This window comes from Argentina anserina, chromosome 5, assembly GCF_933775445.1.
Source record: "Argentina anserina chromosome 5, drPotAnse1.1, whole genome shotgun sequence".
NCBI lineage: Eukaryota > Viridiplantae > Streptophyta > Magnoliopsida > Rosales > Rosaceae > Argentina > Argentina anserina.
This window is the reverse complement of record NC_065876.1, coordinates 2,965,875-3,020,244: the sequence shown is the minus strand read 5'-3', so window position 1 is coordinate 3,020,244 and position 54,370 is coordinate 2,965,875. Positions and strand designations below refer to the sequence as shown.

The 54,370-nt window shown below is 37.1% G+C and overlaps 8 protein-coding genes across 10 annotated transcripts; 5 read left to right on the top strand and 3 right to left on the bottom strand.

Moving 5' to 3' along the window:
* Positions 1–3,410: 3,410 nt before the first annotated feature.
* Positions 3,411–4,979, top strand: LOC126795200 (transcription factor BEE 3). The gene is made up of 6 exons (XM_050522044.1): positions 3,411–3,876; positions 3,965–4,087; positions 4,175–4,240; positions 4,335–4,403; positions 4,500–4,580; positions 4,676–4,979. The coding sequence occupies exons 1-6, from the start codon at positions 3,430–3,432 to the stop codon at positions 4,772–4,774; spliced, it is 885 nt and encodes a 294-aa protein (XP_050378001.1). The 5' UTR covers positions 3,411–3,429; the 3' UTR covers positions 4,775–4,979.
* Positions 4,980–9,694: 4,715 nt separating this feature from the next.
* Positions 9,695–14,808, top strand: LOC126793774 (uncharacterized). The gene is made up of 10 exons (XM_050520395.1): positions 9,695–10,070; positions 10,417–10,641; positions 10,842–11,076; positions 11,353–11,522; positions 12,023–12,165; positions 12,255–12,432; positions 12,583–13,159; positions 13,366–13,478; positions 14,036–14,279; positions 14,424–14,808. Exons 2-10 carry the CDS (start codon positions 10,451–10,453, stop codon positions 14,649–14,651), a joined length of 2,079 nt encoding a protein of 692 aa, XP_050376352.1. The 5' UTR covers positions 9,695–10,070; positions 10,417–10,450; the 3' UTR covers positions 14,652–14,808.
* Positions 14,809–15,395: 587 nt separating this feature from the next.
* LOC126794077 (VQ motif-containing protein 20) lies at positions 15,396–16,070 on the bottom strand. Its single transcript, XM_050520723.1, has 2 exons — positions 15,744–16,070; positions 15,396–15,671 (listed from the first exon to the last, which is right to left on the bottom strand). The coding sequence occupies exons 1-2, from the start codon at positions 16,068–16,070 to the stop codon at positions 15,396–15,398; spliced, it is 603 nt and encodes a 200-aa protein (XP_050376680.1).
* A 6,545-nt stretch (positions 16,071–22,615) lies between these two features.
* LOC126793627 (synaptotagmin-5) lies at positions 22,616–27,761 on the top strand. Its single transcript, XM_050520203.1, has 14 exons — positions 22,616–23,093; positions 23,501–23,575; positions 23,671–23,778; positions 24,070–24,102; positions 24,230–24,319; positions 24,596–24,721; positions 24,915–25,058; positions 25,140–25,547; positions 25,653–25,787; positions 25,876–26,088; positions 26,175–26,447; positions 26,552–26,689; positions 26,835–27,137; positions 27,234–27,761. The coding sequence occupies exons 1-14, from the start codon at positions 22,893–22,895 to the stop codon at positions 27,453–27,455; spliced, it is 2,469 nt and encodes an 822-aa protein (XP_050376160.1). The 5' UTR covers positions 22,616–22,892; the 3' UTR covers positions 27,456–27,761.
* A 4,244-nt stretch (positions 27,762–32,005) lies between these two features.
* Positions 32,006–38,444, top strand: LOC126793347 (CRM-domain containing factor CFM3, chloroplastic/mitochondrial). Its single transcript, XM_050519839.1, has 9 exons — positions 32,006–33,007; positions 33,498–33,963; positions 34,047–34,177; positions 35,066–35,410; positions 36,138–36,294; positions 36,389–36,681; positions 36,777–36,836; positions 37,631–37,714; positions 37,948–38,444. Exons 1-9 carry the CDS (start codon positions 32,126–32,128, stop codon positions 38,023–38,025), a joined length of 2,496 nt encoding a protein of 831 aa, XP_050375796.1. The 5' UTR covers positions 32,006–32,125; the 3' UTR covers positions 38,026–38,444.
* Positions 38,445–38,530: 86 nt separating this feature from the next.
* LOC126794731 (cleavage stimulating factor 64) lies at positions 38,531–41,465 on the bottom strand. The gene is made up of 7 exons (XM_050521501.1): positions 41,335–41,465; positions 41,130–41,207; positions 40,753–40,791; positions 40,123–40,674; positions 39,944–40,036; positions 39,026–39,202; positions 38,531–38,943 (listed from the first exon to the last, which is right to left on the bottom strand). The coding sequence occupies exons 1-7, from the start codon at positions 41,425–41,427 to the stop codon at positions 38,818–38,820; spliced, it is 1,158 nt and encodes a 385-aa protein (XP_050377458.1). The 5' UTR covers positions 41,428–41,465; the 3' UTR covers positions 38,531–38,817.
* A 2,365-nt stretch (positions 41,466–43,830) lies between these two features.
* LOC126793449 (protein CUP-SHAPED COTYLEDON 1) lies at positions 43,831–45,753 on the bottom strand. The gene is made up of 3 exons (XM_050519981.1): positions 45,482–45,753; positions 44,911–45,185; positions 43,831–44,708 (listed from the first exon to the last, which is right to left on the bottom strand). Exons 1-3 carry the CDS (start codon positions 45,633–45,635, stop codon positions 44,025–44,027), a joined length of 1,113 nt encoding a protein of 370 aa, XP_050375938.1. The 5' UTR covers positions 45,636–45,753; the 3' UTR covers positions 43,831–44,024.
* A 4,922-nt stretch (positions 45,754–50,675) lies between these two features.
* On the top strand, positions 50,676–53,938 carry LOC126793448 (uncharacterized). 3 transcript variants are annotated; one of them, XM_050519979.1, is made up of 6 exons: positions 50,676–50,879; positions 50,965–51,377; positions 51,503–51,835; positions 51,936–52,316; positions 52,515–52,726; positions 52,963–53,938. In XM_050519979.1, the coding sequence occupies exons 1-6, from the start codon at positions 50,734–50,736 to the stop codon at positions 53,242–53,244; spliced, it is 1,767 nt and encodes a 588-aa protein (XP_050375936.1). In that variant the 5' UTR covers positions 50,676–50,733; the 3' UTR covers positions 53,245–53,938. The 3 variants fall into 3 exon arrangements, with proteins under 3 accessions (XP_050375936.1, XP_050375935.1, XP_050375934.1); XM_050519978.1 differs by having other exon boundaries at positions 52,512–52,726; XM_050519977.1 differs by having other exon boundaries at positions 50,677–50,879; positions 52,506–52,726.
* Positions 53,939–54,370: the final 432 nt, after the last annotated feature.

Here is a 54,370-nt window from a genome sequence, read left to right as displayed (position 1 = left end):
GTATATTGAAATTGTATTAGGAAAGGGACTCGAAACTGACAAGCACTGAAATGGTAAAGTCTAGCCTAAGACTGTCCAGCAACCAGCATGACATCAAGCTATGCCAAACTGGTGTGCTAAGCTAGCAAACTGGACTTAAATAAAATGCAGCCTCACGTTGATGATTATATAAACACATTATATTTGGGAACCTTTTGCATGACATAAGGGTTGGATAATAAGCACATATTAGATGAGGGCTTATCTGATGACGTTAAGTGGATGACAGGTGACAAAATAATTATGAGAGCGATCGAGCGTAATTAGCGGCGAGTATTGCCCAATGACCTCCATAATTGGTTATATAACAGGAAAGAACAAAGCTTATATCATTGGTGTAAAGAAAACAACATATTTATATTCAAACATCTCTTAATACACACCTTATATCTCTTAATACACACATCTTTTTATTTTTATTTTCACATAATCTAATTGAAGTAGGTTAAATGACCATAATAAATATATTATTATTGGAAAATAAAAAATAGGAAGGAAAAAAAGAAAAACTGAATTTACTTAGACGTCTTTGTTTCCATACCTCATACGTCTTTGTTGAGTTCGTTCTATACTATCTTTTCTCCATAAATCATTAACTGAGTTTTGGCTATTATAATTATATGAAGAACCTTATATGAATTTTTCTGTTGAGGCATGTGTTCTATCTTCAAACTAATTGATGACATAGTAGATTTTTTCTGATACAAATGCCATAGTTGAGTAGAGACGTTAGGTTACAAGACTTTACTACTGAATAATAAATTCTTATATGATCAAACGTTTATAACAAAAAACGTGAAAGATTTGAAAATATATATATATGTTAGTTAAATTATAAATATACTAAATAATAAAATATTTTATGATATATATAAGGTTAATTTTGGTATTTTGGGGCATTTAGAGAATAATTGACATGGAATTTTAGATTGGTAGTATATTAAGAAGTTTGTATTATTAAAATAAATGAGGTGTGTATTTAAAACTTCTCTATATTCAATCCAAACACATGCACATACTGACATATATATAGTTGACACACTTATTTTTCCATAGCATTAGCACCTGTATGGTATATATAATTTTAGGTTTTAGCAGTATATATTTTCATCTGATACTTATTGTGCAGTGAGGTCTGTATTACTAGCTAGTTTGCTTCATTCTACGTTTCTACCCATGTTTTGGTATTTCAGTGGCTAGCTAAAACTCCATATATGTACAGCTTGGTTCTGCGCTACTTGCTTTCTTACAATACAAGAAACATCAAGGCGAATACATTCACTTTGGTCTTTATTCTGTATCTCAATCAGTATACGTACTGTATACTGATAAGAACTGGTAGCTGCTTTCTGATCCTCCTCATTCTCAGAATTCAAGTGTTTGACGATGTAACAGTAACCAAATCCTGAGCAAATTAATCAGCACGAACTCCGACTATTAAAAGCCAGTTGTTGATTGGGACTTCGCAATCGATCTGTAGAACTTCAAAGAAACAATCAGGACCGGCTAAAAATAACTCTTAATAGTCAGGCCGTCTCTCTCCTTGAATTAGTATATACTGTGGACTTGGTTTTGAATGAGACTTCTTTCATGGCCCATTAAGGTTGTGCATGTATCTGTTCTTCTTTTGTAGTTTTTGTTTTTTTACGACAAATCATTAAATTTTTATAAAAATTGTGGCATGAGTAGTCATTACATACCACTCCGCTGTATCCATGAATCAGACTTGTTATAAGTCTAAACTCAAAACTAGTATGCGGCATATAACTATTATTTGGTAATAAGTTCAAATTAAAATTCTATGATTAATACTAGTAATAAGCAAAATACTAAACTAAACTAAACTAAACTATTGGGTTTAGACCAAGACCTGAAATCTCAAACCCAAAACATATCTTGTGAAACCCTAGACAAGGATTGTAGCTTGGCCGCAATCAACCATCTCCCATCACAAGCCAAGAAAGCAAACTAACATCGGTTGTGGCTCTTCTGCTTCGTTTGAATTGGTCTTCATCATGCTTTAGAAGATCTGAATGCTGCCTCAAAGATTGATTGTTATCAAGAAATGTGGTTGTATCATTCAATATGATCTTACCACCGGCCACCACCACCATTGAGCAAACCAGGATCATCTAATGGATTCATGAACGAGACATCTCCGCTAGCAAGAGCCAAGGAGTTAGCAAAATTGACGGTGACTTCCTCGAGGGTGGACATTGTGATCGGGAAAGAGTGTGGGTATGTAAGAGACAGCAAGATAGTATAACTAGTAGAGATAGTAGTAGGGTTTTGAAAACCCTAAATGGGGGAGCGGCTAGGGTTCCGCTCATAAAAGGAGAGAAGAAGGCAATGTGTGTTTTCTTCTTTTTGTAGTTTGAGTTTGAGTCTTGTTATACAAATCCAAAACCCTAAATTTTAGGCAGTGGCTCCACTCATGTTGTAGATATAATTTTAACTGATGAAGGTGCATATGGTTCAGAATTGGGCACGTCGATATACATTAGGATGGTATGGAATTTCTGAACTCCTCTTCCTCTATTTAATTATATATGTGACTATAGAAATTTAGAGCTTATGCTATGATGCAGATGTTTATGGTGAGAATTTTTGTGAAGCAAACTCTGATATAAGTGGACTAAAATTCATTTTGATAGGCCCCAAATGAGCTTGGGAGAGCAGATTCATTATTTCTAGGCCCAAGGCCTTTAGGACATGATACGGGTACAACTTTGCTTTTCTTTTTATACACATCCAATATGTCGGTGAGTTGTGACTTGGTTATTCGTAAAAACATCACTGCGGAGGTGATGGTTTCAAACATCACTGACATGTGTGAAGTGGGATAAAAAAAATATACAAAACAAAGTTTGCTCTTGTGTGTGGAGAGCAATGTAACAACAATCTTTCATAAAAAAAAAAATGTAACAACAATCTGCAATGTAATTCACTCAAATTGCTGAGGAAACAACCAGCAGTGTCTCCCACCTAATGCTTGATAGCAACTCCATCCCAACAAGGTTTAGCACCTAGTGCTTAGTACTTACCTCCAAAAATTGCAAGTCTAATTCAATCCACAACACCCCAAAACATTGTTCTAAACTTAATCACTTCATTCATGTCATATAGCTAATAGCAACACTCTTTATTGGATATATATCTCCTGAGAGAGGTCCCACTAGGGAACTCTGCCACGTGGCACCTTCCCAATTCTTCCTCATTATGATTACCATTATCAACTAATATATTGTTGTTAAGGTAATATCAGATTACATGCAGATGTAATCCTACACTATAAATAGTGGTTCCACACTTGGGCAGCTACTTTATCCAAAAACCCAATTAGGCTTAGAGCTAGCAGGAGAGCTTTCAAGAGTCTGCCTACCAAATCCAATGGCTCAGTTCACAGAAGATTTGAAGCCTTCTTTTCCTTTCTTAGACCTTGACCGAAGCCATATTGAACTTCTAAACCAATATGCAGACCAATTCACTCACCTTGGTGTTTTAGACTACTCAAGCTTGAATCATTTTCAGGGCTACATGCCCTTTTCAAGTGACAAGTTTTTTGGCAACAACCAAGGACCTGAATTTCCTGGAAGCTTGGTCGAAAACATTCCGGCTGGTTTTGTTCAACAGAATAGTAGCAGCACCAGCAACAACAACAACAACAACAACAACAGCAACTTAAAGAATGATGAAGCCCCAGCTGCTCAGTGCATCATCCCGGCTCAAGAACCTGAATTCCAAGAAAGCAAGAAGAGAATAGCAATGGAGATGTCAGAAAGCAGCTCTGCAGTTTCCAATCCCCCAGTTCCGAAAACTGGGATCAACAGAAAAAATGTAACCATTAATCAAAATCTTCACAATTCTTTTCTGGCTTGTAATTAGTCTTTTCAGTGATGATTAATTTGTTTTGTTTATTATGCAGAGCCTGGGAAGGGGGAAGAGGGTGAAAATCAGTAGTGAGGAGGAAGATGATATACCAAAGGAAGTGGTTCATGTTAGAGCCAGGAGGGGCCAAGCTACTGATAGTCATAGTTTAGCAGAAAGGGTATATTGTAGATAAATGTACTCAAATAGATATCAATCTTAAATGCATTATTGGTTTTTATTCAATGCTGCATTATTGTCACACCAGGTTAGAAGAGGAAAAATCAATGAAAGAATGAAGTGCTTGCAAGACATTGTCCCGGGTTGCTCTAAGGTAAAGAAAGTTTTTATAGTAAAGCATATTATGTGACAGCAACATAAACCTCGAGTGTCATAATTTTTCGATACTCATTGTCATATGATTACAGACTATGGGAATGGCGGTAATGCTAGACGAGATAATTAACTATGTGCAGTCCTTGCATAACCAGGTTGAGGTCAGTTAATCAATCGATAATGATCATATAAATAGTTTATATTTTTTAACTCATTGTACTGAAAAATTCACACTTTTTTTTTCCTTATAAATTCAGTTCTTGTCAATGAAGTTAACAGCAGCAAGCTCTTTCCATGACTTCAACTCAGAGACAGAAAATGATATGGAAACAATGCAGGTACTAGCTATCTTTAGTTCTTTTGAGATTGTAAACTTATTGCTCAAAAGTGAAAATCCATTCAGTGAATTGATGTATATATTCATATGTAGCAGAGGGCAAAAGAGTTGGAAAGAGTGAAGATAGAAGCAGGATATGGAGGAGTAGTTGATAGTAGCTTCCAGTATACCTCAACTAATTATTGGTCTCTCTGAGTCTCAAAGAGTCTGACTACAAGTTTGGATGCTACTGCAACTTTGCCATACAACAAACACATGAAGATGCTATTGCTCTAGCTCCATCTCCTCCCGATATTCTCCATATAGTTTATTTTAGGGCATTTTATTTTTATATAAAATTTGTCCCCATGCACTTCATGCTATGTCTGGCACAAGTGCAAAGTCTCATACTTTAATTGTAAAATCCTTACTCATATGGGAAACTTTATCCAGGTTAATACAATTAAGGAATACAGTCAAATTTATCTCCTAGTTGTGGTTATTCATCAGGAAAAAAAAACTCCTAGTAGTGGATCTATGTAAAAGCTAGACAAAAGAATGAGACTATAATATTAATCGATTCTGAGTCCAAGCATTCATATATTGGCAGCGCCAATTCAAAAACAGAGTCACAATGAAGCATAAACCAGACTGCCAGAGTTCCAAACAGCATTACGAAAATGTCAATTTCAGAAAGAAATTAATCTCATATCCTTCAATTCCAAACTTCCAATCCATACACAGCTGTTTCATAAGTACAGTAACTGTAATAACTTCTTCTGCAGAATCCTGATTTGCAATAATTGAACTCCAACTTGGATATTGTCAGCTAGCTATTGCTAGCCACATTTGGTAAAAACTGATTAACCATCACTATCATCACTGAGGTTAACAAAATGAAAAAAAGAGAGAGAGATGTAACCATTTTAGTGGTACAGAATAGTGTTATGGTTGGAAAAACACAGTCAATCCAGATTGCGTCATAACTAAGAGTGGATAAACACTAAGCTCATGTCGACTAACATGAAGGTCACAGCTCATGTCGACTAAGAGTGAAACCCTTTGATCCTCTTTTAAAAAAAAAACAAAAAAAAAACATGAAGGCCACAGCTCACACACGGCTTGATGATCAGCAACTCCGACCTGTCTAATGTGAACATCATCAGTAGCACAACAGCAACTTGGATAAATTAATATCAGATTAAACTTTTGGAATTCTCTTTGTATTTATGTCGGTAATAAGAAGTTTTGAAATGACTAATTAGAGGAATTAATATTTTGAGCATGACCCTTCAACCGAAGAGGAGCAAGGTCGCAAACGGTCACAAACTTAGAACCAGAATTGACAAGCAACCTACACTATCCAGGAGGGACAACTTAACCAAAGCATGCTGTGATATCCCACAAATAGATAGATACACATGAAATCTTATAAGACATTGCCAATTCATGAAGTGGATGATTGGGGGAAGAAAAAAAAATGAAGCTTTTTTTGTCTTCAAATTTAATTTGTAAGTGTGTTTTGGAGAGGAAGAAGGGTTAGATGCATTGCATCCATGAAGCTTGGAGAGACAGAGAGAGGAAACAACTAGAATGGGCCAAATGAGGCATGGGCTATTGTGGGCACTCACTCACTATTCTCCAACCCCTCGAAATGTCAAGGGTTTATGAACCTTGATCTCTAAAGCTATATATCTCTTGTCCAAAAAAAAAAGCTATATATCTAGCTCTCCCTCCATCATATCCCACTGGCCTGAATGGCTGAATCTTTCTTCTTTTCTCTTTGACCCTCTTTTGACCCATGTATTGGATTGTCTCTTGGAGAATATGCATGAACAAAGAGGAGGAATAGAGCTCAAGGGTCCCATGGAAACAGTTAGTGAATATATGGATTGTATCAAATAATTAGATCGAGGATCACATATTAGGTAGTGAAGTTGGGAAGTTGAGAACATATATGGGCAAGTTCAAGGACCCTTCTACTAGTTAATCATCTTTAGAGCTTTTATTTGGAAGTGGAAATCTTTAGGGTGTCATCCCACTACTAAGGACTAAAAAATTGAAATTATCGTCGATATTTCGGCGATAATTTCATTTTTTTCGAGTAATATCTTTGTCATACCAAATTAATTTCGTCTGAAATTTTCGATATTTTCTGATATTTCCCAATATTTTTGATATTTCCAATAAATTTAAATGTTGTGTACCTTTTAATATAATTTTATATATAATTAAATTCAATTTCACTACCGATATTTCCCGATATTTCTAATAAATTTAAATTTTTTTGTACCTTTTAATATAGTTTTCTATATAATTTAATTTAATTTCATTACATTCTTAGTTACACATTTCATGATCATTATCCTATTTTTCATGTCTTATTGGGTCATGAATTAAATAAATAAAGTAAATTATTGTTAATTCTCAATGGTTAAGTATATACCGTATCATGTTAAATTATACAACTCATTAAAACTATAAATTAATATTTATATCAGATTCTCTATGTGGTATAAGGTTCTAATAATTAAAATTTTGTACGAATGCCTAATAATTTAAAATTTTATATCTCATAGATTCTCTACGTTATTATAACTCACCCATGTAATTTCATGCTCAATGTATCATATTCATATGTATATAAAATGTGATGACCTAACCTTTTTTGAGATCTCAGTCATAAAAAAAAATAGATGTTTAAACGTTAAAGTGTTAATTTTTCAGAATTCTCAACTACTGTTTTACCTCAAATTACTATAACTCATTATATACTAATAGTTATACGATATTTTCTTATAAAATATAGTAGATAATTGATTAAAGAAACATCTCTAAAAATTTCATTCAAAATTTCCATATTTTTATTCAAATTTCCATCAATTTTCTCAATTTTTTTTTCAAGATCGATATTTCCCCGAAATTTCCGTCGAAATTTCCATTTTTTAGACCCTGTATATTTCTGTAATCACCAATATTTTATTCCTTGCCCACTACTATGAAAAAACTAAGATTGAGAAAGAAAAGGGAAAAGGGAAAATGATTATGTATGTGCTAATGTGCATACATGTCCTTCATCCCCAGCCCCAAACTGAACATACAAAGTTGAATGACATTTACTTCTTCATTTCTGTATGACTTAAATAATTTAAATGTTGGAAGCACAATTATAATATAGGACAAAATTAGTTTTCCGATCATCTTCGACACATTTCATGGTGCATAGGAAGGTGGAAGATCAATATATAGAGCACATATTAGATAGATTTCGTTTTCAAAAAAAAAAAAAGAAAAAAAAAAAGAAGAAGATAGATTTATGTCCATGCATGTCTTATTTTCTTGGGACAGGCACATATGCAGAAATGCCTGGAAACTAGGGGTCAAACGATACTGCTAAATGAAAGAGTCCACATTTGGGATTTGTATTATGTGTAAGATCAATTTAAATCCAGAATAATCAGGTCGACAGCATAAGTTGGTCTCCCGCAAGAAGAGTAAAATGTTGAGGTGTAGTTAGCTACTTAGCTTAGCTCCAAAGCTTGTGGCCCTTATATTTATACATTTAGAGATGCTGAAGCATGTGGAATGTGAATACTGATCAAACACAGTAACAGGGATTAAACTCTTTGAGTATTCATGTGATTTTGCAGAAAATTGAATTGGCTAGGGGACAGTGATGGACAGATTGTTCTAACTTGTTTGTGCAAAGCTATGTATTGGGCGAAAACTCTACCAATACTCCGGAGCAGAATAAAACACCTCTTCTTTTGTGTTGTTCAACTCAAAGTCTCAAATTCACCAATCACCAATGCATATATAGATGCTGCAGCTAGCAATAATCAATGTAACTAGTCCATACCAGAAACACAAGAATACATGCTCAATGCTTGCAAGTTGAATGAAAGGAAAGGAAAGAAACATGCTTTTGTTCAATATGGAAGAACATTAATGGAAACTCAATAGCAAGGATTGTAAAATAATTACTTAAATTCTATAGCCCATAATCTACTGAATTGGGCTTTTTGTTGTGGTGTTTTCTGGGCTCTAAGCTGGAACTTCATGCTGAAGGAACTATTGGAATGTGATAAGGATGCATGTCAATAATGGTGTGATCTGAAGATGAAGATGAAGATGAAGATAGGATTGATCATTTTATGACGGTGATAGAGACATAGAGTACGACAAAATTATGAGGTTTGGTCACATTTGACATCTGAGAATTGTAAAGATGAATTATTAAGCAACAAATTTCTCGCTCAATTGTTTGCGCTGCAAATGTGCGTGCTTGTAACAGTAACTAAAATTATTGATACTACCTTCACTAATAGACAATTGCTTGGCCAACAAACAGATCTTACACAAACAGATAAAGATTTTTTTGGCTAAGGAGATTTTTATTTATTTGAATAGTGCGGATATCTTATTTTAACCAACTTTTTCATCATATTTTTGCATCTTAACAGTTTATATCTAAATCTTAATGTATAGATTATATCTATAAATTTTTAACCAATTTAGTGATCGTTAATGTATCAAAAAAGTATTAAAACCATGAATGAGTGAATATTTCAAAACCTAAACCGTTTGTATTTATAATACTAAATTACAGTTTTAAATACTTTAATGATAACTAAATTAGCTGAAAATTTATAAAAATAATATATACATTAGGAGTTAAGATCTGAACGGTTACGATGCAAAAATATGATCGGAAAGTTATCTAAAATAAGAAATCTACACCATTTAAATAAATAAAGATCTCTTTTGCGAAGAAATCAGGCTTACAAAATATCACAAAGTCCATATATTATAGGAAAAACACAAAACGATCTATCATGACTCTTGTTATTATGTTTTTTAATTAGATAAATAGCTCAAATGCAACAACTAATTCATTGTGAGGCGAAGACCTGACGAATTGAAGATACACCTATGGCTGGCCAGGTTTTTTTGGACAAAATGGTTGGCCAGGTTGGGACATAAATAACAATCATCATTTCATTAAAGAAAGCTTTTGGGGGAAAAAAAACACCACAAAGCAAATCCAGAGCAGTAATTAGTGAAACTTCATTAAGTAGATAATTACAATTAAGTATTGGGCCTAAAAATGTAGTTAGTCCCACCGGAACATGACCTGCACCCAACCTCACTCCATCTTTTCGGCTCACCGATTTCTCAACGAAGAAAAGAACTCTCTGAGATGACGAAAACACTACACCTCCTGCTCTCTGAAGAACAATTCTATTCTTATCCCATCAATCTTAGTCTTCCTTGTTTCTTCATTTTAATATAAACCCCAAACCCCCACGCCAGAATAAACCATGTCTTTTCTACGTGGCTGTTCTCACCGACTCGTCAACACCTCGCAGATTGTTCAACTGGGTTGCTCCAGATTGGTCCTCAGCATATAATCTGAGTTGGGTTTTGTGAAAGGTTGCAGAAAGTTGGAGAATTTGATCGGGGAAAGCTGAGGCTGCTGGTAAAGGTGTGAGCTTGACTGTGCATTTTGTTGGTAAGTAGATTATGTTGTAGTTGTTGGATTTAGTTTTGTCTGCTGGTTTCGAGTTTTGTGTTTGGAATATGATTTTATTGGTTTGGTTTGTGGCAAATCCAAAGAGATTGATTCATTGCTACTGTTAGTTGGTCAAATTTGGTTATTGGTGAAAAGAGTTCTTGTTAGTTTGTTGATCGTAAGAACTGAAATGATTGTATATTGAATGATTAAAGTATAATGACTATGGGCAGTTACTGGGATGATAAAGCGGCTAAAGCTTAATATTGGGAAATTAGCAAATTTGAAAGTTCTTGGGTCGTAGTTAAGAAATGTGAGCATGAGTTTGTGGTGTATTTCGTTGCAGTTTACTTTTGTACATAGTAGGAGGAGAAGTGGGGATGGCGGTGGCAAGCAAAACCAGAAATATGTTTGAGAATCTTGTGAGAGAAGGATCATTCAAATGGTTGATTGGAAATCGAAGCCCTTTTGATGACGAGTTGGAGGAGATGGAGAGGTCTCCTTCAGCCTCGACAAATTGGATAGCCGAGCTATCTCCTATTGCAAATGTAGTTGTCCGTAGATGCTCCAAGTAAGTTTCTTCTTTTACATTTCATACTCTGTAAAGTTTTTAACTCATAGATTACCAGTTTGAAAATTGTTTCCATCAGAATCCTATTTTTTTACTGTTAGGTGCTTCATATAAATATCAAGTTTTGTTACTTATATTTCTAAAAACATTCTCTCTAGTTTCGTGAATGTTTTGCTTATGGTTACAAAACAATATTGCAGAATCCTTGGTGTGCCTACAACTGAGCTTTGCAAACGCTTCAGGGCAGAGGCTTCTGAGTCTATAAAACATCCATCTTGCTTTCCGAGAAACTTTTTGGAATATTGCTCATTCAGAGCTCTTGCTCTGTCAACTCAGGTGACAGGTCATCTGGCTGATAAAAGGTTTCGACGCCTAACATATGATATGATGCTAGCTTGGGAGGCTCCAGCTTCTGACAGCCAACCTTTGCTAAATGTAAGCTTGAAATTTTATGATATGTTTTTTTTCCCCTTTAGAAATTTATTTCTTTTATTGTTGAAATTTTGATGGTGAGTCCTCTGATACACATTTTCTAATGTATATTTTACAAAAGGATCACGCTACCCAATTGTGAATTGCAAATGTCCACAATGCTTTGAAATGGGTTTACCCCATTGTTACTGGCACTGTATACCCAACTATTAGCAGGTTGATACCTCCTGACATGCAAATCTTATATTCTTAATGGGACTCTGTTTGTCTTTTTTACAGTTAAATGAGGATTTATCAGTTGGAGTAGAGGCTTTCTCTAGAATAGCTCCATCAGTTCCAATTATTGCAAATGTGATTATTAGCGAAAATCTGTTTGAGGTGCTTGCAACATCAACTAGTGGGAGACTTCAGTTCTCCACTTATGACAAGTATCTAAGCGGACTAGAAAGGTAAATACTATAATCGCATTTGCATTTCACACTATTTCAGGAAACAAGAACGTAATAAATAAATAACCTAGGAATACCAGATGGAGATAGCAAGCCTAGTAATAGCCTTTTACCTTCTTATACTAGCAGTAAAATTCTTGCACAAGTTTGGACATCATTATGATAAGTTAAATTCTGGTCTCCACCCTAAATAGTGAAGGTCGTGACCACTAGGTCCCAAAGACACCACACAGGGTTAGCTTGGTTGTATGTAGGTTGCTGTCTAACTTATAACTTCTTTTTCATTCACAACAAGTTTTATCCACTAAAGGTTCAAATAAATGTACTTTTAAGTGGAGATACTGCATGATGCATACTTCCACAGTTGATGGAATATAATCTTCAGAATGCATTACTAAATGTTGGAATAATTGTTCATTCCTGAAGTTTGTAAAATTGGAAGCATATCCCTTTGACCTCATATCTAGTGCCACTATTTTAATATTATTATTATCATACAGAGCAATAAGAAAAATGAGGACCCAATCAGAGTCGTCTCTTCTTTCTGCTGTCCGATCATCAAGAGGAGAGAGAATTCTTGAAGTGGATGGAACAGTAACTACACAACCAGTTCTTGAGCATGTGGGAATTTCTACATGGCCTGGTTGGTAGATGTGAATAAAATTGTAGAATGGTCAATGCATAACTATCCAGTATTTTTGACATTTTACATCTTTTATGGTTCGCATACAGGACGGTTGATTTTGACTGACCATGCACTTTACTTTGAGGCTCTGCGTGTCGTGTCTTATGACAAGCCAAAACGATATGACCTATCAGATGATCTGAAACAGATTGTGAAACCTGAGTTGACTGGTCCATGGGGTACTAGACTGTTTGATAAGGCAGTCTTCTACAAATCAATTTCATTGTAAGTTTATTGAGCATTACATTTTTCTTTTATGGTTACTTTGGTTAGAGTTTTGCTGTACATTTTACCTTCTTAGTACTTAAACTTGCAAAAGGAAAAAGATTGCCTTATTGGAACATGATTATCACGTTTACAGTATTTCTTCTGTAGATCAGAACCCGCTGTGATAGAGTTCCCTGAGCTGAAGGGTCATACTCGTCGTGATTATTGGCTAGCGATCATAAGAGAGATTTTGTACGTTCATAGATTTATACATAGATACCAAATCAAGGGGATCAAACGAGATGAAGCACTATCAAAGGCTGTGCTTGGGATACTGAGAGTACAAGCCATTCAAGAAATCTCTTCTGCTCCTTTACTTTGTGAGGGTCTTTTAATGTTCAATCTTTGTGACCAATTACCAGGTGGAGACTTAATACTGGAAACTCTCGCAAATATGTCAACCGTAAGCGAATTAAATAGGTCTAACAGTTCCAAGTCTGGAGGTGGAATGTATTCAATCTCAGCCTTAGATATGATTTCTAACTTGGGCTTTGCATTTGGAACAAATTCTAATAATTCTGTTGAGGCTGGTCTTTCCGTGGGTGAGGTAACTGTTGGACAACTGACTTCACTAGAAAGAGCAGTTAAGGAATCAAAAAACAACTATGAAAAGGTGGCCCAAGCACAAGCTTCAGTAGATGGAGTCAAAGTGGAAGGCATTGATACAAACTTTGCAGTGATGAAGGTATGGATAAATTATTAATTATCATCTGTTGTAGCCAAAAGACTCCAGTGATACTCTCATTACCTTGGTAACTTGGCTGTAAAGCACTTGTTTATCCTTATGCCATGCAATCGGATATGGGCATGAGTTTCACCCATTCTTTCCTCACTTAGCTTATGCATTGCTCCATACTCTGGCATCATCTTCTGAACTTTGATCACTTACAGGAGTTGCTCTGTCCACTGTTGGAATTAGGGAAGTGGCTTCTCTCTTTAGCACTATGGGATGATCCACTGAAGTCGTTGGTTTTCTGTTCTGTTTTCACTTACATCATTTGCAGGTAAAGTGGGCTTGTTATATGTTATGCAAAGCAATCTTAATTGTAGTATTTTCTTGCTTTACTCTTTACTTATTAATCATTATCCAGATTTATGGAGAGAAAGGTTGGGAATATAAATGATTTTCAATTATAAACTCTTGATGATGGCTTGACGTAAGAACAGTTTTGACTAACTGCTTGTGTCTGTGCCTACACTTTCTATGATACTGAATAACAAGTCATATATTGCTGCAACAGTGCACGTTTGGCATAGCAGTATTCATTTTGGTTGGTTACAGTAGTACTAAATGAATAATGCATAAAACCTATTGTCCTTCTTGCAATTGTGATCAGAAGAAATAATTTATGGAAATTGTGTTTTTTTTTCCTTCTTTTCAATTTGGTCACCATATTCCTTAGAAGTCTTATAGGATAGTAGATAGATGTTGTGAGAGAAAAGGAGGTCGTAACTGTAATAAAGAGACTATGGAGACTGACATTAAGCTCGGCTGTATTTCTTTCCGCATGTTCCCCTATGGGCATCCATTTTCAGCTAACTTGAATGGTGTGCATTTCAGGGGTTGGCTGAGGTATGCCTTTGCATTGACGCTGGTTTTTGTTGCAATCTTCATGATCCTCACCAGATGTTTTACCCAAGGAATATCTGATCATGAGGTTAAGGTGGTAGCACCACCCCCGATGAATACCATGGAGCAGCTTTTGGCAGTTCAGAATGCAATTTCCCTAACTGAAGGATTTGTGCAGGATGGGAACGTTGTTCTCTTAAAGCTACGTGCTTTGTTGCTGTCACTTTTTCCTCAGGTTCTCCCCTCTTTGCTATTGTTGGTTCCTGCAACCATGTCTCTGGATAATGATTATATGTGATGTTGTACTTCCAGTGTCCCCCTCACCTTTTAGGCTCTAGTAAACTTCTTATATTTGCTTATTTTTCCATGTGATGATCAGGCAAGCGAAAAATTTGCAGTGGCTCTTTTAGTCATGGCTTTGACTCTGGCCTTCCTCCCTGGTAAATATTTTGTTCTATTGATCTTCTTGGAAGCATTTACAAGGTATTCACCAATGAGGAAAACTAGCACGGAGAGGTTGATGAGACGATTGCGAGAGTGGTGGTTCAGCATACCGGCAGCTCCTGTGCTACTGGAAATAGAGAAAGAAGAGAAAAAGAAGAGATGATACTGTACTATCTGTATTGTAGTTGTATTATGCTAATGTAGTGTTTCTTTGCACATAGAGAGCTACTGAGTAGAGATAGGTGAGCTCGTAAATCTTAACAATGGAAGTCGAAATAAACTGATGTAAATTTACGAAAAAATGAAAAGGTTTGATGTGAGAGATGGCCTATACATAAATCCACACAGTTACAGATGATGAATCGCTGCTACACAATGACTCGTCATTTTTTCTTGATTCAATCGATAACCTCCAAATTTTGTCCTGAGATACTGGTAAATCGAATTTTACATTAATTTGCCCAGAATGTAGGAAAATGTGTAGCAATTCAGCACATTGCATAAGAAATATATACCGTTGAAACACAACTACATAACTAAGAGATGCATGCAACGAGAAAAAACTCGGTCGATCGAGGAATGAATATTCTGTATTAGCTATTTCTCTAGTGGTAATTACCCTCTAAACCGAAAAAGTTCTGCACAAAAATTTAGAACTCTTATTTGCTACTGAGTTGATGACCATACCGACAAACAAAACCAAAAGGCAAACAACAACGTACGTAACAACAAAACAAAAGAATAAAATGATTTGAATCTAACAAAAATTGGTATGAGTCGTCCTTCCCTCAACTCTAGGGCTTCATTCCGAGCTGGGAAGCTTTTATCTGTGACTTGAATTGAATTGCCGACGAATTGAAACACAACTACGCACTACTATCTCCTGGTGGATCAGGATGATGATCGATCATAGAGTCGTGAATATGTTCATGGAATTGGTGCACAAAAAATCTGTGTTTGCCGTGAACACAGGAATGTTTGTCAGATATGGATTCGGTGGCACAAAGCACGACGAAGAATCCCCTCCTCCTCCTCCTCCTCCTCCTCCTACACTGTTCAGATTATTATTACTGTTATTGCTGCTACAATTTTCATCGGTGATCACCGACGACGACTCGTTGTCGTCGTTTCCTATCATCACATTGCTGTTATTAACCTGGTTAGGACTCTTATTCATCAACTCCTCCTCCAATGGCGACATGCCAAAGTTGTTGGTGTTGTTGTTATTGGCCGTCTCTGGTGGTTCGGGTTTCGCCTCCATCGGCGGCGGCGACGTGTCATCCTCAAACCGCGAGAGGCCGGTGAGCTTCTGCACCAGCGCCATGAAGTCACGCGGGTGCGTGTGGATAATTTTGGGAGAATGCGTGTAGATGATGACCGGGTGGCGCTGCTGCTGCTGCGGCGGTCTTGTGGCGTTGGATATCAATGCGTACGTGGACGAGGAGGATGACGACGACGGCGGGGACGAGGTGGAGGGTTTCTTGATGAAATGAGACTCCTTGTTGATCCTCAACGGCGGTGGATATAGGGCGTTGGTGTTGTTGTTGTTATTGGTGGTGATCTTATTTGCATGAGGGCTCATCTTTGGTTTCAAATTTGGTTGGGAAATAAACTAGGGTAATTGCAATTGAGGACCTCAAAACTATGAGAAATGAGATGAAGATGGAATTGTTTATATAGGGTATGTGTGGGGATTATTAGAGAGAGCACGTTTAAGTTTGTTCCTCCTATTTGGGTGGGATTGGTTAAAACAAATTTAGAGGGTGAGAGTGAAGAATATATGGGGCTGTGTGGTTTTATCGAATTTGAAGGTTAAGAGAGGTATCAACAAAATTACTTTACCACAAAGTAAAATGCACGTTTCTCAAATTTTACGCACGCTAGACGCCTCCTACTCACCCATCAGATGAAGCAGAGAGAGTTAAGGAGTACTTTTCACGTTTCATTTTATATACCACAAAATATGACCGGTGGTGATTGTAAACTCGGACGTGACACTTTCGTTTTCAATCAATCCACCAATCTTTTTACTCGTCATCGTCCTAATCACAATGATCGAGTGCAAGCATATTAAGCATATTCCTATCATTTGATATGCAGGACGCGTAGCCCCAAAATTATAGCACTGGGCGTGTGACAGATGAGATTAGGACGTTGAGACATATTTGGTGAGATTGAGGAGGGCTTATCGGAATAAGCAGAACACCGAGTAAGCTGCACACGCTTTCCTCTTTTTACGTTCTGATCTCTCTCACTCCCATTTTAAGTGTGTTTCTTTTCTTTTTGTGGCAGGCATAAGATCGAGTTCATGAGCTACCCTATTTTCTCAAGAGTGGAAAGGAAAATGTGGGTAATAAAATACCCTGGGAAGAACCTAAAAAAATCCCTCAAATAATTCCATATATTGTTATCTGTTGACTTGTGTTGATGATAAGATGTTAAATCTTGCATGAACACGGATTTTTTTTTTAACTTCTTTGTTTATCGATTGATGATATTGATAGCTGCAATTGCACCCATCTAAACTTTTCAATTTAAATTGCTTTTAAAAGAGTGAAACTTGCTAATTGATCTCAGCTCAAATCAACAATGTAAATGTAATTATAACAGAAAACTCATTCTCAGAAAGATAAATATTAGAGCTAAAGAGACCACTATTAGACTCCACTATGAACATCGAGAGGAGCCTCTTCGAAATTCCATGTACGTCAGGACAGGATATTGATACACTGTCCACAGTACACTCACCTCCAAAGGTTATCGAGAGGACCTTTGCAATCAGCTTCAATGCACACCATTTCATCTAGCACGTACATTATTGTCTGCAAGCAACCTCATAATAAAAGGTAAATCGATCCGCTTATCAGTAAAGTCATGCCATTGATGCCAAGGCTCGAACAACTGTCTAGGATCGATCAAACTAGATTTTTTCAATCCGGGTTCAGCAGTATCCTAATCTGGATTACTAAGCAGAGAGCACACTGATTCTAGACACGAGGTCTTTCTTTATCTGAAGAAAGTTATCGATCGGTTAACAATTCAACTCACGTTGTATGAGTTGATTGAGTTCATTAAGAGTTTCGTGGACAGAAACAAGAGTTCCAAATCCACTGATCCCAAGGAAGTTGAGGGTTAGGAGTCGAAGGCGTAGACGCGTAGTTCAATCCGGATTCGTAATCTGTAGCCAACTACTGACAAGCTAGAAGCATTAGTGTTTTTCCTCGATCAAAATTCAAGGGTGATTGACTAAGCTAGATTCAGAAGGTAATTATTAATATATACGTATAAAAAGATCATCCATCATCACACTACCGCCTCTGCGAACAAAAGGTGTAGATCATCATCTCTTTTTTTAGGGTACACCAACATCATCGTTTGTTTATCATCGAATGAAATTTAAAGACGTAACAAAATTAACTAGCTAGCAATAGAAACATAGAAATCTATATTAAACAATGTAATCGGTTCAAATTAAGCCTGCTAATTTGACTCTAAATAGCTGGATATATATTCAGCACACCGCTCTCAAGAAAGTAGCCTCCTTCTGGAGTTCTGGTTGTGGTGCCAACAGAAAATTCTGAATAAATTCTTCCTCTGATTATCTTCCTCAGTAAAATCGATCACCAGTTACGACGATGGAAACTCCCCCATTTCAGGAACGTTCTCGAGCATCAACAGTTATCATATGCAAGGATCACCAATTACAGAACCTTCGAAGATCTAGCAACTTCTCTTTGATTTTTCCCTTGCTGGTTGTAATGCTCCAGGTACCATTATATATCTTCAGGACGAACGACCCTGCTACGTACTATCTTTGCAAAATTCGTGGATTTGCTCAGGGAAGTTCACCCATATGTTGTAGTATTGTCTAGTAAATGCGTCACTAACCGTCTCGGTGGAGAGGTCCGGATGAGGCCGAGGAGCCATCTGCTTTTTTCTAGGGTTTTGCTATTGTGCTCTCGTTGCCAACCATAAAGAGTCCTAAATGGCTAAATCCTTATAGAGGTGGGTTAGAAATGGGCTGGGCCTCCAATTAACAAATTAAGGTACTTGGCCCAAACATGTATTTTCATGCAAGGTCGGTGGTCTCGTGAATATGCGTTTATGCCTGATTTCATATGCACCACCATGCACGCGGTACGTAACTTGTTCGTCGAGAATGGAAGCAAGTTTGCTTCCGATGAAGCAGTACTCTGCTTATAATTCATCACAAAAGTAAGTTGATTCACGTCATGCATGATATTGATAATTGATTCGTATGAGGGACAACCCATGCAATCACGAGTGATCACTAACGGCTTTAAAGACATTTGATGCCGCCGAAAAACACCATAAGAGACATTTGATGGCGTTTGAATGTGTTTTTCTGTAGTAGTGTGTCAAACTCGATCGTCGTATTTAACTATTGAATTAATATTTAAAAACAATAGTTGATACAAACCAGTGTGGTGTCGATCAAATCACTACCACAGTTAATAACTGATACACGATTAATTATTTTAATCTTTTAGTGAATCTCTATCTTAGATGCATGGTTCACTAGCTAGAAGATTAACAGCATATTAGCATATATTATGGTGGATTTTTCAAGTAATTAATATAAATGACAAACATCAGGATGTGTAGGCAGTGTAGCGTTAATACTTGTGATCGATAATGAGTCAGGCAGGTGAGGAGAGTACGTATTTTCTGGTTTTAGAGAGAGTTTGTCACTATTGTCGACATTGAAATGGGATCCGAATATGCTGCTCCATATATCATATATAGGTGCAAAGCCACTACAAGTCAAGCTAAGCTGTAGTCCATGATTTAAAGTTTTGAACCATGTAATTTATATGCGCGCATGGAGGAATCATATATCTATGGACCAACATTTATATGGTACGTTTATAGACAAGCTTAATGCTTCAGTGGTCCTCTGACCACCAATTTTGCGCTCTTAACTACTGGTTGGTTATTCGATCCCGGTTCACAATTTATATTGGCATAGATATTTTCTTGCACGCATATGGCTGAAAATCGACAGTAAGCGACTGATTTGATTAACGCGTACTACACTACTACCTTCATAAAAGGAAGATTGTCTATCAAATAGAACTTTAGTATCACTACGATGAGTACTTTGTCTACTTGTTGTTTACATCTGATCCTCAAATTCTAATTATTTGCATCAAGTCATACATCTGGGATAAGTATATATTCTCACTCAGAGGAGATATTACGAAACTATATGTGTTAATCAACATATGTACAAGAACAGAAGTGCCTCAATTTAGCTAGAAATTCAGCCCTGGCATATTGTGGATATATTGAATTGATGAAGCTTTCTTTACTTCTTCAAAGAGTCAAATTAGACACACTGGTTTGAGGTTTCTTACATGCTCTATTAATTCATGTTAACTTCATCGTCTGGCTAGCAATTCAAACAAAGACAACCGTGCATAAAAGAACAAACTACTATAGCATAATTATCTCGTCATAATTTGATCCAATTCATAAGCAACAACTTTTGGAATCGGTCTCCAATTTGTTTGTCATCGTGCAGTCGTCATTTATTTAAATTGACTGTGTTTTGCTGATCCAATTGATTTGTTCATAAGTTTAATAGAATTGTGCCTTGCCTAATCAAAACGTCACTACATTTTGTTTGCCTTGTTTTTTTTTCCTTCTTTATTAATATACTTATATCACAGATAGTGGTGTCCATGCATGTCACGTTGACATAAATATTACATAATTAAGGCCCAACAAACGAAAGATGATGTGATAAAAAAGTTCAACAAAGATTGGTTGTCATGTGCTTCTAGGTAGCTATATATATGAGAAAAACAAATTAAAGGAAGTCTTGGTCTTGTGGTATATTATTCAAAGAAAAAAGTACACCTTTAAATGTATCACTGTATGTATAGTAACTAAGTGCACATTTGTTTTCACTACCTTAATTAAGAACCCAAAATGATTTTGGCCAACAAACACGGCAGTAGTTTAAATGACACTACCTAATAACAGAACATCAATTTGACCTCGTTAACTCGCCTAAGCTTGGTTAGAGCAAAAATTGTACCTTAATAAAGACAATGAGAGCTACCAATCTGTTTGTGAAGTCGGTCTTCTTCCTCTTCATCAATTGATCAGATTTATTCTTTTCTCTCTTAAGGTTCTTAGCACCCAATTTCTTCTTTGCTTCTATGTTTATCCTCTATCTGGATTTTCGAAAAAATAAGCATTGTTCCTGCTTTTGGTTGGAGAATGTTGATGTTTGGAAAAAAAACTCTTCAGCAACAAATCTGGGATTGACGAAGATTTCGCTCAACATCTCCTACAAAACTTTAGATCGGATTTTTGGATATGTTGGGTTTTGGGGGTTTAGTGATTTGAGGTTTTGGGTTTTATTGCTTTCTTTGATTTCCTTATGTAATCTCTATGGTATTGCTTTAACAAGTCTGATGAAACTTTGTGGTAGTGCAAAATTTAGTTGGATTGATGAAATATGTTGAATTTGGTCAATATGAGTTTTGGGTATTGCGAAGATTATAGATGAAGCAAATTGAGGATGATATGAAGAGAGAAAGAGCTTGTATTAGCCAAAGATTTAGATCAATCATCAACTCTGTGTTGAATGTTGATGTTTTGTGATCATGTGAAGATGGTTGTTGGCTATGGTGAAGTCCTACCTTGTGTAGTACTGTGTCACCAAACATGGTTCAAATTAGCACTAAGCAAGACTACTTATGTGAAGGTAACCCAAGTATTACGAATAAGGTGACTCACAGTAATCATAGGTACCAAACGTGCACCAAGTGTATTTGATTATTGTAGATATTCTTCTTCCGAGTAATGCATGTAAATGCATGACCTAATTGTAATGACTAAAATTTATAGCTTTACATCTAAATAGTAATTAAAACATATAGACGACTTAGATTGCATCATTTGCCTACACGTTGTGCATATAAGAATTTCGGTGATTATTTCAAATTTCTAGTTAATATGAGATATACTTCTAATTGGCCATCTTGTATGTGATTTTAGTTTCATATATGATATATCAAGGCTGTGAAAATCGTAACTTCATGAAATGGTTTCGTCTATGTTCTCGCAGTCACTTAATTTATAATACGGACCAATCATGTGTTTATTCGGGTGAATATAATTCCAGACAATTTTCTCCTGTCTGTTCTAGCAAGAAGCACGTAAAATATTAGCGTGAGACCTATGTTTTGACGTAAGTCGATAACTACTATTCGACTTAACACGAACTCGACTCCCCGACAGTTGGCTTTACTGGCCTCGTTTTATACTTGCAAAATCTCCAACCATAGTACCATTGCTACCAAGTTAAAAACACACGATGTAACATCACTACTTCTTTTCTTGATAATTCTTCCATCATCTGACTAATTAACAGAAAACCATGAGTGCAAGACCACGGTTGTGCAGTTGTGCTCGTCAAGGAGGTAACACATGAAGCAGATTTCCACGGCGGATTGATTCTAGAGAATCCCAAATACCATTAGAATATAAAGCCTGCTATCCAACCCAAGGACACTCCCTACATTTTAGATCCACGGATTCAGACTTGTACGGCCCTCCGGCGCGTGCACCCCACCGCCCCCATCATGCCCCCCTTACCACTGCAGCAAACCGTCTGCTGCCACGTACGGAAGTCCCCACTTTCAACGTTCGTCGTTCAATCGCCAACCAGCTCTGACAACACCACTAACAACCGAAGTACCAAACCAACGCTCCATAAACAGTCAACGCGTCAAACCCCAGAAGCACTCACACCATACTACACTGTGTCACACACGCAGGAACCAACCTCTCTCTCATCTTACGGCCCAGAACGCCACCATCACGGGTCCTACCGGCCACTCAACCACGTTCCCGCCATCAAGAGGCAAGGAGACAGAAGCGGTTGGGGCGGGTGCCACGTGGCTAAAGCGCTTAAGCGGGGACAAAAGCACTTTAGGGAGAAGTAGAAGCTGAAGATTTTCGGACAATTAAACCTGACGCTTTCATAGTAGAGAGTTTAACTAAAAAAAAAAAAAAACTTAATTTATTCTGGCTTTTTCCGGCCTTGACTTTTCCCCTTTCTTTCTCTCCCTGTGCCTCTCGTGAGTATCGTCTTCTCATGTTAAATTTTCTTTTCTGTAATGAAAATGAAGAGAGAGCTATTTGGCTGCTTCAAATTCCACAATCACCGCCTGAGCTTTCTTTAACTGAAGAAGAGTTATATTAATTTCATTCATTCATAAACTTAAATGCCCATTTACTCATTTTGGTGTTTTACCCATTAATCTTTACATAAATTTGATCACAAAGATCAGAGCTTTTGGTGATGAGAAGAGGAGGGTGACGTGTTTGAAGAGAAAGGCTTTCGTTTTCATTAGTTTTGATTCAAATGAGTAGTATTAGTAGTAGAAGAAAGAAGAGAGGGCTGAGGGTTGAGGATGCCGTGGAGTTTTTCAACTATGTGGTAGAGGAGAAGCCATTTGTTCCTGTTTTGATTCCTCTGGTTTTGGTTTGTTGGGGTATTGAGAGATGGATCTTCTCCTTCTCCAACTGGGTCCCACTCGCCGTGGCCGTTTGGGCAACTGTTCAGGTTTGTCTTTGAGCTTCTTCATCTTCTTTTGTGTTGCTATATTTTGTAGGTGAATGAATCTCAGGTCAATGTGACATTTTTTTTTTGGCTATTTTAAGTTTTGTTTGTAAGTTTATATTTGGTAGAGTGAGATAGAATTGGGAGTTGTTTTTGTTTTGTTTTGTTTTGTGGAGGTGTGAATCTGTTTGGCCTCTTTTCAAGTTTTCCATTTGTGGATGATAAGGTGCTTAGTTTATTTTTAGCTTGTACCTTTTCCATTGGTTCAGATTTTAGTACTTTTTTTTTCCAACTACGTACTTGAGATTAATGAATTATGTTCTATTTTAGCAAACTGCAATACAGAACTTTGAGTTGCTGCCACTCAACTTCACTTAAATAATTAAGCTGTCACTTGGTTCTATCTGCAGTTTGGGAACTATCAGCGTCGAATCGTTGTTGAAGATTTGAACAAGAAATGGAAGAGAGTGATACTTAACACATCGGTATGTTGTTAATTTGCATTTCTTCTATTTCTGTTGTATGGAATGTGTACTTATGGAAGCTGAGTTTCTGTTTGTGATCCCTTTTGGTTGTATAGCCCATAACGCCATTGGAGCCCTGCGAATGGCTGAATAAGCTGTTGATGGAAGTATGGCCCAACTATATTAGCCCCAAGCTTTCTCTAAGATTTGCATCCATTGTTGAGGTGAGAAATATCTTATCGTGCTTGTTATTTTTGTCACTGTCATTTAATACCATAGTGCATTATGTTTACCTAGTTATATCTGTCTCATGGATCTGAAAGATTCTCCCAGAGCAATGCTGACATCTTTCCAGTAGCTCTGTATTGACCTAGAAATTTTGCTAAATGCATGCTTATAATGCCAGAAGTGATCACTTTCTGCTTCCCCCCCTGATGGCTCAATTTGTCCTAACTACATGCAAACCATCATTTTTAATGTATCCGGCTAATTGGATAAGTTCTTGTTGTTTTCAGAAAAGGCTGAAGCACATAAAATCAAGGCTTATAGTAAGTGATCCATTCCTTCACTCATCCAGTACGGTTTAAACTTTAAAGTTTAGACCTTTGAGTTAATATTCATAGTGATACATTCATCTTTTACTAAAGAGTGAAGAGTAACCATTTTTTCATGTAGGAAAGAATTGAACTGCAAGAGTTCACACTAGGTTCATACCCTCCATGCTTGGGTCTTCATGGGACACGTTGGTCAACAGCAGGTGATCAGGTTTGGTCTTGCAGTTCTCAAACTTTATGCTGGACAGTACTATTGTAGTTATTTGTCTTGAATTATATTGCTATAGCTCAGACTATAAGGTTATATAAGTTGGTAGATATGTTTCTGTATGTTGACTTTAAATTATTACCTCAATGATACTTATTTTCTGTTCTTAGAGCTTAACTGATAAATGTACTTTATCCAATTTTTTCCAGCAATGATATTAATATATCACGTCTAGTTTCCTGACATCTTCAAAAACACTTTTTATTTGCATCTCTACAGCGAATCATGCGCTTGGGTTTTGACTGGGACACAACTGATATGAGTATTATGTTGCTTGCTAAGCTTGCCAAGCCATTTATGGGGACCGCACGGATTGTTATAAATAGCCTCCACATCAAGGGAGATGTATGTAAATCAGCTCCCTTTAACTTCTTTTTTCTCATGCAATTCATCTCAAGCTAACTTTTCAACTGAAATTATATATACCCATATATAGAAATTAGCTTGTTTTTCCTTCTCTGCATCCGGATATCCTATTGGAAAACATTTATTGTCGTGCATCTCTCTGAAGTCTGATCTGGTAAATCGCAATTTGCAGCTTCTCCTGATGCCAGTTTTGAATGGGAGAGCGGTGCTGTACTCATTTCTCTCAGTTCCTGATGTGAGGATAGGAGTTGCATTTGGTAGTGGTGGAAGCCAATCACTACCTGCTACAGAGCTTCCTGGTGTCTCTTCTTGGCTGGTTTGATCTTAATCATTTTTTTTTGTTCCGAATGTCTTCAAACTCTCTACTTTTACAAATAATAGATATATTCTCTCATAGGTGAAAATTCTTACCGACACCTTGGTTAAGACAATGGTTGAACCTCGCCGCCGTTGTTACTCTATGCCAGCATTAAGTCTCAGGAAAAAAGCGGTTGGTGGTATTATATATGTGACAGTCGTTTCAGCCAGTAAACTTTCTAGGAATGGCTTGAGATTAAGCCCTTCAAGAAGGCAATTTGATAGAACATCAGAAGAACATTCTGTTGATAGTGACCTGCAGACATTTGTGGAGGTTGAGCTTGAGCAGTTAACTAGAAGAACAGATATGAAGTTTGGCTCAAATCCTAGGTGGAATTCAAAATTTAATATGGTGTTACATGAAGAAGCTGGTACTCTTCGATTTAATCTTTATGAATGCACACCAAACAATGTGAAGTGTGACTATCTGGCAAGTTGTGAAGTTAAGGTACTATGATTACCATGCTCAACTTAATTTTGAAATTACATTGACCTTATCTTAAAACACCTAGTTGAGTGTCAATTAAGTTGAAATTTTGTCTCCTTCGAGTAGGTAAAATATGTTGAGGATGATTCTACAGTGTTTTGGGCTATAGGACCTGACTCTGGTGTAATAGCCAAACATGCTGCATTCTGTGGAAATGAAGTTGAAATAGTTGTTCCATTTGAGGGAGTCCACTCAGGGGAGGTAACAATTTTAAGTTTATGCCCGGCTCATCTTTTTACTTGCTTTCTAGTTCCTTAAAAGATTAATTTATTTAATTTATGACGTCCAGTTGATGGTGAAGCTTGTCCTGAAAGAATGGCAATTTTCTGATGGTTCACACGTCTTGGACAACTTTATCTCACATAGTTCGCTTTTTGGGTCATCAAATTTCCTACCAAGAACAGGAAGAAAAGTTAACATAACCGTCGTCGAAGGAAAGGATCTTATTGCAAAAGACAGATCTGGAAAGTGTGCTCCATATGTTAAATTGCAATATGGAAAGGTAGATATATACCTTTTCTCTTCATTATGTTCTTTGGTTTTCTCATCGGTATGTACATTATTCATATTTTGTTACTTTCTTTTCAGATTCTTCACAGAACAAGGACCGCTCATGCTTTGGCTCCTCTCTGGAATCAGAAGTTTGAATTCGATGAGATAGGAGGAGGTGAATTACTGATGGTAAAATGCTACAGTGAAGATACATTTGGTGATGACAGCATTGGTAGTGCGAGAGTTAATTTGGAGGGACTGATTGACAGATCAGTCAGGGATGTTTGGGTCCCTTTGGAGAAAGTGAACTCTGGAGAACTCAGGCTTCAAATAGAAGCAGTCAGGGCTGAAGGCTCAGAAGGATCAAGGGTGTGTATAAAATTTAGTGAATGATTTACTAGTGGATCAAATTTTTAGTCCTGATTTATGTTTTAGTTACTAAATCTGCCATCTAACCTCCTTGGTATATTCAGGGTTCCTCTATGCAGTCAAATAATGGATGGCTCGAACTTGTTCTGCTTGAAGCAAAAGACCTGATTGCTGCTGATATCAGAGGGACAAGTGATCCTTACGTGAGGGTTCAGTATGGGAACATAAAGAAAAGAACAAAGGTTAGTAGATATATCTCATTCTTGTTACACGTAGTCATGAGATGATAAATGCCTTCTCACTTCTGCTTACCTAAAGATTTTGCTCATCATGTTTGTGGAACACTATGATAGTTAGTTTTCCATTCTGCAATGACTTGTCTTGCAGGTTATGTACAAAACTCTGAACCCCCACTGGAATCAGACGTTGGAATTCCCTGACGATGGAAGCCCCCTAGAGCTGCATGTTAAAGACCACAATGCTTTATTACCAACATCAAGCATTGGGGATTGTGTTGTGGAATATCAGAGACTGCCTCCAAACCAGATGTCAGACAAGTGGATACCCCTTCAAGGTGTAAAGAGGGGAGAGATCCATATTCGGATCACAAGAAAAGTCCCAGAATTGGAGAAAAAATCAAGCTTGGAGTCTGATCCATCCATAAACAGAGCACACAGAATATCTTGTGAGGTAAACAAGACTTATGACTTGCTCATCTTAGCTGTTGTACAAAAAAATCTTTCAAACAAAGTCAACAACCCAATTCTAACTCTCGAGTTTGGTCAGATGAAACAAATGATGATGAAGTTCCAGAGTCTAATTGAGGATGGAAATCTAGAAGGACTGTCAACAGCCATGTCCGAGTTAGAAAGTCTCGAGGACACGCAAGAAGATTACATGATTCAGCTTGAGACCGAACAAGCTCTCCTCCTTAACAAGATAAAGGAGCTTGGTCAGGAAATGTTTGAATCATCTCCCAACCTTAGCAGAAGATTTTCTGGAGTTTAATCCCCTTTCAAATTTTGGGTGTTTATGTAATTACATGAAAACCTTTACACGCAGAGACAGAGAGTAATGTACATTTCAGTCCTATGCAGTTGAGGTCACCATCTTGCTGCGTAACTGTATATGGGTGGTCATAGATGCTTCGATCAATTTTCTGCAGCAGATGAAGAAGTCCTTAGATTCTTAGCTCTTTGGGATATCACTTTTGCTACTTGGAGAAAACTGTTATGTCCTAAAATATGATTAATTGGTTATCATCATTTACTTGACAGTTTACAACTTTACATGGATATTAATTTTGGCAAAATTGTCAAAATACATCTTAAATTTGGTTGAAATTGTCATTTTGCACTCAGAACTTGTATTTGAGTCAATTTACCTTATCCATTAAATTTAACTGTTTTTATTTAATTTTGTGTCACATGTCATGCACATGAGGGGTAATGTTGTCATTTTTATTTATATTTTTCTTAAAATAAATAAAAATATTCTTTAAAATGAGTATTTTTTAATCAAATTATTTATTTGCATCTTTTTTCTACACACTTAACCATATTTTGAATTATATATTCAACATACCCCACCTATTCAAATATAGTGTGTTTTGTATATATATTTTTTATATGTGCATATTTATTTTTAATTTTTTATGTATTTATTTATATTTTTTTAATATCTTTTAAATATCATATAACGTAAAATAGTAAATATATAAATCAATAACATATTTCGAAAAAATAAAAAAAACATAGTAGCAAGTGTTCCTCTTAAGTAATTTTATTAATTTATTTCATTATTAAATATGAAAAAATATATAATAACAATAATGCCCCTCAAATGCATGACATGTGACTTAAAATTGGATGAAAAAAATTTAACGGATGTGGTGCAAATCGGCAATTTTTACCAAATTTATGAGGCAAATTAACTCAAATATAAGTTCGGGCAAATTGACAATTATTGACCAAATTTTTTGTGCAAATTGACATTTTTGCCTTAATTTTCTTGTACTGCTGTATCAAGAATTTACTAACATAGTTTTCGCGGCTATTTACATTTCTTTCTTTAACCACCATGAATAGATACTGATTCAAATTCTATCATCGTTGGTGGTAATGTATTATTTCAAACTCCATACTCAAGGTCTCCCGCCTGTGCTCATATTCGAATCTCGCATATAGTGATTATAGTTGAAATTAGTGGTGTTATTCCAACAAGAGTATCTAAAACCTATTTATGCAAAAAAGTCCGTTGTGAACTTTCTTTAGAAAACACATTTATCCAGAAAGTTTGCTATGAACTTTCTTCTTGCTATGAACTTTCTTCAGAAACAAAAAAAAGTTCGCGTTGACCAATTTATGAAGAAAACCATCTTGTGAAGATAGTTCGCCGTGAACTTTCTTCATAATATCATTTCCTCTTCGCCATAATTGAATCAGAATCTTTCGCCTCCGCTGCGCTTGACTAGAGCTCCTCCAACAATCTCTTCTGATTTACTCTATCTCTATGGTGACACGTCGAAAAAGGAGACTCGAAGCCTCGACAACGAAGGCTCATAGCCTTGACGGTGAAGGCTCAATTGCTCGGGTGACGGAGGCCTGAAGCCTCAATGACTCAACAATGGAGGCTCGTCTACACAATTTAGAAGCCACAAAACCTCCGATTTTCCACATGACCTTTGATCTAGTGCCATCATGTCAATAGCAAATCGGAGCACAGAGAAGAAAAGTACCTCGTTGAATATGTCTCTGATTGTCAAGCTCGAGGAGGTCACCGTCATCACTGATGAAGATAAGCTTTCCTCGATCTGTATGTTTTCTCTCTCTCCGATTCATTTCATCTTTGAATTCATAGAGTTTTTAGAGTTTTGGTAGCTTGGAATTGGGGTTTTGATCAGATTTGTTTTGTATGCGTTTGTAGGAAATATAAGCCGTAATGATTTGATATTGGAATGGGTGGAAAGACTCTGACACCGATATGGTAAAGTTTTCTAGAGTAGATGAAGTATATTTATGCAAAATCTCGAGTAGCTTTTGATGACAGGTGCAGTAGCTTTTCTTCTATGTTGCTCTTTTATGTTGCACGGACACGGACACGGACACGGACACGGACACGGACACGGCGCGACACGGCGATACGGTAAATCTCAAAAACTCATATTTTCGACTTGATTTCGACACGACAAATAAAAAATATTTATATATAATTTTAATATATAAAATAAATTAACAATACTATTATAAAGTTGTAAAATCTATCAATTATTTCGTCTTGAGCTATCAAACACTAGTACACTACCCAATTGAGCTATCAAACACTACCCAGTACCCAATTGAGCTATCAAACACTACCCATTAAAATCATATCAACAGTTCAACAATCAACAATCAACAATTCAACACCCATTCAATAATCTAAACTTTTAAAAAAATTGAATTACCTTACGCAAAGCTGTCGGCAAAGGCAGAGGCTGGGAGTTGGGAGCTGGAGGCTGAGGCAGAGGCTGAGGGAGGCAGGGAGGCAGGGAGCAGGGGCAGGGGGCAGGAGCTGGAGGCAGGAAGCTGGGGCTGGAGGCAGGGGGCTGGGGCTGGAGCAGGAGGCAGGAGGCTGAGGCTGAGGGAGAAAGGAGTTGCAAGGAGAAAGCCAGCAAGGAAGGAGAAGGAGAAAGGAGTCGCAAGGAAGGAGAAAGCCAGAAGAGAAGCAGAACGGTTGCGAGAGATTTTTAGGTTTTAAACGACAGAGCCGTGTCGGTCAACGTGTCCAAAAGTCAACTTTTTTTGATACGCCACGTGGCGTGTCCGATACGGCGAAAAGGCGTATCGTGTCGTATCGGCGTGTCGGGACGTGTCGGACACAGTGACACGCCTCTGCCTGCCGTATCCATGCAACATAGCTTTTCTTTATATTGACAGTAGCTTTTGCAGGTGTGCATATTAGCATTGGTTTTATGGGTAGTAGATATTTATGTCTATTAGTATCTTTCTGATTCATTAACAATATATTTTCAATGTTGTAATAGTATCTTTCCAACATAATGTCACTATAGTACATTTCATTGCTTGTGCTAGTCATTTTTTTTTGGCATGTGACAGTAGATTTTATTATACTTAATAGTAATTTTTGTTTTGCTTTGTATTAAATATTGTTTGTTCATGACATTTGTTTTTTTTTTTCAACACATCCTTGAGAATGTCACTATAGTATCTTTTTGTATGTGGTAGTATATTTTGTTGTTGATAGTAACTTTTGTTTGTTATTGGTTTAGAGTTTAGGTTTGTTTAACAGTGATAGTGATGTTGGTGATAGTAGTTATAGCTTTGTACATAAGTAGTTTTGTTTGTAGTAGCTTTTCACGACAATGGTAGTAGATTTTTGTTTGCACGGTAGTAACTTTTATTTAATTGGACAAGGTGGTTGTAGCTTTTTTATAGTAATTTTTGTTTGGTTCGATAGAAGTTTTTGTGTGGCTTGGTAGTAGCTTTTGAGACCTTGTTGAATGTTGCCGGAAATCTCATCGTAGTACCTTTTACTGCCAGTAATAGTATCTTTTGGTGCTTGTGACAATATCTTTTCTAACATCACAATTATATGTCTCTATAAGTATTTCCAATTCATTGACTGTATCTTTTCAACGATGTAATAATATGTTTTTAACATTGAGATAATATCTTTTAAGTACATCATTGAGAAAATCGCTATAGTATATTTTGTTGCTTTGACAATGTCTTTTGTTATTGTTGGTAGTATATTTGTTCATTGTTGGTAGTGATAGTGATAATAATAGCTATAGCTTTGTATGATAAAATCATTATTTGTTGTTGGTAGTAGCTTTCGATGAGAATGATAGTAGCTTTTTCTTGAATTGTTAGTAGCTTTGTTTCTCATTAATAGTAGCTTTGGTAGATATACATAATAGCTTTTGTTTGGCCCAGTATTAGACTTTGTAGCTTGGTAGTAGCTTTTGAGACCTCATCAAAGATTGTTGGAAATTTCATTGTAGTAGCTTTTATTGTCGGTAATAATACATTTTGGTGCTCATGATATTATATTTCTGACATCTCTAGAATATGCCGAAGATCTTGCTGAAGTCAACGAAACTCACCGGAGTCGGCCGGAAGTTGCCAGGACCTCGTCAGAGCCAAACAAAATTTGTCGGTTCGGCTGAAAATTGTCGGAGACCTGAATATAGATGAGAGAATGTTTGAGTGTTTTTATAATTTTAGTGACAGTTTGTAATTTCTTTTAATTTTAATGTTTAAAATAAAATATTTTTATGGCCGAAAAATAATATTTAAGTGTCTTTATTTAAAAATATGAATTATAAATTGGTATTAATGTTAATTAGTGTATCGATATTGTGAAGAAAGTTTACAATGAAGTTTCTTTAGAAAACCATTTCTTGGAGAAAGTTCGCTGCTGAAGCCATTTTGTATTTTCTTCATAAAACCACCATTTTGTACTTTCTTCATAAAACCATTTTGGATAAATTAGCCGGAAAAAATTATCCAAATATTTTCTTATCTACATATACAAACGGAGTCTTCTTCCCCGCCCCTCTCTACCTTTCTGTCTGAGCTCCGAGCAATCAAAAACCAAAGCAATGCCCCTGAAAATCAAACACCTCCACCACCAACCACTATAACCTCTCTAATCTCAGCTCAGCTCACCACAAAATGGCCTTGGCAACCGCCAAAATATCCGAACTGCCACTCCGAAACTCACTCCCACTCACCTCTCACTCTCCCTCTTCCTCTCTCAACCGCCTCTTCTCCTCCCCAAAATCGTCATTTCGCATCCTCAAGCCCTTCTCTGCTCTCCGAACCACCGAGCGCGGCGGCGGCAACAACTCCAACGCTAGACCGACACCGCACAAGTCCAAGCCTTCGTCGTCCTCCACCGCTCCTTGGCTCAACAAGTGGCCGTCTCGCGGCGGTGCTCCTGCGGAGTCTCCGCGGCAGAGAGTCAAGGAATCGAACGGCCGGGAGAAGCCGAGTAGTAATAATGCTACTAGGTACGTGGACAAGGACAAAGGCCAGAGCGCGATTGAGAGGATCGTGTTCCGGCTGCGGAACCTAGGGCTAGGCGATGAAGACGACGAGGAGGAAGACGGTGGCGGTGTTGAATTGGACGGTCAGAATTCAATGCCGGCGGCGACCGGGAAGGAGAAGCTCGGCGATTTGCTGCAGCGGGAGTGGGTGCGGCCGGACTATATATTAGCGGAGGAGAAGGGAGACGATGACGTGGCGCTGCCGTGGGAGAAGGAGCAGGAGGAGGAGGAGGAGGAGTTGAGTGAAGATGAGGAGGTGAAGGGGATGAGGAAGATGAGGAGGTCGAAGGCGCCGAGCTTGGCGGAGCTGACGATTGAGGATGAGGAGCTGAGGCGGTTGAGGAGGTTGGGGATGTTCTTGAGGGAGAGGATCAGCGTGCCGAAAGCCGGCATTACGCAGGCTGTGCTGGAGAAGATTCATGATAAGTGGAGGAAGGAGGAGCTGGTGAGGCTCAAGTTTCATGAGGTTTTGGCTCATGATATGAAGACTGCTCATGAGATTGTTGAGGTTCGTTACGAATTTTCGTATATAAATGTAATTCTTGTTAAATACAAAGTAGGATATTATGTTGAGTTTGCTTAGTAATGATGAACGAGTAGTGTATGAATATGCTTATATTAGATGACTAATTTGGTTAGGGATGAACTGGTATAGTGAGTTGTTCCCATGGCTACTCCATTTTGGAGGGCTTCAAGGTCAAATGTAGTTGGAGTGAGGAGTATTTTCCTAGCTGATTGACACTGATTATGGTGCGTGAATTTACTGTCGAGACCTAATATACCATTCTGATCCGTCATCCTTTTCATTTTTTATACTAAGAGCTATAAGTGATCACTTAAGCAGATGCAGTCTGAGTCCTGAGATTTGTGATTTGTTTGTGTTTATAGTTTCATGTGCTTCTTGTAATAATTTGATGTCATGACATTTGCCAAACTTTAATGCTTACTGCATTCAACTTCTTTTTGAAATGTAACTGACTGCCTCTAGTGATGGTCAGCGTCGAACAGGGGGTTTAGTTTTATGGAGATCAGGAAGTGTCATGGTAGTGTACCGCGGGGTTAACTACAAAGGCCCTTCTAAATCCGAACCCGCTGGTGGGGGAGGAGATGCTTTTTTCATCCCGGATGTTTCATCAGCTGAAACTTCAGTAATGAGAAGTGGCAACGATGTGACGTCAACTCTAGATAAGACTGAGCAATCTGTGAAAATTCCAGAACCTATTCGAAAGATGACAGATGAAGAAGCTGAATTCAACAGCTTATTGGGTGAATTAGGTCCTCGTTTTGTTGAGTATTGGGGGACAGGAATACTTCCTGTTGATGCTGATTTACTTCCTAAAACAATTCCGGGTTACAAAACACCTTTCAGGCTCCTTCCTACGGGGATGCGATCACGGCTGACTAATGCAGAGATGACCAATTTACGGAAACTTGCTAAGTCAATTCCATGTCATTTTGCCCTTGGTAAACTATGATTCTGTTTTCTTTTTACTTTAATTTAGCACATCAACATGTGCTGACTCTTCATTTTTGACGTCTTGATGAAGGGAGAAATAGAAACCATCAAGGGTTAGCATCTGCTATACTTAAAGTTTGGGAAAAGAGCTCTGTGGCAAAGATTGCTGTCAAACGAGGTATCCAGAATACAAACAACAAAATAATGGCTGAGGAGCTGAAGGTCCGTCCTACATTATCTGATTTTCATTACTTTTGGTACTTTTTCCCAACTTATCGCTGCAATTTAGCTTAGGTTGTTTACATAAAATCCAACAATTGGAAAACATCTTCTGAGAAACAATACTCTACTAGAATTTAACATTGTGGTTTTATTATTATTATTGGGTAATTGTTCCCGTAATGTTCTCTTCAGGGAAAATGGAATTGATAGTTGTTTCGATAATGTAATGTCTTCCACATGAACATAACTGAACTAGAAGCCGAGGTGGCTCAGTACTGTTGAGATTTTTCAGGTTGGAATGTCTGTAACATATACTATGGAATCCATTAGGTTCCCTCGCCTTAAACTTACAACTGCGGCTTAGATTATAGAAACTTGAGTCGTGTGGCATCCAGCCTTGTAGTATGATTTATTTTTTGATGGTTTCTTCTGCGGCATGCAGTTCTGCAAGAGCTTTTCGGTTAGGCATCAAAATGACCCTGATTTTGTTTTTAACAGATTCACAGGACTCATTGAATTAATGATATAGAGGTTATTATTGAATGTAATGGGTATATTTACCCAGTGGTTGTTCAACATATCTATTTATCGTGCTGCTATACCTGTCACAAGCTTAATCTGCATGATGAACTTTGCATTTCTCTCAATGCAAACGAGAACCATAGTAAGGAACCTATTACAATCTTTTGCTAATCATTAGTGACAACTGGCAAGCTAGTAGATAGGCACTTCATTTATGAATTTTCTGGCAAACTAGAGCAATAAGGACAGATTTTTTATTTTATTTATTCTCTCTTTATAATCTTTTAAGCTTTTTTTTTTAAAACCTGGTTGCCTGTGCAAAATAAAGTTCAACAGGTATAAATCTGAATTGGTTCTGTACTGCAGGCATTAACGGGTGGTGTTTTACTACTTAGAAACAAATATTACATTGTCATTTACCGCGGAAAGGACTTCGTCCCCACAACTGTAGCTGCTGCACTGGCTGAAAGACAGGAACTGACAAAACAGGTTCAAGATGTTGAAGAGATAGTGCGTGTCAAACCAATAGATGCGGCTGCTTCTGGCACAGAGGAAGGACAGGCGCTTGCAGGAACTTTGGCAGAGTTCTACGAGGCCCAAGCCCGATGGGGAAGAGAAATATCTGCTGAAGAACGTAAAAAGATGATTGAAGAAGATTCGAAGGCTAAGATGGCCAGGCGTGCAAAACGAATTGAGCATAAGTTGGGCGTGGTAAGTATACTTCCTGTAGTGTTTAACAGTTCCAAATGCCATTCCCACATTCTCTTAAATGCTCTCTTCCTATTCTCGCAACATTATACCAAATAAACGTGAAAGAACTTCATATATGTTATAAAATAGTTATGCAGTTAATCATGTTAAATCAAATTTGGCTTGACCTTGCCATGAGTGACTACACAATGAGGAGGATTAAACAAGATCTGTTTGGTTATTTATTGTTGTTGTCATTGCAAGACAATAATGTGCTCAAGCAAGGAAAGATTTCTTGACATTAATTTATGGATCCTGAAATAATAGAGACAAATGGGAAAGTATAATACATAGGTCTTGTTTGAATTCAGGAAGTTTTTTTTTTTTGGAAGAGAAGGAAGGTTTGTTGTTATCACCAGAAAAGGGCCGGCCTGCTGTGCATTTAAAGATTTATATGTTTAGTAATAGTTTGCTTGTAGTTGCTGCATGGATTGTAGTGGTTGTAACTGGTCAACATTGTCATAAATATTTATACGAAGAGAAGATGGGGAAAATATGGTCTCTTAATATTTTCCTCTTGTATCTCCAGTGGGTTGGTAGACCTACATTATAAAAGATAGTTTGTATGGCGTGTAATGTTTTCTTGTTCAAAAGACATTAAATATAACTTGGCTGTGACTGTGTGACTGTTTTATGTTTATATAAACATCTGTCTCTAACGTGGTTAAAAATCTGAATTCACTGACAGGCCCAAGCTAAAAAGCTTAGAGCAGAGACTCTCCTAAACAAGATAGAATCAGCAATGCTTCCTGCCGGTCCTGATTACGATCAGGAAACCATCACTGATGAGGAACGCGTAATGTTTCGCAGAGTTGGCTTGAGAATGAAAGCGTACTTGCCTCTTGGTGAGTGATCTCACCATCATTTTTTTTCTTTTTTCTTTCGGAGAAGATAGAACTATGAACTGAAGCAATAATGGTCTTTAATATAATGTACCAGGCATACGTGGTGTTTTTGACGGTGTCATTGAAAACATGCATTTGCATTGGAAGCACAGAGAGCTAGTGAAATTAATATCCAAACAGAAGAACCTTGCTTTCGTTGAAGATTCAGCTAGGTTGTTGGAATATGAGAGTGGTGGCATACTGGTGGCTATAGAAAGAGTTCCCAAAGGATACACTCTTATATACTATCGTGGAAAGAATTATCAACGTCCCATTACCTTGAGGCCAAGGAACCTTTTAACTAAGGCAAAGGCATTGAAACGTTCGGTGGCTATGCAACGCCATGAGGTTTCACTTCCTCATCTCTTTCCCAGTTTCTCTCTCTTAAATCCATTATTACTCGTTGCTATATTCTTCATCTGACTGGTAAATATTATATGTAGGCTCTCAGTCAGCACATAGGGGAATTGGAGAGGACTATAGAGCAAATGAGATCTGAAATTGTAAGTTATAGAATTGTAATTTACAATGCCTTGTCCACATTCATTTGCAGTCATGTATATGTTCTTATGCATTACTTGATGTTGTGTTAGTTAGTAATGGCATTGGTTAGGCTAATTTTCTTGATGAGATCAGCAATAAGTAGTTTAAATTTTGTTCCAGAAAGACGAATATATCTATTTGCTATTCTATTTTACGAACTTATGGCATGGTTCTCTATTCATCAGAAAATAAATTGGACAGCCAGACTACATCATTCGTACTGAATTTAGAAGTCATGCCATAATGGTTCAGCCCTTTCTACAACCCAAATTTTAAATTGTGATAAGTTGTTGAGTAGTAATCTAGTAATGGAATTTACATATGCCAAATGATCCTAAATCACGAGGATCATGGACTGGTCTCAGCTAACTACATTCCTAAAATTGTTGTGTTGGCTGCCATTTACGTGCCCATCAGTTGCTTGAGCACTTAGGTCAATCAATTGGAACATGTGATAAATTTGTAGGTTTGTATGACTCTCGTAAACTTGTACACTTAGTCGCTGCTATTGGTGGCTTATTTTGATTTACACTACTCTTCTTTGATGACATGATCCAAGCATTTGTAGACCTTCCTGGTCAATATTTTTATTTGGTTTATAAGTGATTATGTACAGTTGGAGTGTTTCCAATGATACAAGTGCTACGAATTTCCTGGCTGGGTCCCCAAAACGTACAGTCAAGCATTCTCCCAATAGCATCATGTCCTTTTGCATTCTTGTCGCCCTTGTGTATGACCGTAGTTTTCTGAGCAGGGTATGTCTGAAGATGTAGACAATGAGAGCACTTGGAGCTCAAGATATCCCCATCAGAGTGGTCATGACTCGGAATTTAACCAAGTGAGACTCTTTTTCTTATTTATATATATTTGTTATCAACTGCTGATGATGCTACGACCTTAAATTTTGTTGGTTAATGCGCTCAACATAACAAGTTGGGTTTATATGGGTTCAGAGATTGAAATCTCTATTTCTGTTGAATGCTTTCCGTTTAGGATCTCAATAATTTATGAGCCTTTTTATGAATTTATTCACAGCAATAGGAGTAAGTGTTTGGTTATTCTAATCTGCAGAGTGAGGATGAATCTTCTGACATGGAGTCAGATGGTAGTAACAATAATGAAGACTCAGATTGGGAAGACGAAGATTGAAGTCCACATACTTATTTAAAAGAAAGGATCAGTTTTGACAACATCTAAATACAGGAGGGTTTGCTGAGAATGAATCGGCGTCCTGTTTAAACTCCTGCCATTGATACAATGAGACTTGCAGAAGAATTGAAGTTTACAGAAGAAACAATGAACACAAATCAGAATATCATCAGTTGAAGCTACCACATACCTCACTAACAGATGTAATCAGCACCTCTCGGATAAAAGGCGTCCACTATTGTAGTCAGTCAGCCCATTGTTGTAAATTTAGGTGACATTGTATTTATTCTTGTATAATGTTCTTTCATTAATTTGTGTATACAATGGACATGGCTTTCACGCCCAGACTTGCAGTTTTACTAGATGAATTTTCAGCCTTTTGTACAAAATTAAAATTTGGGACCCTTAATTTGTCAGGTATGAAATAATGAAAGTAACACACAGGGTTGATGTTGGGGAATTCAGAAATCTGCTTTAAAAACCAGAAAAGGAAATGAATGTCCTGAAGTCCTAACTTTGGCAAGGTGATGCCATCATATTTTCATAAGCTACAACTTATAAATTGTTTCCAAATTGTCTTGAATGACTCTTGCATAAACTTATGCGTACAATGGCCAATTGAGGTAGTAACAACACTACATGATCAGACAGATGACATCTTCCTTTTGCAATGACGGATATATGCTTGAGGGTTTCAGTCCACCATGGATAAAACACTGAAGTCTCTGGCCGGAAAGTGAATATTGAAGCTCAAGGCCTTCTTTCTTACTGGAAATAGAAGATTTCATCAGATTATTGGCGCATAATCTGCTGTAGCTGTAGCACTTGTTTTTTCTGTTCCGGAGGCAGGAGATTAATTTGTTCTGGGGTAAGAATCATCACTTGTTGAAGCAGTGCCTTCTCCTCCTCAGGGCTCAACTGCACAATGGGAAGAAAAATCAATTGGTTAAATGAAAAAAAAAAAAAAAAAACTCCAGCTGATATAAACAGTTCTATTTACCCCTGCACTGCGAGCAGGCTGGCTGCCAAGCATTTGACCAGGAACTAATGAAGGTGGTCCTGGAAGCTGTGGCACTGACGAACTTTCTGGCTGGCCAGACATCCAAGATCCTCTATCTGTTTGCATAGAAGTTCCAACCTGATTGCTATAATCTGAACCCATATGCATACCTCCACCCTGAAAGACAAAAAGCATCAGCCATCAGGTATGTGTCACTCCTATCCACCCAAAACAATACATGCAAGTCATCCAAGATTGTAGCATTCATCAGTGAAAACCCAAACGGTAGTTCATCAGGGTAGTCAAGTCAAAAGCAGCCGACAACTCAAACAAAAAAAGGACCAACCCTGACTTGGATGAAACAAAGAAGTTCAAAAGGGAATCTGGGGTAGACAGACCTTGCAAATTGGTTTAAACACTCTTTTTATTACCAACAGTCCAACACGTTCCCAGAATCAAGTACATTCAAATTACAAAAATCAATAACAGATATTGTCTGATAGATTAAAAACCTACCAAGAAGCCCACAAACACATCCTTTTGTTATATATCCTCTACTTTAGTCATACAGGATGCACCTCAATCACAAGACTGATCATCATTCTTCCATAGTATCAAGTTACTTACATGAAGAACACAAAGGTTCTTGCCAAGATGTGGCTTACAGTATGGTGGATAGACAAGAGAGGACACATGAACCCAACTTTGATCCAGTATCTAAAACTCTTAAGGAGGCTGGTACTATAAGCTCACAGAGAAAATATGAAAAGGGAATATTGTCACAAGAATACCTAATAAAAGCTGCAAATATAGCATGTCATTGAGCCTGAGCAACCCTATACAAATGCTAACTGGATGATTTGACGTTCATATCCATTCAGATAAAACCAACTTGCTTTCAGATAAAGAAACACATACCTGATACATGGATTGAGGTGGTAGGTGATTTGGAAGTGGTGGCTGTCCCAGAGGAAATGAAGGCCCAACAGTAGTGGGGGGTTTTGCACCCGACTGAGAAGATCATTGAAGAAGATGATGAGTCAATCTTCTATATTGACACAATTTTACAAACCAGTGAAATTACAATATCAGCTTACATGAAACATGGATTGTGAAGGATGTTGGAAACCCGAATTGGTTGCCATTTGTGGGGAATACTGATGGTGAAAGTTAGGCATTGAAGGTCTTGGTTGTGGTGGCAATGGTGGTTGCAGTGGCATATGATGACCTCCACCCGTCTGTATCGGTTGTTGCAACTGATTGTAAGAAGCCATTTGGGGTTGATGAAGTTGAGACGGCTGTGAAGAATGATGAGGATGTGTTGGAGGATTAGAAAGTTGCGAAGACTGTGGAAGAGATGCCAGGGCCATTTGCGGATTCATATGCCCCTTATGCTGCTGCTGTGTCTGCAGGGGATATGAAGGCATAGGCTGAGACTGAAGATTAAATGCAGGAGGAGCAGTTGACGAGCTAGGCATTGTAGAGTGGTTCTGGTATTGCGTTCTTGCAGGAGCTTGGATCTGGGATGGACCTGGTTGGTCCTGAACACCAAGTCCCGGCAATGAGGGAGCAGCCTGAGTGTTAGACTGCTGATTTGGTAGTACTGACTGCTGAGAATTCTGCGACCTCACTGGCTGAATATTGGGAATCTACAAACAACCTCAATTTAGACACATTACAAAACACAACCCCATAGATGCAACTTTTACAAATACAGAAAAGCATACCGATTGAGGTGGCCGGACCATCCCAAGCATAATTTGCGCCTAGTGAAAGAACACACATTACATCAGCACTTACAAAAACCAAATGCATGCTATAATTTCAACAAAAGCTACTTCACTCATGAATCCTATTAAAGTCCATCAATCAGTAATGCCATTGAACTCAATGCCCACACAGCAATTCGGGTACTTATAAATTAAAGTTCTTTCCTACTAAAGTTTCTAAACAAAACCAATCACACCACTGTAAACCCTAATCACACAAATTCATCTAAAAAAATCACATAAATTGTGAATTTGCAGATACTTGTATCAAAAATTGAAACTTTGAGATGTTGAAGCAAAAGGGGGAAAAGTAAAACCCTAGAAAGTTGAGAAACCTGGAAAAGCGCTTTGGTGAGAAGCGGATTCTGGATGAGGATCTGCCTCGCTTGCTGCTGGTTCTGTTCTATCAAATTCTGTAATTCCCAAAACACCAAGAGGTCATTGAAAACAGGAACACGACTAGTCCAATTGGGGTGGTTCTTTGAAGCGAAAGAGATTCTGGGAATGAAAATTAAGAGAAATATGAGACGAGAGATACACCTTCATTTTAGACATGATTTCGTAGAGCTGGTTCTTCGACATTCCGGCTATATCCGCCGGTAGGACATCGCCGGCGATTTGATTTCCCGCCATTGTTTCACCAAGAGTGAGAGAGAGAGAGAGAGCGCCTGTTGTCTTTAATCTTTATCACTTTATTGGGCCTTGTAACTTATAAGTACCATAACAAGTGGGAGCCCATAAGGGCATGGATGAGCAACCTTTTTATTTTTTTTTGGAACGGAGTATTGTAAATAGAAAGTTTATATTCATACCTAATCTACTTGATTTTTTTTTCTAGTTAGTTTTAACTTTTGTCAACCTTTATGAAATTATTAAATAATATACAATATAAGAGTACATTTTTTTATTTTGGAAATAATTCTCAACTTACCTATTCTAAAATGAGTTTTTTTTACCAACAGTCCCTCAATTATGGTGTACCTACCAGTATGATACCTCAACTCTTAATCGTACCAATGTGATACCCAGACTCTAGTATTGCTATCATTGAAGTACTTCCGTCAGTTTTTTTCAACTTCTCCGTCATCTTGGTGACGTGACAAGTACTTGAGGCCCACAAAGAGGGTTAAAAGACAAAATTAACCCCATCTGAGATGAGCAATGTTTTTCCCGCCCTTTACCTTTAGAAAGACATCCAACAATTCCAATTTTGGCGCCAATTTTCACTCCCTACTCCTTAATTTGTGTCTCTTATCTAAACTAAAGAACTACCGCCAACCAGTCAACCACAATCTGATAAAACCTAGATCAATCTCATTTTCTATTTTTACCCTAGCACTTGTTAAACTAACAGAATAAATATAGAAATTTATATGGAACATCTCATTTCCACAATCTCATAAGAATATAGAAACGCATAACTTAACGAAATTCAAATACATGTTTAAGTACCATTAGTTGCCACATTTTATGTTGATTAGCCATGATTTTTGCTTGTAAGAACTAATGGTACTTAAACATGTATTTGAATTTCGTTAAGTTATGCGTTTCTATATTCTTATGAGATTGTGGAAATTAGATGTTCCATATAAATTTCTATATTTATTCTGTTAGTTTAACAAGTGCTAGGGTAAAAATAGAAAATGAGATTGATCTAGGTTTTATCAGATTGTGGTTGACTAGTTGGCAGTAGTTTTTTAGTTTAGATAAGAGACACAAATTAAGGAGTAGGGAGGGAAAATTGGCGCCAAAATTGGAATTGTTGGGTGTCTTTCTCAAGGTAAAGGGCGGGGAAAACTTTGCTCCTCTCATATTGGGTTAATTTTGTCTTTTAACCCTCTTTGTGGGCCTCACGTACTTGCCACGTCACCAAGATGACAGAGAAGTTTAAAAAAACTGACGGAAGTATTTCAATGATAGCAATACTAGAGTCTAGGTATCACATTGGTACGATTAAGAGTTGATGTATCACATTGGTATGTACACCATAATTGAGGGACTGTTAGTGAAAAAAACTCTTCTAAAATACAAATATAAATGATTAATCATTTATATTTATTGCTAGAATATCCCGATTTGGATATCAAAATGAATAAGATTATTTATTTAACTGGTTACTTTATTTTTTTATTAACATCAATATTCTTACTGTAATATGGATTGTCTTGAATTTTTCATAAACTTTGGTTTGATCTAAAAAACAAACTCGTTCATTAGAAACTAAAATTACATGTTACATCTACTCTTTGGTTAGTTGCATATATATCAACCAAATGATAAAATAAATCACTTTTATTATGAATATAGGGAATGTGTGAAAGAATTTAATCTGAGAAGATAGTTTGTATGATTATTATGCATTTTTCAGTTGTGTATAATAAATAATTTTGAAATAGAGTTAGAAAGTGATTAACGAATAGTAGCTTGATTTGATATATAAGTTAGATTATGGGCATTTTGGGAAAAGTAGGAATGTTTAAATAACATTTAAGTTGTATGTACAAGTAAATTAGAATGGTATATTAAGTAAGGAGATCTAAGTCATCTAACTACCGTTTTGTTTAGATATGAATAGAAGTTCCCTTATAAATAACTTCAATTAATTGTTGAGGGAGTGAGTAAGGTTCTGCATTGGTTAATAACTCACTGTAGTTTACACCAACGTAAATTGGGATGGACTCAGCTGAGTAGTAGGTCAAGCCGTCAAGGGAAGCTAGGTATAGCAAAAGTTGCATTTAGATATATACGTACGTACTGTGATCCATTTCGATCCTTATTGTATAAATTATATAATCTTAAGTAAGTGTCCGATAACAAGCAAGTAACCCTAGGGTTTTCCCCGGCCAGCAGGCATACATAGACGAACAAAAGACATAAAGTAAGTAATAGCAGACACGCAGTTATAGTTTAACTGCACATATCTAGCTAAATAAGTAAACACTAACATGAAAGTTGTTACAGACTACAGAGTGATTTTGATATGTGATTGAGTTTATGAATATATATATATATGACCATATATATAGATATGACCATTTATAATACGATATACGGGGTAAGGTGGACGAGAGATACTGAATCGAAGTCGCTGTACTACTTCGTACGTACTGAGTAACTGAGTCATAGTTCCATTTCTTTCAAATACGTACGTACGTGTCTGGATTAACGTACGGTAGAAAATTGTCGTTTAAGATGTTAGCTAGCTCATGATATTTGATGATCCTGCAACTTCACCAAATGGAGTCCAAGTTAAATGGTTGCTCCGGATGCTGTTGTGACTGCGGCATGGAATCCATAATCTGATCCTTTGATGATGAAGAAGCTTGCTCATTTGACGAATTCATGTTACGATCAGTGCCAAAATGAGACATTACTCCTTGCTGCTGTTGCTGTTGCGCCGCCAGAAAAGATGAGTAATGATCTTCTAGACCAGCTGCTGTAGAATCTCTAATTGGTTGATGATAGATGGTACTGCTAGAACTGGAGGTACTGCTACTCCTAAGTTGTAATGCCCTAAGTAGCAAGGAGTTCACTGACGAAAGATTTGAGGGACTCAGCAGGCTAGATGGCCACGATCCGAGTGCTGCTGCCGGAAGAATAGCACCGCTAGCCGCCGCCTCTCTTGCCCCGAGCCAATTAGTCATGTTTAAAGTAGTGTTGGTCATGTTAACATTATTATTATCAATAATGTTGTAATTGTTGCCTTGTGGAATTGACATGTTGCCAATGAACCCAGGACTAGATGAATTTGCAATGTTGTTCATAAAATTTGGCAACTCCACATCTCCAAATTCATTTATAACTGAGTTTGTCCCACCTGGAGAATCGACAGATTGCGGTGAGGAAGATGTCAGTTGCTGTGGTTTTTTCAATGCGACGCTCTTCTGAAACACCCTACAAACCACCCATTCTTCCTGTTTACAAGTGAAAAGTAGCTAAAATTAGCCCTAGCTGTAGATATGATTAGAATATATAGTTTCAGGGCTAGATTATTCAATTAGAGTAGCTAGCAGTGTACGTAATGCAAAATTATACTTGTTATATAGACAGCAAGCCTCCTTTAATTACTTGATCTGCAAACCAAAAATGGCTTAATTGAGTTCGTAATATATATACCTTTGAAGATGAGGATTTGAAGGGATGGTGCTTGTTTTCTAGTCTGTATTCGTGCATGACCCAGTTGGTTTTCTCACCCCTTGGAGCTCTACCTTTGTAGAAAACGAGGGTCTTCTTCATCCCAACCAGTACACCTTGACGAAGTATTTCTTTGTCTTTGCCAGTTGTCTTCCAGTACCCAGCTTCTGTTGCTCGGTTGGTCCGAAGTCCAGTCGGGTATTTCCGGTCTCTCAAGTTGAAGAAGTACCACTCTTTCTCTCCCATCGACGCCTTGCCTGCACCCATACAAAACAGAATTCGTTTTAATGTCAAATAATACATGCTTCATTTCATTGCAAATCATCATTAGTTTATCAACACAAATATGAAGAAATGTTCCAGAAGGTAATTAAGTGATTTAAGTCAAGAGCATTCCAGCTTAACTAAGCATGTGTGTGTGTGTGTCAGATGAAGATAATCAGATACAACAAAGTTGAGCAACAGAAATGATAGTAACAATAGATCAAAAAAGAAGGGAGTTCATGTTTGGAAAGCAGATTTATATATATCTCAAATTAACAGAAATGACTACCTGGGAGGTCCCAAGGTTCACACTTATTGAGATCGACTACAGCTACGGCTTGTGATGTGAAACTAACATCAGAAACCTTGCGACCGAGATAGTACGTAATCAGTTCTTCATCTGTAGGATGGAATCTGAACCCAGGAGGAAGATTCTCCTGCATCCTTATACTAGCTAGAATAATAATTCTGGTATTGGATGGAAACCTTTAATTAACTGCTGCAGTCTCTAGCTAGCTAGATATTCGATTCTTCGGAAGCTTGGAACGGAGACGAAGTAAGATAATGATGAAGATGATGAGGTATTAATGGAGCTGCATAATTCATCCAATCTTCAAGAAGAAGCAGTCGTTGGCATTCGCCAGTAGTCGTTTTTATATTCCGATAATTACAGCTAACACTTTGACAAAGATGCCATTGGTGAAGAGGACAATTTTTTCTTCTTATGCAAATCCATCCAAATTACCAAGAACACCACTACGATTACTATATACGTATTGATTATTGAACAAGAGGTTTAGCGAGCATTGACTAAGAATGGTTCAAGATATCAAAGTGGATACGAAAAATTTGTATAATAGGTTAAGTTTTATATTTTGAATTGATGAGTGGCAATTGTTTTGGCACGATTCATGAGGATTAATGGTTTTCTCTGTTCTACCAGATTTTGGATTTCATATACAAATTTGTTAATTTAGTTGTATTCTATATGATATGAGATGATTCAAAGTCCAACCACCTTCACCCATTTCTAACAACCCAACCTTAAGCTTGGATACTAACCTCTACTACTTTAATGGGAACGTACATTTGTGTTTGGCTATTTACAAATTACAACTATCGCTTTCCACTCGTATATATACTAAACCCTACAATATTTGATAGATATATATATCTGTTTAGATACGTACACTAGTATTGACACGTGTCTACTCCTCTCGTCATCTCTCCTTTTCATGTGATTGTGATTGTAGTATCCCCATTGCAACTCTTTACATATATAGGTTGCAAATTGATTTTGGTTTGGTAATCTATCCAAAATATATAGTTAATGATAACCCACCCAAAATAGGCATAAGAACATTAATTGAAAGGAATTGTCGTGAGTTAGCAAAATTAGTCCGTAGCTTCGAACACAGTTTTCACAAAACTGTTGAGAGCATTTCACGATTATAGATTTGGTGTAAAAAACTTTATGTGTCAAATTAAGGTGCATAAATAGCAATGTAGGAACTAGCAAGGAGCTGAAGACAGAATTATTAGTGCGTCGCACCCCATATACATACATCACGGTCCGTATATATGATTGATTTCTTTTTTTCTGGCACGTTCACATTGAATATTGAAGAATTGACAGTTTCATACTTTCAGATCATATTAATTTCGAATTAAAATTTAGTGTGGCTCTAGCTAAAGCCTATAAGTTCGTGTACTTTTTGTGAATTAATAATGGGTGCGAAAAGTTTACTAAGACTGAGAATAAGAATGATAGTAGTATACAAAATAAAAGAATAAGAATGAGTGGTTAAAATGGTCACCAACCCACACGACTGGGAATCGCTAACTTGGGTAAGCGGTTTTTGTTGGCTATCTTAATTTCTTCGTTCATCACATTTTGTCTTTCCTCGATTCTCCATCAAATTCAATCCTAACTTAAACCATTTCGTGTAAACAGCACAGTAGTAGTAGTCTCTACTACTGTATCCATAAATCCATTTCTTGCTTTGCCATGCCACCTAGGGTTTCTAGAAGCATTAAGTATCTGCGTATTGATATTCTACATGCAATTTCTGCATGTCTCTCTAGCTAGCTTTAATCGATTTCCCTGGGGGTAATTGAATTCAGAACAAGAAGTCCTCATTCATTTGTCACTATCTATCTCAAGTTTGATCAGCTAAATATTGGCTATGTCACTAGAGATTTTAGTTGCATATGATACTATGCTAGCTCTATGAGGAATAATGAGCTAATCAGACTTGAGAATACTGTTTTGTCAAGATTAAGGACATTACTTGGCAAACAATTGTTAGTTTGATACTATGCAAGTTCACCTGATCTTAAGATGAACATGAGAGATGTGGTAATCGAACTTGAGACATCAAAGTAAGATAGTTATCTGCCATTCTCCCCGATAACATGCAACATCCTTTTCTCAATGGAACTAGTGCGGTTGCCCTCCTATCACGTCCATTGATGAAACTGTATAATACATAGGTCGACGTGTCTAAACCCTAAATTGTAATAATCACGTAAAAAATCACCCAAGATAATAACATATATATGTCTCATCTAAATAAATAAATATATATATATATATATATATATATATATACTCTACATCAAGGGTGGACGTTCGCAGTGCACTAAAAGTGCGGACGTCAGCGTTTTCACAGGAATTTAACCACCCTTTTGACAATGTTTGTCTTGCCAAACGAAGTCCAGGCCATGATTTGGAGATTATGCATGTCGATGGAGTCATCGACTGCCGATTGCAGTCAACATTGATCGGGCATGTTTAGGTGAGGTTACTGCTCAAACCTTCGATGTCAACCTCTTTAGCCCTCATCTTATTGGTGACGTCATTAAGGGTGGTCTTGGGCTTCGTTCGACAAGAGAAACGTCGTGGTGGTGGTTGGATTCCGGTGAAAGCGCCAACGTCCACAGTTTTGGTGCACTGCGGATATCCGCTCTTGATCATTTCTCTTTATATGTGTGTGTGTGTGTGTGTGTGTGTGTTTTCAGGTTGCGCCATGCGGATGTGCGATTCTGGCGACCGACGATACGCAACGACGACGCGGATGGTGTCGGGCGTTCTCCCCCCTCCCGACGCTCCTGTCAATATTGGCCGGAGGCCCGGAGCTGCAACGGCGGCCGAAATCTCTAAATTTCTGCAAGGTGCCGAGAAACTTGAAATTTCCAGAAATTTTGAGATTTCGGCCGCCGTGGGCCGACGCTACAGCTTACCTGGCACAGACAAGAGCGCCAGGAATAAGAGAGTGCGGCCGACATCTTCCGCACCGTCATCGCGTGTTGCCGATCCCCTGAATCGCCTATATATATATATATATATATATATAGAAAATTACGTACTAATACCAGATAATATTTAAATGAACTAAAAACTCATTTTCCATATTTTTTTATACAAATTAGGATATAAACATAAACCCAAAAATGATTAAGTAATTAATGCTAAATGTCCAAAATACCATTATTTTTGTGAAATTTACCAATCTGCCACTCACATAGCTAATAAGTTTCTCTCTCTTCTTTTTTTAGTTTTTTTTTTCTAGCAATTTTAGTTTTTTGACCAAACCACCAGGAATTTTGAGGTTATCTATATATAAAATTGTTCCTAATGTTATGATGTTTCATTTAAGTACTATATTGCATATTTTTCTAGAAACTTTGAAATTTTGAAATTTGTTTACTAAAAACGACATTAGCAGCTAGTTTTCCAGTCGACAATAGCAGCTACATTTATAGTCGACAGTAGCAGGTACATTTTAAGCCGACAGTAGAAGGTCTCTTCCAAGTCAACAATATGAAATAGCTTCTAAGTCGATAGTAGCAACTAGTTTCATAGTCAGCAGTAGCAAGTAACTTCTTAGTTGACAGTAGCAGGTGTACATGTATATGTAACATGTGGTATTAAAAATAAATTTTAAATTATTTTAAGTGTGATGAGCTAAAGAGGGGTAAAAAAGTAAATTATCCTATGACATGTGTCAAATTGTCATCGTATTGTTTTTATTTGTAAATTGTAGTCATAATTTATTTTATTAAATTAGAAAGTGAGTTTTTTGTAAGCTAAATTATTGTTGGATACTTATTAGTAATTTGTTAATATATATATATATATATATATATATATATATATATATATATACAGTTCATATCCAGAGTGAAGCTTCACTATGAGATTACAGAGTGAAGTTCCAATTTTGTCATACTTTTCGGTCAATTTTTTTCACCATAAGCGATTCAATATTTAGATATGTTATTCAAGATCATCTGTACAAAATTTCATCTAACATGCACCATTTATCGAGGAGTACTGTACATGCTACCATTTCGCTTTATAATTGTGGTGAAGAATGCTGAAATTATTATTGGGCTTTTGGGGTTGTCAAGGAGTTGAGCACATAGTCCAATATCTAAAAACCTTAGGATCTCATTAGTAATTTAGTATTCAAAACTCAAAAGCATTTCAAAGATTCAAAACACAAATAAATATTCAAAGATCAAACATATATAATTGAATATTTTTTTAGCACTTAGTTGATTTTGAAATCTCGATTATCATCATCGACTAGATTCGAGACTCTACTTGTAATCAACCTCTGAGTTGATAGACAAAAAATTTATGCAGAGAAGGCTTAGTGCCAAAGTTAAAGACAAAGAAACAATAGGAAGATTTCCAAATGAAGCTCCAATTTGACAACAGCCCACACCTAACCTTTACAAAAGGCTCTTTTATTCAATTACAATGTAGGAGGCAAAGAATACTAATACCCTCAAGCCTCCACTAAATTAAATTAACTGCTAGCTACATCCTCAATACGTTCGGAAAATTACATATATCTTAATACTTCTTTTGGAAAGATGCATGTATACATGTCTACCAATGCGTGTGGCTTGGTTTTGGTCTCTTCGTTTTATTTTTGTTTGTAGTTAATAATTTCTGTTATTCTGGATATCATAAACCCTTTTGACCCTTTCTTGTGGTATAGAGAAATTATTAAGGAAAATTAATGAAGGTTTTCTAATATGAACACACTCAACTACAAGGTGTTTTTTTACTTTTCATACAAAGCTGGCGCACTACAAATGATTCCATGAGTTTATTTTGCAAAATGCATGCACTTGCAAAAGAAATTTAAAACTACACAAGGTTGACCAAGCTAGTTTCAATCTCAGACTAAAACCTTCAAAAGCAATCTTAATGGAAAACTTTCATCAAAAAATCTTAATGGAAAACTACAACAACTGTTTTAAATATTCTACCTCACTAGATGTTTTATATGAGGATACTTCATCAAATTTGTAACGACCTAAACTATTACGAAAATAGTGAAACAAGAGATGCATTGGTATAAAAATAAATGAACCAGTTTGACAAACAAGAGATTTCACGAAAGCAACCAAAGCACACGCTTTAGCTTTTTGAAGGGGGTAAGCACTCCACTTTGTTTTGCTTTGCCTTGCTTTGTGAAGGAGTCCCCATAGAAACTCATTTTGGAGCACCAAAGGGAATTGAAAATGCCATGTTCAACAGAGGAAGCACTTGCTAGGCTCTTCTACAATACTTCATCCTCCGTTCACCTCCTCCTTCTCTTCCTCTATGTCTCCTTCATTGTTCTTGCCAAGTTCTTCTACTTCATTGGCAGCAACCCAATATTCCCAAGGTCTTACAATCTAGCTACATGCATCTGTTGTAAGTCTTCATTCTAGTTTTCATGCTTAAATTAAATGTGTTTTTTTTTTTTGCAGAAACTGGAATGGATACGAAAACTATATGTTTTCGGATGAAGAAGAGGAGGAAGAAGAAGAAAGGCACAGCTTTCATGTTCATGGTCATCAGTACTACACTGAAAACGATCATCTGGTGGCGGACATCATTCATGGTGGTGAAGCACTAAAGTTTCTGCCTGATGAAAACCTTCAGAGGGATCGGTCAAGTTTTTCTGATCAAGAGTTTATTAGCGCCGGGGAGAGCCTCATTGAAGAAGACCGAGATGATATATCACAAGGTTCAGAATACGATCACAGTGCAAAGGAAATCCCTGTAAGAGATCCTGCTCCCGTTCACAATTCTGTCTCGAATGATCGAGTCTGGACCACTTCTCCGATCACTATAGGCCTACACAGAAGTTATTCGAGGAGAAATGACAAAAGATGTGACGGTATGTCACTTTTTTTTTTGAAGCAATATCTAAGTTTGTTACACTAACTAGTCACATGTACTTCTTATGCTTCCATATACATTGTGCAGTCTGACATTGCTTATAATTTTAAGAATTTTCTACAGACAATCGTGAGGATTCTGATCACATTACCGGAAACAGTACAGTGACAGATGAAAATTTTATAGTATTCAGGCCGCCCCAGTTGGAGACCAGAAAATTAATCAGAGTACAAGAAAACAAAGACGATGAAATTTTTGGTGACTCAACAGTTGGATCAACTTCTAAGAGCTCTTCTGATTGGAGAAGCTCAATCAATTGTTCAGCGACCGAAGATCCATTTTCTTCCTCCTCACGGAGAAGCTGTCCCAAGTGGGAGTCTTACGCTGTCTTTCAGAAATATGATGAAGAAATGATGTACCTCGACAGAATTAGTGCCCAAAAGCTCCATGAAACAGGTCATTTCATTTTTATGCATACCTAATCATTTGGAACTTAACATTGTCAATATACTCAACAGCCTCATGACACTAAAATTTTTGTAATATTTGCTTTCAGAATCACTCAGGTCTATTCAAGTTTGTCCAAGATCAATTTCTGAGAGGATTGTTCATCAAATCTCATTGGCAACTAAAAGGCCATCTGACGTACGTCACAACCCTTATCACGAACTAGAGGCTGCTTATGTTGCTCAGATTTGCTTAACGTGGGAAGCACTTAACTGGAACTACAAGAAATTCGAGCAAAAAAGGGCCTCATCATCGCGTCACGATTTTGACCCTGGCTGTCCTGGCAAGATTGCGCAGCAGTTTCAGCAGTTCCAAGTTCTTTTGCAGAGATATGTAGAGAATGAGCCCTACGAGCAGGGCCGGAGACCTGAGATTTACGCTAGGATGAGGCTTTTGGCACCAAAGCTACTTCAAGTTCCAGAATATCGAGGTACTCGTACATTCAATTGCACTTTATCTTCTTTTAATTCTCTATGGCACCTCCTTTTCTTTAACAAATGTAATGTGCGGTAAAGCTAAAGTTGTGTTCCACTATGGAATAGTATCAAGAAATGCATAGTAAAGAGTATAGGGATCGAGAATGATTAAGTAATGCATTCTTTTTTGGTTTATTTTTAAGCTTCAGAAGATGATGATCATGAAAAGGAAGAAGGATTTGGATCCAGAATCTCCTCAGCTGCGTTTCTAATGATAATGGAGGATGGAATCCGAACGTTTATGGAATTTCTTAAGGCTGATAAGGAGAAACCCTGCCAAAAGTTATCAGCCATGTTTAGGAGAAAACGAAGAGGTTCAGTTGATCCAACTCTTCTAAATCTCATGAAAAAAGTTAATCAAAAGGTAAGTTTTCATATATTAACTACAACTCGTTATCATCTTATCATTATCAAATTCAATCAGAGCGACATTATACACACTCTCAGAATGTTATCTTACACAGTTACACTCATTATAAAATGTAAAATTTAGAATACATAGTGACTCTCTTGATATACATGCTGACATACATGCATGTATCATGTATGTACCCGGTTTTTAATGTTTTATTATTCTTATTCTTTCCCTTCCATGAGCAGAAGAAGATGAAGATCAAAGACCTTCGCCGTTCGCACAAGTGCTTGAGAAAGAAAAGCTTAAAGGTGGAGGAGGAGATGGAAATATTGCTGGGACTAATCGACCTAAAACTGATCTCTAGGGTTTTGAGAATGAGTGACTTGAGTGCAAACCAACTGCATTGGTGTGAAGAAAAGATGAGCAAAGTGAGAGTCCTGGATGGGAAATACCAGAGAGATTCCACACCACTTTTCTTCCCGGCACAGGGAAGTGACCCACCACCACCTCATGTATTTGCTGAATGACTAGATCCTGATCAATGTCCATGCATGAGTGCTTAACAAGATGAATATCCTAGCCAGGTACCTTTTGTATATACACATACAATATCATATTAGCTAGGGTAGAAGGGACCCTACAGATCAAAGCCATCACATGTGGAGTGACAAGGATTTGGAAGATTTAGAATCCATTAGAGAAGTGTAAAGACGGTTTATGTGATTCATGAATATTGAAAGTGAAAGAACAAAGCAAGGAACATGAAGATAGAGACAAGGAGGGTACGAAAGACTTTAGCTTTTAGCTTTAGCTTTTAAATTAGGGTTTATCTAGAACTTAGAAGGGGAATTTAAGCTGAATTAAAAGAAGAGCAAGGCTACTACAGAGATGCGGTGGGAATAAACAGGAGCACATGTCAAACTCCAGGCTAGGGACAGAAATAAAGTCCAATAAATCGATCAACCAGTTTTAAGATGTTTATCTGGGGAATGGAAGTTGATGACCTTGTAGTTGGGCAATATCATGATTTATGGAAATGATCTGCAGCATATGAGAATCTAAATGTCTCAACTAGGCCAGATCAGTATCTATGCCAAATTAGTTATCAATGCTTGAATGGAGTTAGAACTAGAAGGTCGGAACTGTAGAGGGATTTTTTAATTGGAGTACGCAGCGATGATTAGTATTGTTACTGCTAGGTTCCCAAAGTTAGCATCAAATAACATCAATACCAAAGAGAACTTTCCTGTTTACATAGCCTCATTATGGTCACCAACTCACCACTCAAATCTCAAACCAGTGTTTGCTAAGTGCTTAGCAGACTCGTGTATTTCAATTTACATCATCAAAATTAACATTCTCATAAAAGGAATCAAGTTTCCAGCACTATCATCCGCGCGCGGTTTGTGTGTGTGTGTATATAATTATATATATCCATATATCCATATATCCAAGAAATGAAATCATTTACTCAAAATGATTGTCTAAAGGGTACTGATACACTGTCAAATTTTCGGGCTAGAAGTCCTAGAACGGTGTGTGGTAAAGTTTCATATAGACCAGATCACCAGAACATCAAGAGCTGCTAAGATTTTACTACTGGGCAAGTGAATGTGAATAAACCATATCCAATATAAAATAGAAGATGCCAAG

Coding starts and splice junctions, on each gene's coding strand:
- LOC126795200 (XM_050522044.1), top strand. CDS start 3,430: ATGGCTCAGTTCACAGAAGATTTGAAGCCTTCTTTTCCTTTCTTAGAC. Junction 3,877..3,964: donor CTGGGATCAACAGAAAAAAT/GTAACCATTAAT, acceptor TTTATTATGCAG/AGCCTGGGAAGGGGGAAGAG. Junction 4,241..4,334: donor TTGTCCCGGGTTGCTCTAAG/GTAAAGAAAGTT, acceptor ATATGATTACAG/ACTATGGGAATGGCGGTAAT.
- LOC126793774 (XM_050520395.1), top strand. CDS start 10,451: ATGGCGGTGGCAAGCAAAACCAGAAATATGTTTGAGAATCTTGTGAGA. Junction 11,523..12,022: donor TATCTAAGCGGACTAGAAAG/GTAAATACTATA, acceptor ATTATCATACAG/AGCAATAAGAAAAATGAGGA. Junction 12,433..12,582: donor TTCTACAAATCAATTTCATT/GTAAGTTTATTG, acceptor TTTCTTCTGTAG/ATCAGAACCCGCTGTGATAG.
- LOC126794077 (XM_050520723.1), bottom strand. CDS start 16,070: ATGAGCCCTCATGCAAATAAGATCACCACCAATAACAACAACAACACC. Junction 15,672..15,743: donor CGTCGCCGCCGCCGATGGAG/GCGAAACCCGAA, acceptor CCATTGGAGGAG/GAGTTGATGAATAAGAGTCC.
- LOC126793627 (XM_050520203.1), top strand. CDS start 22,893: ATGAGTAGTATTAGTAGTAGAAGAAAGAAGAGAGGGCTGAGGGTTGAG. Junction 24,103..24,229: donor ACATAAAATCAAGGCTTATA/GTAAGTGATCCA, acceptor TTTTTCATGTAG/GAAAGAATTGAACTGCAAGA. Junction 27,138..27,233: donor CACACAGAATATCTTGTGAG/GTAAACAAGACT, acceptor GAGTTTGGTCAG/ATGAAACAAATGATGATGAA.
- LOC126793347 (XM_050519839.1), top strand. CDS start 32,126: ATGGCCTTGGCAACCGCCAAAATATCCGAACTGCCACTCCGAAACTCA. Junction 36,682..36,776: donor TGGCTATGCAACGCCATGAG/GTTTCACTTCCT, acceptor TATTATATGTAG/GCTCTCAGTCAGCACATAGG. Junction 36,837..37,630: donor AGCAAATGAGATCTGAAATT/GTAAGTTATAGA, acceptor TTTTCTGAGCAG/GGTATGTCTGAAGATGTAGA.
- LOC126794731 (XM_050521501.1), bottom strand. CDS start 41,427: ATGGCGGGAAATCAAATCGCCGGCGATGTCCTACCGGCGGATATAGCC. Junction 41,208..41,334: donor AAATCATGTCTAAAATGAAG/GTGTATCTCTCG, acceptor TGGGAATTACAG/AATTTGATAGAACAGAACCA. Junction 39,203..39,943: donor CACCTCAATCCATGTATCAG/GTATGTGTTTCT, acceptor TTTGTCTTTCAG/GGTGGAGGTATGCATATGGG.
- LOC126793449 (XM_050519981.1), bottom strand. CDS start 45,635: ATGCAGGAGAATCTTCCTCCTGGGTTCAGATTCCATCCTACAGATGAA. Junction 45,186..45,481: donor TGAACCTTGGGACCTCCCAG/GTAGTCATTTCT, acceptor GTATGGGTGCAG/GCAAGGCGTCGATGGGAGAG. Junction 44,709..44,910: donor TCAAATCCTCATCTTCAAAG/GTATATATATTA, acceptor ACTTGTAAACAG/GAAGAATGGGTGGTTTGTAG.
- LOC126793448 (XM_050519977.1), top strand. CDS start 50,734: ATGCCATGTTCAACAGAGGAAGCACTTGCTAGGCTCTTCTACAATACT. Junction 51,378..51,502: donor AAATGACAAAAGATGTGACG/GTATGTCACTTT, acceptor AATTTTCTACAG/ACAATCGTGAGGATTCTGAT. Junction 51,836..51,935: donor CCAAAAGCTCCATGAAACAG/GTCATTTCATTT, acceptor ATTTGCTTTCAG/AATCACTCAGGTCTATTCAA.